This window comes from Bufo gargarizans, chromosome 2, assembly GCF_014858855.1.
Source record: "Bufo gargarizans isolate SCDJY-AF-19 chromosome 2, ASM1485885v1, whole genome shotgun sequence".
Classification (NCBI taxonomy): Eukaryota; Metazoa; Chordata; class Amphibia; order Anura; family Bufonidae; genus Bufo; species Bufo gargarizans.
The window spans coordinates 702,276,273-702,348,361 of NC_058081.1; the positions used below are offsets into that span (position 1 = coordinate 702,276,273).

General features: G+C 45.8%; 2 protein-coding genes across 2 annotated transcripts; one reads left to right on the forward strand and one right to left on the reverse strand.

The window, feature by feature from the left end:
- Positions 1 to 14,184: 14,184 nt before the first annotated feature.
- On the forward strand, positions 14,185 to 27,276 carry CLCNKA (chloride voltage-gated channel Ka). The gene is made up of 20 exons (XM_044282486.1): positions 14,185 to 14,305; positions 17,892 to 18,044; positions 18,210 to 18,338; positions 18,418 to 18,546; positions 20,279 to 20,418; positions 20,562 to 20,639; positions 20,736 to 20,814; positions 20,912 to 21,037; positions 21,655 to 21,739; positions 22,568 to 22,669; positions 22,854 to 22,938; positions 23,905 to 24,078; positions 24,172 to 24,241; positions 24,325 to 24,435; positions 25,151 to 25,364; positions 25,439 to 25,572; positions 25,734 to 25,831; positions 25,990 to 26,073; positions 26,149 to 26,235; positions 26,386 to 27,276. The coding sequence occupies exons 2-20, from the start codon at positions 17,945 to 17,947 to the stop codon at positions 26,422 to 26,424; spliced, it is 2,064 nt and encodes a 687-aa protein (XP_044138421.1). The 5' UTR covers positions 14,185 to 14,305; positions 17,892 to 17,944; the 3' UTR covers positions 26,425 to 27,276.
- A 5,441-nt stretch (positions 27,277 to 32,717) lies between these two features.
- Positions 32,718 to 55,074, reverse strand: FAM131C (family with sequence similarity 131 member C). Its single transcript, XM_044278594.1, has 6 exons — positions 54,455 to 55,074; positions 38,154 to 38,329; positions 37,965 to 38,058; positions 36,234 to 36,416; positions 35,668 to 35,778; positions 32,718 to 33,478 (listed from the first exon to the last, which is right to left on the reverse strand). Exons 1-6 carry the CDS (start codon positions 54,474 to 54,476, stop codon positions 33,123 to 33,125), a joined length of 942 nt encoding a protein of 313 aa, XP_044134529.1. The 5' UTR covers positions 54,477 to 55,074; the 3' UTR covers positions 32,718 to 33,122.
- Positions 55,075 to 72,089: the final 17,015 nt, after the last annotated feature.

Consider the following 72,089-nt stretch of genomic DNA (forward strand, 5'->3'; position numbering starts at 1 on the left):
GTGCAGCATGCGTCCAGTGTGTTACAGATGTGTGTACAGCATGTATCCAGTGTGTTACAGATGTGTGTGCAGCATGTGTCCAGTGTGTTACAGATGTGTGTGCAGCATGCGTCCAGTGTGTTACAGATGTGTGTGCAGCATGTGTCCAGTGTGTTACAGATGTGTGTGCAGCATGTGTCCAGTGTGTTACAGATGTGTGTGCAGCATGTGTCCAGTGTGTTACAGATGTGTGTGCAGCATGTGTCCAGTGTGTTACAGATGTGTGTGCAGCATGTGTCCAGTGTGTTACAGATGTGTGTGCAGCATGTATCCAGTGTGTTACAGATGTGTGTACAGCATGTGTCCAGTGTGTTACAGATGTGTGTGCAGCATGTGTCCAATGTGTTACAGATGTGTGTACAGCATGTGTCCAGTGTGTTACAGATGTGTGTGCAGCATGTGTCCAGTGTGTTACAGATGTGTGTGCAGCATGCGTCCAGTGTGTTACAGATGTGGTGCAGCATGCGTCCAGTGTGTTACAGATGTGGTGCAGCATGCGTCCAGTGTGTTACACATATATGTACAGCATGTGTCCAGTGTCTTACAGATGTGTGTGCAGCATGTGTCCAGTGTGTTACAGATGTGTGTGCAGCATGTGCCCAGTGTGTTACAGATATATGTACAGCATGTGTCCAGTGTGTTAAAGATGTGTGTGCAGCATGTGTCCAGTGTGTTACAGATGTGTGTGCAGCATGTGTCCGGTGTGCAGCATGTTTTTCAGTGTGTTACAGATGTGTGTGCAGCATGCGTCCAGTGTGTTACAGATGTGTGTGCAGCATGCGTCCAGTGTTACAGATGTGTGTGCAGCATGTGTCCAGTGTGCTACAGATGTGTGCACAGCATGCGTCCAGTGTGTTACAGATGTGTGTGCATCATGCGTCCAGTGTGTTACAGATGTGTGTGCAGCATGTGTCCAGTGTGTTACAGATGTGTGTGCAGCATGTGCCCAATGTGTTACAGATGTGTGTGCAGCATGTGCCAAGTGTGTTACAGATGTGTGTGCAGAATGTGTCCAGTGTGTTACAGATGTGTGTACAGCATGCATCCAGTGTGTTACAGATGTGTGTGCAGCATGTGTCCAGTGTGTTACAGATGTGTGTGCAGCATGCGTCCAGTGTGTTACAGATGTGTGTGCAGCATGTTTTTTAGTGTGTTACAGATGTGTTTGCAGCATGCGTCCAGTGTGTTACACATATATGTACAGCATGTGTCCAGTGTCTTACAGATGTGTGTGCAGCATGTGTCCAGTGTGTTACAGATGTGTGTGCAGCATGTGTCCAGTGTGTTACAGATGTGTGTGCAGCATGTGTCCAGTGTGTTACAGATGTGTGTGCAGAATGTGTCCAGTGTGTTACAGATGTGTGTACAGCATGCGTCCAGTGTGTTACAGATGTGTGTGCAGCATGTGTCCAGTGTGTTACAGATGTGTGTGCAGCATGCGTCCAGTGTGTTACAGATGTGTGTGCAGCATGTTTTTCAGTGTGTTACAGATGTGTTTGCAGCATGCGTCCAGTGTGTTACACATATATGTACAGCATGTGTCCAGTGTGTTAAAGATGTGTGTGCAGCATGTGTCCAGTGTGTTACAGATGTGTGTGCAGCATGTGTCCGGTGTGCAGCATGTTTTTCAGTGTGTTACAGATGTGTGTGCAGCATGCGTCCAGTGTGTTACAGATGTGTGTGCAGCATGCGTCCAGTGTTACAGATGTGTGTGCAGCATGTGTCCAGTGTGCTACAGATGTGTGCACAGCATGCGTCCAGTGTGTTACAGATGTGTGTGCAGCATGCGTCCAGTGTGTTACAGATGTGTGTGCAGCATGTGTTCAGTGTGTTACAGATGTGTGTGCAGCATGTGCCCAGTGTGTTACAGATGTGTGTGCAGCATGTGTCCATGGTGTTACAGATGTGTGTGCAGCATGCGTCCAGTGTGTTACAGATGTGTGTGCAGCATGTGTCCAGTGTGTTACAGATGTGTGTGCAGCATGTGTCCAGTGTGTTACAGATGTGTGTGCAGCATGTTTTTCAGTGTGTTACAGATGTGTGTGCAGCATGCGTCCAGTGTTACAGATGTGTGTGCAGCATGTGTCCAGTGTGTTACAGATGTGTGTGCAGCATGCGTCCAGTGTTACAGATGTGTGTGCAGCATGTGTCCAGTGTGTTACAGATGTGTGTGCAGCATGTTTTTCAGTGTGTTACAGATGTGTGTGCAGCATGTGTCCAGTGTGTTACAGATTTGTGTGCAGCATGTGTCCAGTGTGTTACAGATGTGTGTGCAGCATGTGTCCAGTGTGTTACAGATGTGTGTGCAGCATGTGTCCAGTGTGTTACAGATGTGTGTGCAGCATGTGCCCAGTGTGTTACAGATGTGTGTACAGCATGTGTCCAGTGTGTTACAGATGTGTGTGCAGCATGCGTCCAGTGTGTTACAGATGTGTGTACAGCATGTGTCCAGTGTGTTACAGATGTGTGTGCAGCATGTGTCCAGTGTGTTACAGATGTGTGTGCAGCATGTGTCCAGTGTGTTACAGATGTGTGTGCAGCATGTGCCCAGTGTTACAGATGTGTGTGCAGCATGTGTCCAGCGTGTTACAGATGTGTGTGCAGCATGTGTCCAGTGTGTTACAGATGTGTGTGCAGCATGTGCCCAATGTTACAGATGTGTGTGCAGCATGCGTCCAGTGTGTTACAGATGTGTGTGCAGCATGTGCCCAGTGTGTTACAGATGTGTGTACAGCATGTGTCCAGTGTGTTACAGATGTGTGTGCAGCATGCGTCCAGTGTGTTACAGATGTGTGTGCAGCATGTGTCCAGTGTGTTACAGATGTGTGTGCAGCATGCGTCCAGTGTGTTACAGATGTGTGTGCAGCATGCGTCCAGTGTGTTACAGATGTGTGTGCAGCATGCGTCCAGTGTGTTACAGATGTGTGTGCAGCATGTATCCAGTGTGTTACAGATGTGTGTGCAGCATGTGTCCAGTGTGTTACAGATATGTGTGCAGCATGTGTCCAGTGTGTTACAGATGTGTGTGCAGCATGTGCCCAGTGTTACAGATGTGTGTGCAGCATGTGTCCAGCGTGTTACAGATGTGTGTGCAGCATGTGTCCAGTGTGTTACAGATGTGTGTGCAGCATGTGCCCAATGTTACAGATGTGTGCAGCATGCATCCAGTGTGTTACAGATGTGTGTGCAGCATGTGCCCAGTGTGTTACAGATGTGTGTACAGCATGTGTCCAGTGTGTTACAGATGTGTGTGCAGCATGTGCCCAGTGTGTTACAGATGTGTGTGCAGCATGTGTCCAGTGTGTTACAGATGTGTGTGCAGCATGTGTCCAGTGTGTTACAGATGTGTGTGCAGCATGTGTCCAGTATGTTACAGATGTGTGTACAGCATGTGTCCAGTGTGTTACAGATGTGTGTGCAGCATGTGTCTAGTGTGTTACAGATGTGTGTGCAGCATGCGTCCAGTGTGTTACAGATGTGTGTGCAGCATGTGTCCAGTGTGTTACAGATGTGTGTGCAGCATGTGTCCAGTGTGTTACAGATGTGTGTGCAGCATGTGTCCAGTGTGTTACAGATGTGTGTGCAGCATGTGTCCAGTGTGTTACAGATGTGTGTGCAGCATGTGTCCAGTGTGTTACAGATGTGTGTGCAGCATGTGTCCAGTGTGTTACAGATGTGTGTGCAGCATGTTTTTCAGTGTGTTACAGATGTGTGTGCAGCATGTGTCCAGTGTGTTACAGATTTGTGTGCAGCATGTGTCCAGTGTGTTACAGATGTGTGTGCAGCATGTGTCCAGTGTGTTACAGATGTGTGTGCAGCATGTGTCCAGTGTGTTACAGATGTGTGTGCAGCATGTGTCCAGTGTGTTACAGATGTGTGTGCAGCATGCGTCCAGTGTGTTACAGATGTGTGTGCAGCATGTATCCAGTGTGTTACAGATGTGTGTGCAGCATGTGTCCAGTGTGTTACAGATGTGTGTGCAGCATGTGTCCAGTGTGTTACAGATGTGTGTGCAGCATGCGTCCAGTGTGTTACAGATGTGTGTCCAGTGTGTTACAGATGTGTGTGCAGCATGCGTCCAGTGTGTTACAGATGTGTGTACAGCATGTGCCCAGTGTGTTACAGATGTGTGTGCAGCATGTGTCCAGTGTGTTACAGATGTGTGTGCAGCATGTGTTACAGATGTGTGTGCAGCATGTGTCCAGTGTGTTACAGATGTGTGTACAGCATGTGTCCAGTGTGTTACAGATGTGTGTGCAGCATGCGTCCAGTGTTACAGATGTGTGTGCAGCATGCGCCCAGTGTGTTACAGATGTGTGTGCAGCATGCGTCCAGTGTGTTACAGATGTGTGTGCAGCATGTGTCCAGTGTGTTACAGATGTGTGTGCAGCATGCGTCCAGTGTGTTACAGATGTGTGTGCAGCATGTGTCCAGTGTGTTACAGATGTGTGTGCAGCATGCGTCCAGTGTGTTACAGATGTGTGTGCAGCATGTGTCCAGTGTGTTACAGATGTGTGTGCAGCATGTGCCCAGTGTGTTACAGATGTGTGTGCAGCATGCGTCCAGTGTGTTACAGATGTGTGTGCAGCATGTGCCCAGTGTGTTACAGATGTGTGTACAGCATGTGTCCAGTGTTACAGATGTGTGTGCAGCATGTGTCCAGTGTGTTACAGATGTGTGTGCAGCATGCGTCCAGTGTGTTACAGATGTGTGTGCAGCATGTGTCCAGTGTGTTACAGATGTGTGTGCAGCATGTGTCCAGTGTGTTACAGATGTGTGTGCAGCATGTGTCCAGTGTGTTACAGATGTGTGTGCAGCATGTATCCAGTGTGTTACAGATGTGTATGCAGCATGTGTCCAGTGTGTTACAGATGTGTGTGCAGCATGTGTCCAGTGTGTTACAGATGTGTGTGCAGCATGCGTCCAGTGTGTTACAGATGTGTGTGTAGCATGCGTCCAGTGTGTTACAGATGTGTGTCCAGTGTGTTACAGATGTGTGTGCAGCATGTGCCCAGTGTGTAACAGATGTGTGTACAGCATGTGTCCAGTGTGTTACAGATGTGTGTGCAGCATGCGTCCAGTGTGTTACAGATGTGTGTGCAGCATGTGTCCAGTGTGTTACAGATGTGTGTGCAGCATGTGTCCAGTGTGTTACAGATGTGTGTGCAGCATGTGTCCAGTGTGTTACAGATGTGTGTGCAGCATGTGTCCAGTGTGTTACAGATGTGTGTGCAGCATGTATCCAGTGTGTTACAGATGTGTATGCAGCATGTGTCCAGTGTGTTACAGATGTGTGTGCAGCATGTGTCCAGTGTGTTACAGATGTGTGTGCAGCATGCGTCCAGTGTGTTACAGATGTGTGTGCAGCATGCGTCCAGTGTGTTACAGATGTGTGTGCAGCATGCGTCCAGTGTGTTACAGATGTGTGTGCAGCATGCGTCCAGTGTGTTACAGATGTGTGTGCAGCATGTGCCCAGTGTGTTACAGATGTGTGTACAGCATGTGTCCAGTGTTACAGATGTGTGTGCAGCATGTGTCCAGTGTGTTACAGATGTGTGTGCAGCATGTGTCCAGTGTGTTACAGATGTGTGTGCAGCATGCGTCCAGTGTGTTACAGATGTGTGTGCAGCATGTGCCCAGTGTGTTACAGATTTGTGTGCAGCATGTGTCCAGTGTGTTACAGATGTGTGCAGCATGTGTCCAGTGTGTTACAGATGTGTGTGCAGCATGTGTCCAGTGTGTTACAGATGTGTGTGCAGCATGTGTCCAGTGTGTTACAGATGTGTGTGCAGCATGCGTCCAGTGTGTTACAGATGTGTGTGCAGCATGCGTCCAGTGTGTTACAGATGTGTGTGCAGCATGCGTCCAGTGTGTTACAGATATGTGTGCAGCATGTGTCCAGTGTGTTACAGATGTGTGTGCAGCATGCGTCCAGTGTGTTACAGATGTGTGTGCAGCATGTGCCCAGTGTGTTACAGATGTGTGTGCAGCATGCGTCCAGTGTGTTACAGATGTGTGTGCAGCATGCGTCCAGTGTGTTACAGATGTGTGTGCAGCATGCGTCCAGTGTGTTACAGATGTGTGTGCAGCATGTATCCAGTGTGTTACAGATGTGTGTGCAGCATGTGTCCAGTGTGTTACAGATGTGTGTGCAGCATGTGTCCAGTGTGTTACAGATGTGTGTGCAGCATGTGCCCAGTGTGTTACAGATGTGTGTGCAGCATGTGTCCAGTGTGTTACAGATGTGTGTGCAGCATGCGTCCAGTGTGTTACAGATGTGTGTGCAGCATGTGCCCAGTGTGTTACAGATGTGTGTGCAGCATGTGCCCAGTGTGTTACAGATGTGTGTGCAGCATGTGCCCAGTGTGTTACAGATGTGTGTGCAGCATGTGTCCAGTGTGTTACAGATGTGTGCAGCATGCGTCCAGTGTGTTACAGATGTGTGTGCAGCATGTGTCCAATGTGTTACAGATGTGTGCAGCATGCGTCCAGTGTGTTACAGATGTGTGTGCAGCATGTGTCCAATGTGTTACAGATGTGTGTACAGCATGTGTCCACTGTGTTACAGATGTGTGTGCAGCATGCGTCCAATGTGTTACAGATGTGTGCAGCATGCGTCCAGTGTGTTACAGATGTGTGTGCAGCATGTGTCCAATGTGTTACAGATGTGTGTACAGCATGTGTCCAGTGTGTTACAGATGTGTGTGCAGCATGTGTCCAGTGTGTTACAGATGTGTGTGCAGCATGCGTCCAGTGTGTTACAGATGTGTGTGCAGCATGTGTCCAGTGTGTTACAGATGTGTGTGCAGCATGTGTCCAGTGTGTTACAGATGTGTGTGCAGCATGTGCCCAGTGTGTTACAGATGTGTGTGCAGCATGTGTCCAGTGTGTTACAGATGTGTGTGCAGCATGCGTCCAGTGTGTTACAGATGTGTGTGCAGCATGTGTCCAGTGTGTTACAGATGTGTGTGCAGCATGTGTCCAGTGTGTTACAGATGTGTGTGCAGCATGTGCCCAGTGTGTTACAGATGTGTGTGCAGCATGTGTCCAGTGTGTTACAGATGTGTGTGCAGCATGTGCCCAGTGTGTTACAGATGTGTGTGCAGCATGTGCCCAGTGTGTTACAGATGTGTGTGCAGCATGTGCCCAGTGTGTTACAGATGTGTGTGCAGCATGCGTCCAGTGTGTTACAGATGTGTGTGCAGCATGTGCCCAGTGTGTTACAGATGTGTGTGCAGCATGTATCCAGTGTGTTACAGATGTGTGTGCAGCATGTGTCCAGTGTGTTACAGATGTGTGTGCAGCATGTGTCCAGTGTGTTACAGATGTGTGTGCAGCATGTGTCCAGTGTGTTACAGATGTGTGTGCAGCATGTGTCCAGTGTGTTACAGATGTGTGTACAGCATGTGTCCAGTGTGTTACAGATGTGTGTGCAGCATGCGTCCAGTGTGTTACAGATGTGTGTGCAGCATGTGTCCAGTGTGTTACAGATGTGTGTGCAGCATGAGTCCAGTGTGTTACAGATGTGTGTGCAGCATGTGTCCAGTGTGTTACAGATGTGTGTGCAGCATGCGTCCAGTGTGTTACAGATGTGTGTGCAGCATGTGCCCAGTGTGTTACAGATGTGTGTGCAGCATGTGTCCAGTGTGTTACAGATGTGTGTGCAGCATGTGTCCAGTGTGTTACAGATGTGTGTACAGCATGTGTCCAGTGTGTTACAGATGTGTGTGCAGCATGCGTCCAGTGTGTTACAGATGTGTGTACAGCATGCGTCCAGTGTTACAGATGTGTGTGCAGCATGCGCCCAGTGTGTTACAGATGTGTGTGCAGCATGCGTCCAGTGTGTTACAGATGTGTGTGCAGCATGCATCCAGTGTGTTACAGATGTGTGTGCAGCATGTGCCCAGTGTGTTACAGATGTGTGTACAGCATGTGTCCAGTGTGTTACAGATGTGTGTGCAGCATGTGTCCAGTGTGTTACAGATGTGTGTGCAGCATGTGCCCAGTGTGTTACAGATGTGTGTACAGCATGCGTCCAGTGTTACAGATGTGTGTGCAGCATGCGCCCAGTGTGTTACAGATGTGTGTGCAGCATGCGTCCAGTGTGTTACAGATGTGTGTGCAGCATGCATCCAGTGTGTTACAGATGTGTGTGCAGCATGTGCCCAGTGTGTTACAGATGTGTGTACAGCATGTGCCCAGTGTGTTACAGATGTGTGTACAGCATGTGTCCAGTGTGTTACAGATGTGTGTGCAGCATGTGTCCAGTGTGTTACAGATGTGTGTACAGCATGCATCCAGTGTTACAGATGTGTGTGCAGCATGCGCCCAGTGTGTTACAGATGTGTGTGCAGCATGCGTCCAGTGTGTTACAGATGTGTGTGCAGCATGCATCCAGTGTGTTACAGATGTGTGTGCAGCATGTGCCCAGTGTGTTACAGATGTGTGTACAGCATGTGTCCAGTGTGTTACAGATGTGTGTGCAGCATGTGTCCAGTGTGTTACAGATGTGTGTGCAGCATGTGCCAAGTGTGTTACAGATGTGTGTGCAGCATGTGTCCAGTGTGTTACAGATGTGTGTGCAGCATGCGTCCAGTGTGTTACAGATGTGTGTGCAGCATGTGCCCAGTGTGTTACAGATGTGTGTGCAGCATGTGTCCAGTGTGTTACAGATGTGTGTGCAGCATGTGTCCAGTGTGTTACAGATGTGTGTACAGCATGTGTCCAGTGTGTTACAGATGTGTGTGCAGCATGCGTCCAGTGTGTTACAGATGTGTGTACAGCATGCGTCCAGTGTTACAGATGTGTGTGCAGCATGCGCCCAGTGTGTTACAGATGTGTGTGCAGCATGCGTCCAGTGTGTTACAGATGTGTGTGCAGCATGCATCCAGTGTGTTACAGATGTGTGTGCAGCATGTGCCCAGTGTGTTACAGATGTGTGTACAGCATGTGTCCAGTGTGTTACAGATGTGTGTGCAGCATGTGTCCAGTGTGTTACAGATGTGTGTGCAGCATGTGCCCAGTGTGTTACAGATGTGTGTACAGCATGCGTCCAGTGTTACAGATGTGTGTGCAGCATGCGCCCAGTGTGTTACAGATGTGTGTGCAGCATGCATCCAGTGTGTTACAGATGTGTGTGCAGCATGTGCCCAGTGTGTTACAGATGTGTGTACAGCATGTGCCCAGTGTGTTACAGATGTGTGTACAGCATGTGTCCAGTGTGTTACAGATGTGTGTGCAGCATGTGTCCAGTGTGTTACAGATGTGTGTACAGCATGCATCCAGTGTTACAGATGTGTGTGCAGCATGCGCCCAGTGTGTTACAGATGTGTGTGCAGCATGCGTCCAGTGTGTTACAGATGTGTGTGCAGCATGCATCCAGTGTGTTACAGATGTGTGTGCAGCATGTGCCCAGTGTGTTACAGATGTGTGTACAGCATGTGTCCAGTGTGTTACAGATGTGTGTGCAGCATGTGTCCAGTGTGTTACAGATGTGTGTGCAGCATGTGCCAAGTGTGTTACAGATGTGTGTGCAGCATGTGTCCAGTGTGTTACAGATGTGTGTGCAGCATGTGTCCAGTGTGTTACAGATGTGTGTGCAGCATGTGTCCAGTATGTTACAGATGTGTGTGCAGCATGTTTTTCAGTGTGTTACAGATGTGTGTGCAGCATGTGTCCAGTGTGTTACAGATGTGTGTGCAGCATGCGTCCAGTGTGTTACAGATGTGTGTGCAGCATGTGTCCAGTGTGTTACAGATGTGTGTGCAGCATGCGTCCAGTGTGTTACAGATGTGTGTGCAGCATGTGTCCAGTGTGTTACAGATGTGTGTGCAGCATGCGTCCAGTGTGTTACAGATGTGTGTACAGCATGCGTCCAGTGTGTTACAGATGTGTGTGCAGCATGTGCCCAGTGTGTTACAGATGTGTGTACAGCATGTGTCCAGTGTGTTACAGATGTGTGTACAGCATGTGTCCAGTGTGTTACAGATGTGTGTGCAGCATGTGCCCAGTGTGTTACAGATGTGTGTGCAGCATGCGTCCAGTGTGTTACACATATATGTACAGCATGTGTCCAGTGTTACAGATGTGTGTGCAGCATGTATCCAGTGTGTTACAGATGTGTGTGCAGCATGCGTCCAGTGTGTTACAGATGTGTGTGCAGCATGTGTCCAGTGTGTTACAGATGTGTGTGCAGCATGTGCCCAATGTGTTACAGATGTGTGTGCAGCATGCGTCCAGTGTGTTACAGATGTGTGTGCAGCATGTGTCCAGTGTTACAGATGTGTGTGCAGCATGTATCCAGTGTGTTACAGATGTGTGTGCAGCATGTGTCCAGTGTGTTACAGATGTGTGTGCAGCATGTGTCCAGTGTGTTACAGATATGTGTGCAGCATGTATCCAGTGTGTTACAGATGTGTGTGCAGCATGCGTCCAGTGTTACAGATATGTGTGCAGCATGTGTCCAGTGTGTTACAGATGTGTGTGCAGCATGTATCCAGTGTGTTACAGATGTGTGTGCAGCATGTGTCCACTGTGTTACAGATGTGTGTGCAGCATGTGTCCAGTGTTACAGATGTGTGTGCAGCATGTATCCAGTGTGTTACAGATGTGTGTGCAGCATGTGTCCACTGTGTTACAGATGTGTGTGCAGCATGCGTCCAGTGTGTTACAGATGTGTGTGCAGCATGTGTCCAGTGTGTTACAGATGTGTGTGCAGCATGTATCCAGTGTGTTACAGATGTGTGTGCAGCATGTGTCCAGTATGTTACAGATGTGTGTGCAGCATGCGTCCAGTGTGTTACAGATGTGTGTGCAGCATGTGTCAAGTGTGTTACAGATGTGTGTGCAGCATGTATCCAGTGTGTTACAGATGTGTGTGCAGCATGTGTCCAGTGTGTTACAGATATGTGTGCAGCATGTATCCAGTGTGTTACAGATGTGTGTGCAGCATGCGTCCAGTGTTACAGATATGTGTGCAGCATGTGTCCAGTGTGTTACAGATGTGTGTGCAGCATGCGTCCAGTGTGCTACAGATGTGTGCACAGCATGCGTCCAGTGTGTTACAGATGTGTGTGCAGCATGTGTCCAGTGTGTTACAGATGTGTGTGCAGCATGTATCCAGTGTGTTACAGATGTGTGTGCAGCATGCGTCCAGTGTGTTACAGATGTGTGTACAGCATGTATCCAGTGTGTTACAGATGTGTGTGCAGCATGTGTCCAGTGTGTTAGTGATACGTGTCAGTAGGTAGAGGATACAGAACAATGTTTTGCAGATCGCTAGAGAGTCCAGTGGTGCAATAATCTGCAGATTTCTTCTCTCAGGCGATAAGATCTTGGATGCTGTTTGCTCCTGGTGTTGCTGTCATGCAGCAGAGCTCTTTCTTGCGTGGCTGTTGCTTCATTGTGTGTTTTGTTGTCACCTCACTTTTATTAAATGTTGTCACAACACAGGGACTTATTGCCAAAACAGCCGGGTGGGGGGGGATCAGGGGCAGGTAAGCCGAGGGGTGGTTGTTGTGTTTGAGAAGATTTAACGATAATTGCCTCCATTGTCTGCGGATGTTCGGATAATGACAGCAATTAATCGTATATCTGCGGTTTCCACCCAGAGACGGGTTTCTGAAGCTGCTCAGTGCGGTCGTCATCCGTGCGAGGCCCGAGAACATTCATAGAATAAGGAGTCAACTATAGGACTAAATACCAGAGACCAGTGTTCCCTCTAAGCCTTGGCAGCTGCTGAGCGGGGTCGGCTCAGAGCTGGGCACAGCGCCATCAAAGGTGGGCGCTAGGAAAACCTAAGATAAGTGTCACATCAAAGAGCATACAGTGTAACCTCTGCACCATGCCGTACAATACAGTGTCACCGCTGCACCATGCCGTACAATACAGTGTCACCGCTGCACCATGCCGTACAATATATAGTATAGTTCATACACAGTGCCGTACAATATACAGTATAGTTCATGCACCATGCTGTACAATATACAATATAACCCCAAAACCATGCAATATTATGTACATTATAATCCCTACACCATGCTGTACGATGTACGTTATAATCCCTACACCATGCTGTACGATGTACGTTATAATCCCTACACCATGCTGTACGATGTACGTTATAATCCATACACCATGCCGTACAATATACAGTATAGTTCATGAAGAAAAGAGAGAAAATCCAGCTCTTGATAGCAGGGAATACTTTATTCACAGCGGTATTAAAACTTCCACATATGCAGGGCAGTCAAATCTATGCATTTCGGACATTTACATGCTGGTCCTTAATCATGATAATGAACAGTATAGTTCATACACCGTGCTGCACAATATAATCCATACACCATGACGTATAATATACATTATAATTCATACACCATGCCGTACAATATACACAATAATCCCCCAGTGTAGGTGGTATACTGTATATTGTACGGCATGGTATCTGAACTATACTGTATATTGTACGGCATAGTGTATGAGCTATACTGTATATTGTACGGCATAGTGTATGAGCTATACTGTATATTGTACGGCATAGTGTATGAGCTATACTGTATATTGTACGGCATAGTGTATGAACTATACTGTATATTGTACGGCACGGTGTATGAACTATACTGTATATTGTACGGCATGGTACAGGGATTATAATGTACAGTATACTGTACAGCAAATGACAATATAACCCCTGTGCCATGCTGTACAATAAACAGTATAACCCCTACACCAGGGATGTCAAACTCGTGGCCCTCCAGTTGTTGCAAAACTACAACTCCCATCATGCCTGGGCATACTACAGCTATCAGGGAATGATGGGAGTTGTAGTTTTGCAACATCTGGAGGGCCATGAGTTTGACATCCATGCCCTACACGGTGTCCCTACACTGCACCTCTCTGTATATATTTCATTATTTTGCCCCTCTCTCCATCTCTGTATATATTCCATGATAATGAAGGATTTGCTGCCAGTGGGCCTGCCCTCATATGGCCGGCGTGGGCTCCCTTTTCTGAATTCAAGTGCGGCGTGCCCCCCCCCCCCCCCTCCCTATGAAGCCGGTGTGTGTGCATACATAAATAAAAATACCTACTCTGCTCCACTCATCTGTCAGAACAATCCCGTCATACCCTCTCCGGCGCTGCGCCATTCAGTCATCCCGCCATTCAGTCATCCCGCGTGATCCTGCGAGACCTGTGACCTCAGTGCCGAGTCTCGCACTGTCACAGCTGGTGGCGCAGGCGCAGCACCGGAGAGGGTATGGGTTACTTAATGTGCGCACTGGGCCGGTAGCGCAGCCGGCCAATCGCACTGTAGGCGTTATAAAAATAAATTGCACAGACAGGCCCCGAGCCCCTTACATAAAGTCCGGGCAGCAGCAGTGAGCGGGCCAGCAGAGGTGCTGAGCGGAGGCATAAAGGAAGCTGCGCGGCCGCGCGCCCGCGCAGCTTACAGGGAACACTGCCAGAGACCTCCACCAAAATTGCCCTAGACCCCCCAAAGAATAAGTACCAAGTACCCCAGAATAATGTGGGAGGGGGGACATTGCACCATAGTCTACTCCCAGACTAAGGGCTCATGCACACAACCGCAAAACACAGATCCACATAAAAACCCAGATGACATCTGTGTGAGGTCCATGCCACGTCCGTTTTTATGCGGATCCATTGTATTAATGCCTGTCCTTGTCTGCAAGATGGACAAAAATAGCACATGTTCTATTTTCTTTGTGGAACGGACTAATTTTTTATTTTTTTGTGGCCCCATTGAAACTAACGGTTCTGCATAGGGGCCGCAAAAAAACGGACATGGACATAAAATAAGTTTGTGTGCATGAGCCCTAATGCGGAAGGTCATCTCCGCCAATCTACGCCAAGAAGAACGTGTAAGGTCAGTAACCAGAATCTACCCCCAGAATATCACGGAGGGGCACTTAGCCCCAAACTGTCCTTCTCTGCTCATCTACCCCCTGCCCACAGTCCTGGCTCTGCCAGTGCACCCCTTTATCTGCCCGGTGCACCCTCCTGCTCCTGGGATGAAGGTGACTGAGCTGGAATTCTCGCCTAGGGCCGGTTCTGCTTGACTTCTCAAGGACATTGTAATATTGTGTATAAACCTGAGAGGAGGAAGGGGAGGGGGGCACAGGGCTGAAGGCAGGTAGGTAGTGCCAGTCCCAGGAGGAGGAGGAGGCACCTGTAGAGAAGAACAGGATCCTGCAGTCCCTCAGAGGGCTGCGCCTTTCATCACCTGGACAGACCCCGGTGCCCGGTGAGTGCTGAGAATGTACCAACTGAGATAACAAGTGATGGGCTGTGATATCACCAGGCAGGAGTCTGGGAAAGCTGGGTGGTAACTTGTGTAAGAGCAATGATGGCGGCTATATGGGTGTAGAGAGGCTACAGATCATCGGTCATTGTTCACATGGAGCTGGAAGCAGATAGATAGTTTTCAGTCCATCATCAGACGTGAGGACTGCAGCTTTGGATGTGACTGGAGAATAAGACGTAACGATAAGCACGCTATTCTACTCAGCGTTCAGCAGGGGGCGCCATGCCTCCTTCTTCACCGGAGGGGCAGATATTTGTGTCCATGTCTGAAGGTTCCTCTCTAGAAGTGTTTCGTCTTTGGTCCTCGTTCCGTTATCGGAGTTCAGTGAATATTTATAGCAGCGAGAGAGGAACGTGTCAGATTAATCGCAGAGCGGTGATAAAACAGGCGATGACGGAGACCAGATCAGATACACAGACAGTGACACAAAGTCTGAGCCAGGAGCAAAGTGACCTTCACAAGTCACTGCATGTCCCACAGCTATTCCCAGCCCATGTATATGGACACTGCACAGTACCACTTCTCCTGTCCTGTATACTGGGTGTAATCCTCAATATCTGCTCTTATTCTGTATATATGGGCACTGCACAGTACCACTTCTCCTGTCCTGTATACTGGGTGTAATCCTCAATATCTGCTCTTATTCTGTATATATGGGCACTGCACAGTACCACTTCTCCTGTCCTGTATACTGGGTGTAATCCTCAGTATCTGCTCTTATTCTGTATATATGGACACTGCACAGTACCACTTCTCCTGTCCTGTATACTGGGTGTAATCCTCAGTATCTGCTCTTATTCTGTATATATGGACACTGCACAGTACCACTTCTCCTGTCCTGTATACTGGGTGTAATCCTCAGTATCTGCTCTTATTCTGTATATATGGACACTGCACAGTACCACTTCTCCTGTCCTGTATACAGCGTGTAATCCTCAGTATCTGCTCTTATCCTGTATATATGGACACTGCACAGTACCACTTCTCCTGTCCTGTACACTGGGTGTAATCCTCAGTATCTGCTCTTATTCTGTATATATGGACACTGCACAGTACCACTTCTCCTGTCCTGTATACTGGGTGTAATCCTCAGTATCTGCTCTTATCCTGTATATACGGACACTGCACAGTACCACTTCTCCTGTCCTGTATACGGGGTGTAATACTCAGTATCTGCTCTTATTCTGTATATATGGACACTGCACAGTACCACTTCTCCTGTCCTGTATACTGGATGTAATCCTCAGTATCTGCTCTTATTCTGTATATATGGACACTGCACAGTACCACTTCTCCTCTCCTGTATACTGGGTGTAATCCTCTGTATCTGCTCTTATTCTATATGTATAGACAGTGCACAGTACCACTTATCCTATCCTGTATACTGGGTGTAATCCTCAGTATCTGCTCTTATTCTGTATATATGGACGCTGCACAGTACCACGTCTCCTGTCCTGTACAGTCGTGGCCAAAAGTTTTGAGAATTACATAAATATTGGAAATTGGAAAAGTTGCTGCTTCAAGTTTTTATAATAGCAATTTGCATATACTCCAGAATGTTATGAAGAGTGATCAGATGAATTGCATAGTCCTTCTTTGCCATGAAAATTAACTTAATCCCAAAAAAGCCTTTCCACTGCATTTCATTGCTGTCATTAAAGGACCTGCTGAGATCATTTCAGTAATCGTCTTGTTAACTCAGGTGAGAATGTTGACGAGCACAAGGCTGGAGATCATTATGTTAGGCTGATTGGGTTAAAATGGCAGACTTGACCTGTTAAAAGGAGGGTGATGCTTGAAATCATTGTTCTTCCATTGTTAACCATGGTGACCTGCAAAGAAACGCGTGCAGCCATCATTGCGTTGCTTAAAAATGGCTTCACAGGCAAGGATATTGTGGCTACTAAGATTGCACCTCAATCAACAATTTATAGGATCATCAAGAACTTCAAGGAAAGAGGTTCAATTCTTGTTAAGAAGGCTTCAGGGCGTCCAAGAAAGTCCAGCAAGCGCCAGGATCGTCTCCTAAAGAGGATTCAGCTGCGGGATCGGAGTGCCACCAGTGCAGAGCTTGCTCAGGAATGGCAGCAGGCAGGTGTGAGCGCATCTGCACGCACAGTCATGGCCTGGTGTCAAGAAGGGCAGCAAATAAGCCACTTCTCTCCCAAAAAAACATCAGGGACAGATTGATCTTCTGCAGAAAATATGGTGAATGGACTGCTGAGGACTGGGGCAAAGTCATATTCTCAGATGAAGCCTCTTTCCGATTGTTTGGGGCATCAGGAAAAAGGCTTGTCCGGAGAAGAAAAGGTGAGCGCTACCATCAGTCCTGTGTCATGCCAACAGTAAAGCATCCTGAGACCATTCATGTGTGGGGTTGCTTCTCATCCAAGGGAGTGGGCTCTCACAATTTTGCCCAAAAACACAGCGATGAATAAAGAATGGCACCAAAACACCCTCCAACAGCAACTTCTTCCAACAATCCAACAACAGTTTGGTGAAGAACAATGCATCTTCCAGCACGATGGAGCACCGTGCCATAAGGCAAAAGTGATAACTAAGTGGCTCGGGGACCAAAACGTTGACATTTTGGGTCCATGGCCTGGAAACTCCCCAGATCTTAATCCCATTGAGAACTTGTGGTCAATCCTCAAGAGGCGGGTGGACAAACAAAAACCCACTAATTCTGACAAACTCCAAGAAGTGATTATGAAAGAATGGGTTGCTATCAGTCAGGAATTGGCCCAGAAGTTGATTGAGAGCATGCCCAGTCGAATTGCAGAGGTCCTGAAAAAGAAGGGCAAACACTGCAAATACTGACTCTGCATAAATGTCATGTAATTGTTGATAAAAGCCTTTGAAACGTATGAAGTGCGTGTAATTATATTTCACTACATCACAGAAACAACTGAAACAAAGATCTAAAATCAGTTTAGCAGCAAACTTTGTGAAAACTAATATTTGTGTCATTCTCAAAACTTTTGGCCACGACTGTATACATTAGGTCAGTGTTTCCCAACCAGTGTGCCTCCAGCTGTTGCAAAACTACAACTCCCAGCATGCCTGGACAGTCTTTGGCTGTGCGGGCATGCTGGGAGCTGTAGTGTTGCAACAGCTGGAGGCATACTGGTTGGGAAACACTGCATTAGGTTGATGGTGGGAGATTTTGTTGTGTGTCTCCACCTGGTGTAGATTTTAGGTATTACAGCTTCCATATTTTGATCTTTGCTGCAATGTAAACAATAGATTAAATTCTATTATATTAAATTAATGTATTTATTATGTAATGGTGTAAATCATGTTATACTACGTATATTGCACTAATTACGGTGATTAGCTGAATGTGAGGGGACATTATGGCTGTTGCCCCCTTTGCTCAGTTATTTTATTATTACTGCAATCATCCAAGTTATAAACAGGAAACGAGCTCCTGATCCCAAGAGCTGACAATTTACTATCAGGCAGACCCATACTGTAATATTACACTGCATTATCTTGCTGCTGAGTCTCTTTTCTCATGTATTAGACATTCCTCTTCCACCCTGTGGCCCCTGGAAGCCTTTTGCAGGAGCCAGAACTATGGAGGGCCTGGTCATTGAACAGGGCGAAGCAGGGGATAGAATGCTGGCGCAGAAGGATGTCCTCAGGCCGTTCCCCAGAACGCGGAAGATGATGAAAGGTAGGGTAAAATGTTGGGTGATGACCACCAGGGGGCAGCGTGCTGTTATGACCTCTACATACACTCTGGTGGAAAGACCTTGAATTGGATGAAGGAAGGGGGGGACTCAGTGAAGGATCTTAAGTGGAGAGTTCCCCCTAACAAGCTATTCCTATTTTTTTGCAGCGTTCCTCCTGGGAGTGAAAAGAATCCTTTTCCGTGTCGGTGATGACTGGTATTTCCTCTTTGCTCTTGGGGTCATCATGGCTCTGATCAGCTTCACCATGGACTTCACCGTCTCCAGATTGCTGAATGGTAAACATTTTATTACATAATGGTGGATGGCAGAGGAGTGCCCCTTTAAATTTCTTTCACCTTTCTTGTCTCCCCACAGCTCATCGGTGGCTCCAGCAGGAACTGGGGGACAACACTCTGCTCAGATACCTGTCCTGGATTGTCTACCCCATTGCCCTGATCGCCTTCTCCACCGGCTTTGCTCAGAGTATCACCCCACACTCTGGAGGTATGATCGTAGGGCTAGCCCCATTACTCCACCCTCGGGGCAGGTTACTGGACTCTCCTCAGGGATAGATCCTTGAGATTATGAGGTCTAAGACATTGTCCTCTCCATGATCTCCTGCATACATAGAACGTTAGGTCACTTTGCAGTAAGCCGGATTGGGGTTATGCACACTGACGCTATAATATGCAATGACTGGGTCAGGTGTAAATGATAGTTAATAGTTTTTGTTCGTGACGCCAATTGCAGCGTGCGCAGGGTACAGTCTCAGGGCCCTTTAAGGTGTTGCAACTCACGTACCAGGTTAGGAATGCCAGAGTGGTGTAATGTCTCTGTGTGATAGTGGCAATAGTGTCAACGGTGTCTCCTACCTTGGTACGGCTGGACTCCTGGATCCTGGCTCACTTGCAATAAATGAGTGTGTTGCTAGTAGGAGTAATTGAGGAACTTGGTAGCAATGAATGAGATCCAGACTTGGAATATAATTCAAACTGGTCTTTACTGGAGGCAGCATTAATCCATATGAGATACAGCAATAGTCTGAAGTCCCAGCAGGTATTGGCAATGTGTGGCAGGAATCTATCTTCTGCTTCTATCATGTGCCTGGAGCTCTCTTGCAGGATAAGTCGTCTGATTGTGGCTCTAAAATGTGGCAGGAATTACTATCTTCTGTTCTGTCTATCTTCTGCTGTGTATGGGCCTGACTAGCTGAGGAGGAATTTGGCTTCTCCTGGTCTCTGGATGGTACTCACAATTGTGCTCACAGGGGATGGTTCTTCCTGGAGTTCTGGAGGTGGCTGCTTGCTTTCCACCAGCTGAGGCTGAAGGCTCAGACTGGGAATGATGATCTTTGGTCTCAGCCGAGACAAGATCCTGGGTTGGGATCCCTAGAACTGGGAGCTCCTACCAGCACAGCCTTCCCCTAGCCGGGGTGGCTGGCACACTTATACTTCCTTTCCTCCCCATGAGGCAGGATGTTAGAACATTCCACACCTCCTCAAAGAGGGGGAGCTAAACTGGAATGTACTATTCCAGTCTACATATGCTAAACTGAACTACGTCTCTGCTAAACACATTGCTGCCACCTGCTGGTGTACATGGAAATTACAGCAATTTACATTTAACAAGGGTTTCAATGCACATTAGTGAGGATGTGATGTTAAATTACACAGGATGACAATGCAGATACACCCAACAGGTTGTAGCGGGGTAAGAGAGTTTAGTAACATAACTCTGGGATGTTACAACTTGCCTTAAAGGACTCCTCCAGCTACCACATAAAGTCACACTGAAGCATTCCTCTGGAGGAAAGCAGTGATATAACCAGGCAGGAAAACTGTATAAATACCTTACTGTTTATTACAATTCTCTCACCTGATGCTTCACTTCCTGCTGCCTTTTTATACCTCCTTCTTCTGAGGGTGGAGCTTATTTATCACATGACTGTGCCCATGGTGTAGGGGGGAAGCAAATGACATAAGTGTGAGGAGTCTAAATTCTGATTCAAAACTGTAACCGTGTCAACAAGATTTTATAATAGAGGGGGGGGGGGTGGATAATCATATATGATCCATGCTATAGGATCCATCACTAAACAGGTGCTCCTCCATCCTGGAGGTGGGTTGTCGTATAGGAGGAGGATTTGGTTCCGTAGTTGTCCTCAGTCTAGTGCAGCCATGTTCCTCTCAGCCCCCTGAATATTCCATGTCCTGTCCATATCTCCCTTTTTCCGCAGGCTCAGGAATCCCGGAACTGAAGACGATCCTCACGGGCGTCATCCTGGAGGAATATCTAACCATCAAGAACTTTGGGGCCAAGGTGGTGGGTCTGACCTGTACCCTGTCCGCTGGCAGCACCATGTTCCTGGGCAAAGTGGTGAGTGCTTTGGTCCATGGTGCAGGAATGATATAGGGTTAATGACGGCATCTGTGATATCTGTTGTCCTGTATGGGGTAGTTCCACCATGAAGGACATGCCGTACCAGACCGACCTGAGATGGTCACCTCCTGTTGTTACAGGGTCCTTTTGTCCATTTGTCCAGCATGATCGCAGCCTACCTGGGGCGGATGAGGACCTCTGTCACCGGACTCTACGAGGTCTGTATTACACAATTAACGGGGTCACTATAGAATAAATGGACCACCCCTGGAGGTCATTGTTTACCATGACCCCAAAAACAATTATCTCCACAGAACAAGCATAAGGAACATGAGATGCTGGTGGCGGCCGCTGCTGTTGGTGTCTCCACTGTGTTTGGTGCACCGATTAGCGGTAGGTGATTGCGCCTCTTTTCGCAAATATTTATCAACATTTTTGTTGATTTCTTGTTCCATGAAGAATAGTGACAAATAATGTGTGATCTCCACAGGGGTGCTCTTCAGCGTGGAGGTGATGTCATCACATTTCGCCGTGCGGAATTACTGGCGCGGATTCTTCGCTGCCACTTGTGGAGCGTTTATGTTCCGTCTTTTGGCTGTGTTCAACAGCGAGCAGGGTAAAACCAAGGCTGATCTCTTATTCTGTATAAGTATATGGATGTTGAGTCCAATGTGGTGGGTGAAAACTGATATAATGTACAGGCTAGAGTGTGGGGTTAGTGGAGGCTGGGAGTAGAACGTGGGGTTAGTGGAGGCTGAGAGTAGAGCATGGGGTTATTGGAGGCTGGGAGTAGAGTTTGGGGTTAGTGGAGGCTGGGAGTAGAGTCTAGAGTTAGAGGAGGCTGGGAGTAGAGTGTAGGGTCATTGGAGGCTGGGAGTAGAGTGTACGGTTAGTGGAGGCTGTGAATAGAGTGTAGGGTTAGATGAGTCTGGGAGTAGAGTGTACGGTTAGTGGAGGCTGTGAGTAAAGATTAGAATAGGGTCATTGGTGGCTGAGAGTAGAGTCTAGGTTTAGTGGAGGCTGAGAGTAGAGTCTAGGTTTAGTGGAGGCTGAGAGTAGAGAGTAGGGTCATTGGTGGCTGACAGTAGAGTCTAGATTTAGTGGAGGCTGGGAGTAGAGTCTAGGGTTAGTGGAGGCAGGGAGTAGAGTGTACGGTTAGTGGAGGCAGGGAGTAGAGTGTACGGTTAGTGGAGGCATAAGTAGAGTGTGATGTGTGTATTTCTTATCTCCTAGAGACAATCTCAGCCATCTTCAAAACCAACTTTAAGATCACCTTCCCCTTTGACCTCCCAGAGACGTTTTTCTACATGATCCTGGGGTGAGAACAAACATTGTCTCTGTTCTATCCAACAGAGGAGCAACATGAAGGACAGTACAGTCATTGGACACAAAATAATTTCAAAACTTTCTACTCCCTCCTCCCATTGCTAGAACCCAACTACTAAGGAATCAGTCAATTAGTGTAGAAATCACAATGTTTCCATTAACTGTATTAGAAATCCACCTGATGCTGGACTACTGATGAGGTGACTGAAATGTGCCAGTCAGGGGCAGGACATAGAAATACTCCATACAACATAGTGACGAGGTGACTGAAATGCGCCAGTCAGGGGCAGGACATAGAAATACTCCATACAACATAGTGACGAGGTGACTGAAATGCGCCAGTCAGGGGCAGGACATAGAAATACTCCATACAACATAGTGATGAGGTGACTGAAATTGCGCCAGTCAGGGGCAGGACATAGAAATACTCCATACAACATAGTGACGAGGTGACTGAAATGCGCCAGTCAGGGGCAGGACATAGAAATACTCCATACAACATAGTGACGAGGTAACTGAAATGCGCCAGTCAGGGGCAGAACATAGAAATACTCCATACAACATAGTGATGAGGTAACTGAAATGCGCCAGTCAGGGGCAGGACGTAGAAATACTCCATACAACAGAGTGATGAGGTGACTGAAATGCGCCAGTCAGGGGCAGGACATAGAAATACTCCATACAACAGAGTGATGAGGTGACTGAAATGCGCCAGTCAGGGGCAGGACATAGAAATACTCCATACAACAGAGTGATGAGGTGACTGAGAAGGGCGTGAATACTTTTTAAGGGGGATTGCCAATCTCTGCTTATGCCACAGGGTGATCTGCGGGACGATAAGCTGTGCCTACCTGTTCTGCCAGCGCTGGCTCCTGGGATACGTCAAAAGAAATCCTTTTACCACCAAGTTACTGGCGAATGAGTAAGTGTCAGCTGTGTACAGTGACTGCCTTGTATCCTGTAACCCTAGTATGTGATGTCTTATTCTCCAGTCACATCCAGAGCTGCATTCACTATCCCTAGTATGTGATGTCTTATTCTCCAGATGTGACGTCATGTAAGTTGCATGTTTTGAGCTGAAATGTTCCCTTTTTACCTTATTCTAGTAAACCCGTGTACTCGGCACTGTTGGCGCTCCTCATTGCAACTATAACGTTTCCGGAATTCCTTGGACAGTACCTGGCATCACGGGTCAGTCTTAACTGTAGTTCTGGTATTCTGTTCATTAATTAGAAAGCTCAGGATGAACAGTTATAAGCTCCTCCCATAGAGTGCAGAGCAGCAGAGCAGGGAATTGTGATCTCTGTACCTCCGGGTGAAGAGGGTCATAATCTGTAGAGAGAGTGGGGATTATCATCTCTGGGGGGTCCAGAGGAGGGTTGTTATGGGGTGGGGGTCCTGAGGAGAGGGATTATGTTCTATGTGGGTTGTTATGATTTATAGGGGTCCTGGGGGGGGGGGGCGCTATGATTTATGGACGTCCTTGGGATTTATGATCTACGGGGGTCCAGAGGAGGGTTGTCTTATGGGGTAGGGGTTGTAAGGAGAGGGGCTATGTCCTATGTGGGTCCTTGATTTTGTTTTTTTATAATGTATGGGGTCCTGGGGGTGGTGGGGCACTATGATTTATGGATGCCCTTGGATTTTTCATCTATGGGGGTCCCGGGGGTGTTGGGTTGCTATGATTTATGGACATCCTTGGATTTATCATCTATGGGGGTCCCGGGGGTGCTATGATTTATGGACACCCTTGGGATTTATGATCTATGGGTGTCCTGGGGATGTTGGGGTGCTATGATTTATGGACGCCCTTGGGATTTATGATCTGTGGGGGTCCTGGGGGCGCTATGATTTATGGATGCCCTTGGGATTTATGATCTATGGGGGTCCCGGGGGTGCTATGATTTATGGACGCCCTTGGGATTTATGATCTATGGGTGTCCTGGGGATGTTGGGGTGCTATGATTTATGGGCTATCTTGGGTTTTATGATCTATGGGGGTCCTGGGGGGGAAGTCGCTATGATTTATAGACGCCCTTGGGATTTATGGTCCATGGGGGTCTACTTGTCTTCCTGACATTAACCCTTTACACCCAGGGACGCTGAGATCTATTTCTTGCCATTTTACGTAATTTCCGTTTATGTCGCCATTCGCAGCTCACCATGAAGGAGCTTCTCGTCTCCCTCTTTGATAACCGCACGTGGTGGACACTTGCCCAGAACATGACAGAGCTGCGCCCCACAGAAGTGGACCCCAAAAATCTGTGGATGGAATGGACGAACCCACAGATCTCCATCTTCGGCACTCTGGCGTTTTTCATCATCATGAAGGTTCGTGCGTCATGTGACACGATGTCACAGCTCGGTGATGTCACCCGAGGAGATGGCGGCTTTACGGTTCTGTTCTTCCTCTTTTTCTTCCAGTTCTGGATGTTCACCCTCGCCACCACCTTGCCCTTACCCGCCGGGTACTTTATGCCCGTCTTCATATACGGTAAGCAGAATGATATAGAATGATGCGGTAAAGTAACCGGAAATAATCCCCATCATCCCTCTGTCTGCAATCATCATCCGCAGGAGCCGCCATTGGACGACTGGTGGGAGAGACCGTGGCGTATATATTCCCAGATGGTATTACCTCTGATGGCGTAGTTAACCCCATCATTCCTGGAGGATATGCTCTGGCAGGTGAGTCAATATTTATGTTATGTATCTATATTCCGCCATATAGTAACCGGACCTCAACGCAAGGCACGGTTTCTTACGGATTTATTATTCTTCTACTATACTCACATCCAGAGCTGCAGTCTCAGTTGTGTCTTCTAGTCCCCCCTTTCGCTGCAGTACATCTCACTGCTGCCCCCTGCTGGATCTATCTGTACAGAAAATGATGATATACCCAACCCTGTGCAGAGGTCTAGAAAAAGCGCAAAGCGCAGTAAGACAGAAAGAATTGCATTATGGGATGTCCACACCCTTAAAAGCTGCAGCTTTGGATGTAACTGGAGTACGATGTGATTTATATGAGCATTAGGGCTCGTTCACACGAACAGTTTTTGCGTTCCGTATACGGGCCGTATTTGGCGTTCCTTATACGGAACCATTCATTTCAATGGGTCTGCAAAAGATGCGGACAGCACTCCGTGTGCTGTCCGCATCCGTTGCTCCTTTCCGTGGCCCCGCAAAAATTATGAGTCGTGTCCTATTCTGTGTCCATCTGTATAATGGGCCGTCTGTTGTGTTATGCAAATTGCAGAAGGGACACGGGCGACATCAGTTTTTTGCCGATCCGTAATTTGCGGACCGCAACAAAACTGCACAGTCGTGTGAATGAGCCCTTAGATGGAGATTATACCGCCCTATCATGTCTGATTCTCCTGTCACCCGGGGTCTCTATTATTAGGGGCAGCGGCCTATTCGGGGGCAGTGACGCACACCCTTTCTACGGCGCTGCTCGCCTTTGAAGCTACGGGTCAGATAGCGCACATCCTTCCGGTGATCCTGTCGGTGCTGATCGCCAACGCCATTGCCCAGAAATTCCAGCCGTCCTTCTACGATGGCACCATCATCGTGAAGAAGCTGCCGTACCTGCCGCGGATCCGCAGCCGCCAGATAAAGTAAGGCGGGGTTCCTGCCCTCGGTGGCGGAAGGGTGATGGCGCTGCATTATAACGTCTCACTTCACCCCGCAGCTCCTACAAGGTGAACGCCAAGGAGTTCATGAAGACGGACATCGAGGTGCTCCCACGCGACGCCAGCTTCGACCACGTTCTCCAGATCATTACGTCCTCGGACGACAAGGAGTTCCCAGTGGTGGACAACGCAGGTACGTGAGTGGATGTCCTGAGCTTCCTGGTTCGTGAATAGAATGCAAGAACTACAGTGAAGACTGACACAGTCAGAGCCGGGGATTTCTAACTGGTGTAGGCGGCCTCTACATTACGAGTCCAGACCTCACCATGCGATGGATGTTGTTTCCTCCTGCAGACGCTCGGGTCTTGGTCGGTTCGGTGAAGAGAAGTCAACTGATCAGTTTCCTGGAGACGCACGAGTCCAACCGGCAGTCCACGAGCCCGGAGCAAAAGGTTAGAGGACATGGTATCCTACCAACTATGCTCTGTACCAGCAGGGGGCAGCAATGAGATGGAAGTACTCGTGGAAACTTGCAGTATTGTGGACGCAGCTTTGAATGTGACTAGAGTATCATTGAAATGAATTGAGTGTTGCTGTGTCTGCATTGTAGGCTCTGTCCGATGGGACCCTTAGTGACGAATGCAGCTTCGATCCGGTCACGTTCCAGCTGTCGTCGTCGACGTCCTTACATGAGGTAAGGATTCCTCCAAAGCTGGAGAGACGACCGCAAGTAGTTGTGAGTATAACTCTCATCATCTCTCCACCTCAGGCTCATCACCTGTTTGAGCTCCTCAATCTTCAGCAAGCCTTTGTGACAGAATTTGGGAAGATTGTCGGTTCTGTCACCCGGAATGAGGTACGTCCCCCTATTCAGTTGTGTGGGGCCCCCCCTTCCCATTCCTTATTTGAAGGCTACTTTGGTTATAGGGGAGTCCTGCGCACCCTGGATGCTGAGCGGGACGCCCCCTATGGATTCCCTGTCGTATATATTTATGTCTTATTACAGATGAGGAAAGCGATTGAGAACCTGGCAAACCCAAAATGAAGCAGATGGAGGTCAGAAAAAGGACGCCCCAAAAACCGGAAGCATCCAGAGCGCGGGTCCTGATGGACAATCGGATAAACGGACGCTGGTGGTCACTATAACACGGATGGATCATGACTCCCAACGGGCTCACAGAAATACACAGACTGAAAAGTTATGCAACTTTCTAACAGACTTTTGTGCTACAATTCATCATCATGTGCATGCCCTCTGCTTGCTGTCAGTGAATAGGCATATTCTTGTTCCATCCAGAGGCTGACCCAGGCTTGCTCACAGCTGAGGGGTTTGTTACAATGTATCCGTTTAGACCAATCCTCCGGGAGGTAAATATATCGGCAGCGCAAATCTGTCGTGATTGTTTGCGACAATGTATCAGCGCAGGTAAAATGTATCAGTCTGAAGTCTGTGTATATCACTGGGTGCAACTGAGAAGTATTAGGACAGTACGGGTTTACAGCTTCTGGATCAAACATAAATCCTCCCATTCACTTACAGAAAGCAGAGATATTACAAACGAGGAACTGAAACTTAATGCATATTAGAAAGTTACAGAATTTTCCCTTGTACCATGACTGAGCTGTAATACTCCAGGCAGGCTCACATCTCCAGAAGCCTCTCCGCTGCTCACGGGACTCATGGACGCCGGTCCGCCCAGTTTCATCCTCCCCCCTGCACTGCATCTTACTGGAAATGGAGGACTGAAGTTCACAGCAACCAGCGTCAGTGAATGGCACTGGGGATGAGAACGGTTAAGGCTGAGTTCACACGGGCTGAGATTTCCGTGCGGGTGCAATGCAGTAGGTGAACGTATTGCACCCGCACTGAATCCTGACCCATTCATTTCAATGGGGCTGTGTACATGAGCATTGTTTTTCATGCATCACTTCTGCAATGCTTTAAAATCGCAGCATGTTCTATATTCAGCGTTTTTCACGCAGCCCTGGCTCCATAGAAGTGAATGGGGCTGCGTTAATAACGCATTGCATCTGCAAGCAAGTGCGGGTGCGATGCGTTTTTCACTGATGGTTGCTAAGAGATGTTGTTTGTAAACCTTCAGTTTTTTATCACGCACGTGAAAAACGCATCAAAACGCATTGCACCCGCGCGGAAAAAACTGAACAACTAAACGCAATTGCAGCCAAAACTGACTGAACTTGCTTGCAAAATGGTGCGAGTTTAACTGAACGCACCCTGAACGCATCCGGACCAAATCTGTCACGCTCGTGTGAACTCAGCCTAAGGCCTCATGCACACGACAGTATTGCTTTTTCAGTGTTTTGCGGTCCGTTTTTTACGGATCCGTTGTTCCGTTTTTTGTTTCCGTTGTGTTTCCGTTTCCTTTCCGTTTTTCCGTTCCGTTTTTCCGTATGCCATATACAGTATACAGTAATTACATAGAAAAAATTGGGCTGGGCATAACATTTTCAATAGATGGTTCAGGAAAAAACGGAACGGAAACGGAAGACATACGGATGCATTTCCGTATGTGTTCCGTTTTTTTTGCGGACCCATTGACTTGAATGGAGCCAAGCACCGTGATTTGCGGACAAGTATAGGACATGTTCTATCTTTTCACGGCACGGAAATACTGAAATACTGAAACGGAATGCACACTGAGACACTTCAGTATTTTTTGCTGAACCATTGAAATGAATGGTTCAGTATATGTTCCGTATACTGAGCTCAAAAAACGTCCAGTATACTGAACGCAAAATACTGTCGTGTGCATGAGCCCTTAGGCCTCTTTCACACGACAGTATGTCCATTTCAGTGTTTTGCGGTCCGTTTTTCACGGATCCGTTGTTCCGTTTTTTGCTTCCGTTGTGGTTCCGTTTCCGTTCCGTTGTTCCGTTCCGTTTTTCCGTATGGCAAATACAGTATACAGTAATTTCATATAAAAAATTGGGCTGGGCATAACATTTTCAATAGATGGTTCCGCAAAAAACGGAACGGATACGGAAGACATACGGATGCATTTCCGTATGCATTCCGTTTTTTTGCGGACCCATAGACTTTAATGGAGCCACGGAACGTGATTTGCGGCCAAATATAGGACATGTTCTATCTTTAAACGGAACGGAAAAACGGAAATACGGAAACGGAATGCACACGGAGTACATTCCGTTTTTTTTGCGGAACCATTGAAATGAATGGTTCCGTATACGGACCGTATACGGACCGCAAAAAACGGCCCGCAAAACGGAAAAAAAAAAACGGTCGTGTGAAAGAGGCCTTAGGCCTAGTTCACACGACCGTATGGCTTTTATTGTTTTTTGCGGTCCGTTTTTCACGGATCCGTTGTTCCGTTTTTGGGTTCCATTGTGTTTCCGTTTCCTTTCCGTTTTTCCGTTCCGTTTTTCCGTATGCCATGTACAGTATACAGTAATTACATAGAAAAAATTGGGCTGGCCATAACATTTTCAATAGATGGTTCAGAAAAAACGGAACGGAAACGGAAGACATACGGATGCACTTCCGTATGTGTTCCGTTTTTTTTGCGGACCCATTGACTTGAATGGAGCCACGACCCGTGATTTACGGCCAAATATAGGACAAGCTCTATCTTTCAACGGAACGGAAAAACGGAAATACGGAAACGGAATGCATACGGAACACATTCCGTTTTTTTTGCGGAACCATTGAAATGAATGGTTCCGTATACGGACCGTATACGGACCACAAAAAAACGGCCCGTACACCCGCAAAAAAAACGTTCGTGTGAACTAGGCCTAAGGCTGAGTTCACACGAGCGTGACAGATTTGGTCCGGATGCGTTCAGGGTGCGTTCAGTTAAACTCGCACCATTTTGCAAGCAAGTTCAGTCAGTTTTGGCTGCAATTGCGTTTAGTTGCTCAGTTTTTTCCGCGCGGGTGCAATGCGTTTTGATGCGTTTTTCACGCGCGTGATAAAAAACTGAAGGTTTACAAACAACATCTCCTAGCAACCATCAGTGAAAAACGCATTGCATCCGCACTTGCTTGCAGATGCAATGCGTTATTAACGCAGCCCCATTCACTTCTATGGAGCCAGGGCTGCGTGAAAAACGCAGAATATAGAACACGCTGCGATTTTAAAGCATTGCAGAAGTGATGCATGAAATGAATGGGTCAGGATTCAGTGCAGGTGCAATGCGTTCACCTACTGCATTGCACCCGCGCGGAAATCTCGCCCGTGTGAACTCAGCCTTACAGTTCCATCCCATTCGCTTCAGTCAGTGTGAAGGTAAGCTGTTATACCAGACACAACCTTCCGGAGAAAAGCAGCCATGTTTTTCTAATCCTGGATAACCCCTTTAGGCTGAGTTCACACGGGCGAGATTTCCGCGCGGGTGCAATGCAGTAGGTGAACGCATTGCACCTGCACTGAATCCGGCACCATTCATTTCAATGGGGCTGTGCACATGAGCATTTTTTTTCATGCATCACTTCTGCAATGCTTTAAAATCGCAGCATGTTCTATATTCTGCGTTTTTCACGCAGCCCTGGCCCCATAGAAGTGAATGGGGCTGCGTTAATAACGCATTGCACCCGCGCGGAAAAAACTGAACAACTAAACGCAATTGCAGCCAAAACTGACTGAACTTGCTTGCAAAATGGTGCGAGTTTAACTGAACGCACCCTGAACGCATCCGGACCAAATCTGTCACGCTCGTGTGAACTCAGTGAATGGGGTTGCAGTGCGACCGCAACACACGAATCGCAAAAAATCCAACGCTGTGACTGCATTCATTCCTACAGCTGCTCTGCTAAACTGCAATGCTTGGGCACAACACGTGTCGCCCCCCCAAAATCACTGTGTCGCCGTACCCTAAATATCTGATCTCGGTGCTGATTTCAGGAAGACCTCGAGTGGGTCAGCCACACACCCTGTGATTAGACAGCTTCAAAATCTAAACCTTTTTATATATTAAGCAGCCTGCAGTATAAAGCATGGAGGTTTTTTTTTAAATTTTGGTTGCCATGTCTGTATATACTGAAAAAAATCCATGTTTCTTGTCTATAATAGGCACACTAATTATATATATAAAAAAAAAACACAATTACACTAGACCACGACGACAACCAAAATAATAAGAAAACCTCCATGCTTTAAACTGCAGGCTGCATCCAGAAAAATAAAGTTTATAAGACAGAGTGATGTCTTGTCTTTAAACTGCACCAGATTTCTATCATTTCCTATGGCCAACGTGTCGCCGCCGCGTCATAGCACCGGCCTGATACGACCGTGTCCTATGTTCCCACGCTGGGTATTGATAAATCCCAGTCACCTGTAATCAGAGTCATTACATTTCACGCTGATTGATGCACCTGGGAGAGATTAAAGTTTTTGCATTATTTCTTGGTGTGTGGTGTGGGTTGTCACAGTGCGGGGATGACTGTATTACGGCAGCGTTGCTGCTGGCGACAGCTCTGTGTTACATGAGGTCCCTGTCTCGGGTAATTATAGGTGACAAGTTATTATCAAACGGCACAGAATGCAATTCCTTTCTTTGTCACTGATCATTTACTATGGAGAACACGGTGAGCTAGTGACAGGTGCAAGCGTCCTATTACCGCATGCAGTACCTGCTGCACCCACAAGATGTCGCCGGTTCCCTGCACAGATCTATAACGTCCCCAGTAGAATTATTTTCTATGGCTACCTGCACACGAAACAGAACATTTGTTGGGTTTGATGCAAATTGTCCACAGATCTCAGCCTTGAATTGAAAAAGGTAAAATATGCATAAAAAAAATAAAAAATCTAAGAATTTACTCTCTGCGCATTGCAAAATCCTCACGGCAAGTCAATTTCCACACGAAAAAAAAATTGCAAAGTGTACGCGACATTCGTCTAATCTCATACACTTTGCTGGTGCCGTGGTTGATCCACATGAGAATCAGCTCTGACAAACCGCGCATAATACACAACGTGGGGCAGGGAGCCTCAGTTCTTCATTGTGTTCAACATATCTGCTTACTGTTAGTGAATGGGAACATTAATTGTTTATATCCTGATTTTATATCCTTTTTACCATATTAACTATATAAGCTGAAAACTAGTATTGGACTAGCATACCTCCCAACCATCTCAGATCCAGGGGGACAGTCCTAGATTTTGTCTGTCCCACAGTCCAGGGAGGGCTGAGACATGTCCCAGTTTAAACTGCATCTGCGTCCTCCGTGGAATGCAATGGTTAAGCAGGAGCCATCAGCTAACTCATCCACCATTCCCTGTCCTGTGCTCTGCCCAGCAGCAGTCACGGTGCAGTGACATCATCACACCTGCTGAACTGTGCAAAAGAGAGATCAGGATCATTCCCAGGCCTGTGCTCTCTCCTGCTCAGCCCAGCTTGATGACGTTGCTGCACCGTGCCTGCTGCTGGGGAGAGCATGATGTGCCCGAGTATTAGGGGACTAGGGCTAGGTGAGAATTCATTTTTTATTTTATTAAGGCTACATGCACACGACTGTTGTGTGCTTTGCGGTCCGCAAAACACAGACAGCCATTAATATAAGTGCCTATTTTTGCCTTCAAAACGGACAAGAATAGGACAGGTTATATTTTTTTTGCAGACCACGGAACGGAGCAAAGGATGCGGACATCACACGGAGTGCTGTCCACATCTTTTGCGGCCCCATTGAAATGAACAGGTCCGCATCCGAGCCGCAAAAACTGTGGCTCCGATGCGTACCAGAACAACGTTCGTGTGCATGAGGCCTAACACTAAGCAGGAACATTATTGTAAGGGGGGCATTCTACTGTCTGGGGCATTAAGGGGGTTAAAAAGTGTGTGGGGACCCTAGGAGGCATAACTACTGTGTGGGGACTCTAAGGGGCATAAATGCTGTGTGGAGGCACTAAGGGGGCATAACTATTGTGAGGGGGCTCTAAGGGGGCATAACGGCTGCTGGAGTCACTAATAGGGCATAACTACCATGTGGGTGAATTTAGGGGGCTCTAAGGGAGCATAACTGTGGCGGTGCCAACAGGGCATTCTTACTGTGTGGGGCACAAAGGGGACTGGGCAGTGTATCCAGATGGCACAATCTATTGGGACTGGAGATTTGTGCTGCTACTGTTGCGTTTGGCTCACAGGGGACTGTCTAGAATGATACACTGTGCCAAACCCTCAGATGAGTTTTAGGTCTCTGCATATAGAGAACCAATGTTTCCATTCACTGACAGGAGTTGGAGCTCCAGCACTTTCATTCTGCAGTGATGGCGCTTTATGTACTGAGGACTGGAGGACTATGGCGCAGTCTATAGGTGCAGGGGTCCTGTGATCATCGTGTATATTAGTGCATCAGATGTAACAGAAAAGGCCAATATATTCACAGGACACACATGACAGAAACGGACGACACACAGCGCCGGCACCCGGTGACCAACGTGGAACCACGAGACACGTTCCTGTGAAATAAGGCTCGAGGCCGGACCCTGGAAGAGCTCCAGACCCCTCATATTGACAAAGATATTGCTGATAGAAGAGTTCTAGACCAGGTTCTGCTCCATGGACTGCTCCTCAACTGACCAGCTATGTCCACCTTCTTCTATGTCCACCTCTAACCTAGAGATCCCAGGGGTCACAGATCCTGGGCTTTGTGGATTACCCCCGGGATCCATAGACAAAGTCTCCTCTGAAATCAGGGGAGTCCACACACTGACACTGCCCAGTCCACTGTGGTAGAGTAGTCGCTGACCAGTGAGGCTCCAGTTCAGTTGTAGAATACCTCATCCTCCGATAGCGAGCTGCTGTCCACATAGTGGAGAGAACTGTTGAGTCGGGGTTTGCAGGTTTCAGGGGCGTTCTCACCCTCTGCCGGCACCGCCGCTTTGGAGTTGTCAGAGCTGCTGCTTCTGCCGCCGTTGAGTAAGGGGCTGGGGAATATGGACTGGTGAGATCGGGGCTCGCTCACGTCCCATCTCTCCACGGGCAGAACTTGTTGGGAAGCTGCAGCCAAGGACATGGCGGAAGAATAGGACAGGCCGGGGAGGCTGCCCCCCAGGTCGGAGCCGCAGGTCCCCTGCGCGTAGCTCAGCAGCCGACTCTGCAGGTAGAGACTTTCCAGATCTGTGAGAAAAAGAGAGGGGGCGCTGATGAAAGCAGTACTAAGAGCCAGGGGAAAGCCACAAGGGGGCGCCGCGGGCAGCAAACACCACCACTCTCATCATTACAGCCGCTACTTCACAAAGCCTCTACTTGTACAGACAATCACCCCCAGAGCTGCAGCTGCAATTCATCTGTTATGTCATGTCCAATACTCCAGCCACACCAAGAGCTGCATCTACAATTCCACTGTTATGACACGTCTTATATTATAGTCATACCCAGAGCTGCATCCACAATTATAATATCACTTTATATCTTATATTCCAGTTACCCCCGGAGCTGTTATATCATTTCTGCTGTTATATCATGTCCTATACTCCATTCATACCCTGAGCAGCATTCACAATTCTGTTGTTACATCATATACTATACTCCAGCCACACCCAGAGCTGCATCTTCAATCCTACCGTTATATCATATCTTAGATTCCATCATACCCAGGGATGCATCCACACTTCTGCTCTTACATTATATCTTATATTCCAGTTACCCCCAGAGCTGCATCCACACTTCTGCTCTCACATCATATCTTATATTTCAGTTACCCCCAGAGCTGCATCCACACTTCTGCTCTCACATCATATACTATATTCCAGTTACCCCCAGAGCTGCATCCACATATCAGCTCTTACATCATATCTTATATTCCAGTTACCCCCAGAGCTGCATCCACACTTCTGCTCTCACATCATAACCTATATTCCAGTTGCCCCAAGAACTGCAGTTACAATTGTTCTGTTGCATCATGCCATATACTCTAGTCTCACCAAAGCTGCATCCATAGTTCTACTGCCACATAACATTTAAAAATCCACTCACACACATAGCTGCATCTATAATTCTACCATTGCATCATCTCTAATATTCTAGTCATACCCTGAGCTGCAACCACAACATCATATCCTACACTCCAATCACACCCAAAGCTGCAGCTGCAATTCTGCTGTCATATCACATCATCATATACTCCAGTTACACCGGAGCTGCATCCACAATTCTACTGCTACGTCTTGCCTTATATTTCAGTTATACCTGAAGCTACATCTACAGTTCTGCTGTTATATAAATGCCCTATACTCCACTCACATTCAGAGCTGCATCCTCAGCTTTGGTGCTACATCGCAGCTTAAACTCCAGTCACTGCCAGAGCTGCATCCACAATTTTGCAGGTTGCAGACTATTATTGTATGGTGTACGTCCCACACGTCCCGCATTGCAGTCCTCGGCAGTCAGTGTTGAGAAGCGAGGTCCTGTAGCCTGAGAACTTACAGAAAGCCAGCAGAATACTGATTGCAGCTCTGGAGTGACTGAGGGAGTCTCATCACTTCTCAGTCCCACAGATCACATGTCTTTACATGAATGCGGTGGACCATTCCCTCCAATCTAAACCAGTGCTGGTCGGCGGTGGAGCAGGGGTTAAGGGAGTTGGGGGGTTCATGAGACCCCTTAGTGAGCAACTGGAGAGGGGGGGGGGGTGTCCCAGATTGTTGAAGTGACCCAGATAACGTAGCCAGTGCTTGGCGTCACGCATGAACTGGGTCGTTTCCATTAATCAACGCTGCAGACCCAGAAATAGAAGCCACTCAGCCGGCTGGAGGCAGCGAGATCGGGGCCCTGGGGAGATCCGCGCAGCAGATGGGGCCCCGTGCATTAACCTCTGCACTAGAAGACATCCCAGTGTATAACCTGACGAGGGCGAGGGGACACGACAAGACCAGACAGTCACCGACATATCACCCTCTCCATGAATTTTGACATTTTCCAGACAATGCTTGCTGTCAGTGAATAGTACCATGTCCTGCCTACACTGCTGCTATCGTTGTTGCAATGTATCAGTGCAGCCCGGAGTCTAGAAGAGGAGAGAGATTTGGGGCAGAGAAGATCAGCAAGTTCTGGTGTGGTGAAACTACAACTCCCCTTTGTTTGGCTGTAGAAGCACATGGAGCATGCTGGGAGTTGTAGTCACGTAACAGATGTTGTGGCGGAGTTTGCTGACCCCTGGGGAAGGAATATTGTGCGGCATTCAGGACTTCCTTTCTAGCTGTCCACACCATCGATAGCCGTCGGCCTAACCTTCTGGTTACTGTCCCTGAATGTGTACAGGGCCCTATATAGGAGGCAGTGGTCTCTGGCTTCTCTTATGGGATTACCTTGAAGCTGTCGGACGTCTTGGGAGCCGAGCCCATAATGCATCTCTTCGTCATCCAAAGAGGACCATGTGCTGAGAGTGGCTTCAGTGATGGCGAACTGTTCGGCAACCCCTGAGGAGCAGACAACATGGAGGGTCAGAGAAGCGGCATCAGACCCCCCCCGCCCCACCCCCAGCCTAAATCCAGACTACGACCTCTAATAATGGCTCCCGTGATGTAGACAAACTAACACTTAAAGGGATGGAGATTCTTTGGTCTTCCTCATCTTATGCACACAGCCATAGTTTTGGTCCACATTTTTTGCGGATCAGATGCGGACCCATTCATCTCAATGGGGCCACCTGTGCGCATCTGTAAGTCCATTCCATGGCCCCGCAAAAAAATAGAACATGTCCTATTCTTGTCTGTTTTGAGGACAATGTTAGGACATTTCTGTAGGAGTTTAAAAAAATATATAAAAAAATGGCGGCATGCACTCGGCCGGTATTAGTGATTTGCGGATCCGAAAAACGGAAAGAGACCTAACCAAAGGTGGACATATACCTTAGTCAGGTGTTATCGCTTACCTGCTGCAAATCGTGCCTCCTTCAGCTCGTCCGTCAGGTCTGAGTAGTGTTCCTCATCGGTCAGGGAGGGGTCCCAGCCGGATTGAGAGGCGCTCCAGCCTTTCCACTCGATCAGATGGGCCACCCGGCCACGGGCCATGGCGGTGGGCTTGGTGATGTGGTCTTTAATGGTTTGCACCAGACCTAGAGATGGAGGCAGAGGAGCTCATGGGGAGCAGTCATGGAAGGTTTTGGACGGAATGTGCACCAGGAGCTGGGGCCCCATCTGACTGCTATGGGCCCCCTCACTGTCGAGTGATGGCCCTTGAGGGTCTTCTCTGGTTGTATACTTCTGGGGGAGGGGGGGATCCATGATATCTGCACTGTGACTGGAGTCTACCTGGAATTGTCCTGGTGAATGTTCTCAGAAGAGTCAGATCCATGAGGTTTCCACAGTAACGCTCATCTCGCTAATCTCAAGATCACAGTAATTACTGCCGGAGAACCTGAACCACCGCACACCGCACCACGACCGGAGCAGATGGGGTCACTGCAGCGGAGTGACGGTGGGGGTGGGGGCATGTCACACAAGCAAAGGAAATGAGGGGGCCCTGGGCAACACGTAAACAGGGTTAAAAGCCGCCTGTGAGCGCACTGCTTGCTATTTATGCAATACCGCCATATAGTGTTAACGTAACACTGCCAGACATAGCCCACATAATAATGCCTCTATATAATAACCAAATCATACTGCTAGACACAGCCCATATGCTATAATACCTACATATATTTCCAAAATAATACTACCATAGACAAGAAAATATAACCGCTATATAATGACCAAATATTTCTTCTAGGCACAGCCCACGTAATACTGCCATGTAATAAACAAATAATACTGCCAGACACAGCTCACATAATACTGCCATATGACAACCAAATAATACTGCCAGACACAGCCCACATAATACTGCCATATGACAACCAAATAATACTGCCAGACACAGCCCACATAAGTCTGTCATATGGCAACCAAATAATACTGCCAAAAACAGCCCACATAATACTGCTATATGAAAACCAAATAATACTGCCAGATACAGCCCACATAAGACTGTCATATGGCAACCGAATAATACTGCCAAAAACAGCCCACATAATACTGCTAGATGAAAACCAAATAATACTGCCAGACACAGACCTCATAATACTGCCGCAGGACAGCCAAATAATACTGCCCAACACAGCCCACATAATACTACATTATAATAACCAAATAATACTGCCAAACCCAGCCCACATAATACCTACATATATTGCCAAAATACTACTACCATACACAACCAATACTGCTATATAATGACCAAATAATACTGTCACATACAGTCCTCATTATACTGCCTTATAGTGACCAAATAATACTGCCAGGCATAGCCCACATAATACTTCCAAATAATGATCAAATAATACTACCAGACACAACCCACATAAAAGCGCCATATAGTGCCAAAACCATCTGCTGTATCCTAATATTCCCTTAAAGAGCCCACATATTATTGGCAAACAATTTCCCACCAACACCACCATACTCTGCTGAACAATACTGGGCGGTTTTAGTTTTCACAGGGTTCCTGTCTTCGAGGCCCCTTAGAAAACCAGAGTCCTGGGTAATTGCCAATGTTACTACACCCCAGTGATTGTCACCCCTGAAGGTGAAGAAATGACTCCGATAATTCCAGATCTGCTACTTACCAATCAGTGAGGAGGTCGCCAGCTCTGTGATGTCATAGCTCACTGAATTCGCTTTGGATTCGCACATGTAGCCATTGGGTGTCTTAAAACATTTCTGTGGGGACAGATTATGGCGGAGAAAGTGCAAGGTCAAATGGGGATGCTGTTCCTTTAAATAAAGTGAGCCCCAATAAACTTCCAGTGACTCACCTGCCCCAGTACATCATTCTCCTCCTTCTCATCATCATCATCATCATCCTCAGGGCTGTCGGTGGGTGCAGTGCCCTCTGCTGGTGGTGGTATTTCAGCAGATAGTGCTGGGGGGCTGCTCGGCTTTGTGTGGTTGTAGGAGAAGTGAATTTCTTTGTGTCCACTGAAGAAAAACTCTGCAAGAAAGAAAAGATGGAGAATTCTGAAACAAAGGCCCCAAATCCCCAAAAGTAAGGAGTGCACCTCAGAAGTCCACAGCTCACTGCCATTTACCATATTGGTGACCACAAGGTGTCACTTACTGGTCAAACTGGTCGTAATTTGTACATCACACCAGTCAGAAATTAGGTAGACTGTGATGGAGCATTATACACTGCACTATTATATACTGTACTATTATATTATACCATTATTATAGACAGTGCTTGTGTATTATATACTGTACTATTATATACTGTACTATTATATATTATACCATTATTATAGACTGTGCTAGTATATTATATACTGTACTATTATATACTGTACTATTATATATTATACCATTATTATAGACTGTGCTAGTGTATTATATGCTGCACTATTATATACTGTACTATTATATTATACCATTATTATAGACAGTGCTTGTGTATTATATACTGTACTATTATATACTGTACTATTATATATTATACCATTATTATAGACTGTGCTAGTATATTATATACTGTACTATTATATACTGTACTATTATATATTATACCATTATTATAGACTGTGCTAGTGTATTATATGCTGCACTATTATATACTGTACTATTATATTATACCATTATTATAGACTGTGCTAGTATATTATATACTGTACTATTATATTATAAGATTATCATAGACCATACTGGTGTATTATATGCTGTACTATTATATACTGTAATATTAAATAATACCATTTTTATAGACCGTACCATTATTATAGACTATGCTGGTATATTATATGCTGCACTATTATATACTGTACTATTATATTATATCATTATTATAGACTGTGCTGGTATATTATATGCTGCACTACTATATAATGTACTATTATATTATATCATTATTATAGACTGTGCTGGTATATTATATGCTGCACTACTATATAATGTACTATTATATTATATCATTATTATAGACTGTGCTGGTATATTATATGCTGCACTACTATATAATGTACTATTATATTATATCATTATTATAGACTGTGCTGGTATATTATATGCCACCCTATTATATACTGTACATTTATTATACAAACCGGATTCCCAAAAAGTTGGGACACTAAACAAATCGTGAATAAAAACTGAATGCAATGATGTGGAGATGGCAAATGTCAATATTTTATTTGTAATAGAACGTAGATGACAGATCAAACGTTTAAGGCTACTTTCACACTAGCGTTGTTTAAATCCGGCGTTCAATTCCGACACTGGAACTGCCCGCCGGATCCGGAAAAACGTGTGAAAACGGATTACATTTGAATCCTGATCAGGATTTTGATCACAATGTAAAAAAGCATTGGAAAAAACGGATCCGCCATTTATGGACTTTAACTTTTTTTTCACATTTTTCGGATTTAACATGCAAAAGCCGGATCCGGTTTGACTGAACACACGGCGCCGGATCCGGCGTTAATGCAAGTCAATGGGAAAAAGGCCTGATCCGCCGTTCAGTCAAAGTGTTCAGGATTTTTGGCCGGAGGTAAAAATACAACATGCTACGGTTTTCTGAAAAGCCTGATCAGTCAAAAAGACTGAACTGAAGACATCCTGATGCATCCTGAGGGACGGACTCTCCATTCAGAATGCATTAGGATAAGGCCTCATGCACACGACCGTTGTGTGCATCCGTGGCCATTGTGCCGTTTTCCGTTTTTTTTCGCGGACCCATTGACTTTCAAAATCGGAAAATGCACCGTTTGGCAGCCGCATCCGTGATCCGTGTTTCCTGGCCGTGAAAAAAATAGGACCTGTCCTATTTTTTTCACGGCCAACGGTTCACGAACCCATTCAAGTCAATGGGTCCGTGAAAAATCACGGATGCACACAAGATTGTCATCCGCGTCCGTGATCCGTGTCCGTTTTTTCCTATCATTTCAATGGCAAACTTGACTTAGATTTTTTTTTTCATTTTTCATGTCCGTGGATCCTCCAAAAATCAAGGAAGACCCACGGACGAAAAAACGGTCACGGATCACGGACCTACGGACCCCGTTTTTGCGGACCTTAAAAAAAAAACGGTCGTGTGCATGAGGCCTAAGGCTACTTTCACACTTGCGTTCGGGTGTCCGCTTGTGAGTTCCGTTTGAAGGGGCTCACAAGTGGCCCCGAACGCTTCCGTCCAGCCCTAATGCATTCTGAGTGGACGCGGATCCGCTCAGAATGCATCAGTCTGGCAGCGTTCAGCCTCCGCTCCGCTCAGCAGGCGGACACCTGAACACTGCTTGCAGCGTTCGGGTGTCCGTCTGGCCGTGCGGAGGCGTGCGGATCCGTCCAGACTTACAATTTAAGTCAATGGGGACGGATCCGTTTGAAGATGACACTATATGGCTCAATTTTCAAACGGATCCGTCCCCCATTGACTTTACATTGAAAGTCTGAACGGATCCGTCCGAGGCTATTTTCACACTTAGAAATTTTTTAACAATATAATGCAGACGGATCCGTTCTGAACGCAAGTGTGAAAGTAGCCTTAGACTGATCAGTTCTTTTCCGAATTTGAGCCCCTAGGACGGAACTCAGGGCCGGAAAAGAAAAACGCTAGTGTGAAAGTAGCCTAATCCGAGTAAATGTATCATTTTAAAGGGAAAATATGTTGATTCAGATTTTCACGGTGTCAACAAATCCCCAAAAAGTTGGGACAAGTAGCAATAAGAGGCGGGAAAAAGTAAATTTGAGCATAACAAAGAGCTGGAAAACCAATTAAAGGGGTTGTCCGGGTTCAGAGCTGAACCCGGACATACCCTTATTTTCACCCCGGCAGCCCTCCTGAGCCTGGCATCGGAGCATCTCATGCTCCGATGCGCTCCCGTGCCCTGCGCTAGATCGCGCAGAGCACGGGCTCTTGTGTTTTCAATAACACACTGCCGGGCGGTAACTTCCGCCCAGCAGTGTGTTCGGTGACGTCACCGGCTCTGAGGGGCGGGCTTTAGCTCTGCCCTAGCCGTTTTACTGGCTAGGGCAGAGCCAAATCCCGCCCATCAGTGCCGGTGACGTCACCGGGCTGCCTGTCAGCCCCATGGAGAGCCCGGTACGTCACCGGAACTCAGAAAAATGCCTTTGCCCTGCGCGATTTAGCGCAGGGCAAAGGAGAGCATCGGAGCATGAACTGCTCCGATGCTCATGTCAGGGGGGCTGCCGGGGTGAAAATGGAGGGATGTCCGGGTTCAGCTCTGAACCTGGACAACCCCTTTAACACTAATTAGGTCAATTGGCAACATGATTGGGTATAAAAAGAGCTTCTCGGAGTGGCAGTGTCTCTCAGAAGCCAAGATGGGTAGAGGATCACCAATTCCCACTATGTTGCGCAGAAAGATAGTGGAGCAATATCAGAAAGGTGTTACCCTGCGAAAAATTGCAAAGACTTTGCATCTATCATCATCAACTGTGCATAACATCATCCGAAGCTTCAGAGAATCTGGAACAATCTCTGTGCGTAAGGGTCAAGGCCGTAAAACCATACTGGATGCCCGTGATCTCCGGGCCCTTAGACGACACTGCACCACAAACAGGAATGCTACTGTAAAGGAAATCACAGAATGGGCTCAGGAATACTTCCAGAAACCATTGTCAGTGAACACAATCCACCGTGCCATCCGCCGTTGCCAGCTGAAACTCTACAGTGCAAAGAAGAAGCCATTTCTAAGCAAGATCCACAAGCTCAGGCGTTTTCACTGGGCCAGGGATCATTTAAAATGGAGTGTGGCAAAATGGTAGACTGTTCTGTGGTCAGACGAGTCACGATTCGAAGTTCTTTTTGGAAATCTGGGACGCCATGTCATCCGGACCAAAGAGGACAAGGACAACCCAAGTTGTTATCAACGCTCAGTTCAGAAGCCTGCATCTCTGATGGTATGGGGTTGCATGAGTGCGTGTGGCATGGGCAGCTTGCATGTCTGGAAAGGCACCATCAATGCAGAAAAATATATTCAGGTTCTAGAACAACATCTGCTCCCATCCAGACGTCATCTCTTTCAGGGAAGACCCTGCATTTTACAACAAGATAATGCCAGACCACATTCTGCATCAATCACAACATCATGGCTGCGTAGGAGAAGGATCCGGGTACTGAAATGGCCAGTCTGCAGTCCAGACCTTTCACCTATAGAGAACATTTGGCGCATCATAAAGAGGAAGGCGCAACAAAGAAGGCCCAAGACGATGGAACAGTTAGAGGCCTGTATCAGACAAGAATGGGAGAGCATTCCTATTTCTAAACTTGAGAAACTGGTCTCCTCGGTCCCCAGACGTCTGTTGAGTGTTGTAAGAAGAAGGGGAGATGCCACACAGTGGTGAAAATGGCCTTGTCCCAACTTTTTGGGGATTTGTTGACACCATGAAATTCTGATTCAACATATTTTTCCCTTAAAATTGTACATTTTCTCAGTTTAAACTTTTGTTCCGTGATTTATGTTCTATTCTGAATAAAATATTAGAAGTTGGCACCTCCACATCATTGCAATCAGTTTTTAGTCACGATTTGTATAGTGTCCCAACTTTTTTGGAATCCGGTTTGTATCATGTATGGTAAAATATTTTTTTGAAAGGTTTTTATTGCAACACCTAAACCTAAAGGGCAAATTAGGAGCTTTGAATATTACTTGACCACTATAATTTTTCAATAGCGGAGCACTGTATATACTGTACATATATGTTCTGTACAGTTATTAGATGACGTTATATTGTGTTATGATCTTTGATTCAGGATCCGGGCAGCAGACTATTATATGTGTTATAATGTACAGCTCTCCGTTATATGGTATTCTCTATATCAGGATGTCCACATGATTTCAGCAGACTCTCGCAGGTTACTTTTGCTCCTGAGCCCAGTACATGGAGGAGACGTCAGGGATGGAGACCGGGGGTTTCCATGACAACAAAGACACGCACGATGCAGAAAAACACATCAACTACACAAACAACCTCACATGACGAGACCCCCGCACACGTCACCAGGGGGACATCCACTGCATGCACTCATCCTGAAATAACCCCCACCGTACATCATACTCCATACATGATATATTACACCGTACATCATACTCCATACATGATATATTACACCGTCCATCATACTCCATACATGATATATTACACCGTCCATCATACTCCATACATGATATATTACACCGTCCATCATACTCCATACATGATATATTACACCGTACATCATACTCCATACATGATATATTACACCGTACATCATACTCCATACATGATATATTACACCGTACATCATACTCCATACATGATATATTACACCGTACATCATACTCCATACATGATATATTACACCGTACATCATATTCCATACATGATATATTACACCGTACATCATGCTCCATACATGATATATTACACCGTACATCATACTCCATACATGATATATTACACCGTACATCATATTCCATACATGATATATTACACCGTACATCATACTCTATACATGATATATTACACCGTCCATCATGCTCCATACATGATATATTACACCGTACAGCATACTCCATACATGATATATTACACCGTACATCATACTCTATACATGATATATTACACCATACATCATACTCCATACATGATATATTACACCATACATCATACTCCATACATGATATATTACACCGTACATCATATTCCATACATGATATATTACACCGTACATCATATTCCATACATGATATATTACACCGTACATCATGCTCCATACATGATATATTACACCGTACATTATACTCCATACATGATATATTACACCATACATCATACTCCATACATGATATAATACACCGTACATCATACTCCATACATGATATATTACACCATACATCATACTCCATACATGATATATTACACCGTACATCATACTCCATACATGATATATTACACCGTACATCATACTCCATACATGATATATTACACCGTACATCATACTCCATACATGATATATTACACCGTACATCATACTCCATACATGATATATTACACCGTACATCATACTCCATACATGATATATTACACTGTACATCATACTCCATACATGATATATAACACTGTACATCATACTCCATACATGATATATTACACCGTACATTATACACCATCCTGTACATTATATATCACACCGTACATTATACACTATACTGTACATTGTATTCTACATAACTCTGTACTGTACACTATACAACATGCCATACATTATAAACCACATATTATACACTACACTGTTTATTATATACCACACCATACATGATATATTACAGCATACTGCATAAACCACAATATATATTATACTCTATCAGGTGCAATATATATCACCCTGTATATTATATATTACACCAATTATTATAGATCATACTTTATGTTATATACTATACTTCATACACCACACTGTACATTATGTTGCACAATACCTTATACACCAGACTGTACTTTATAGCCTACACACCATACATTATACAACATGCCATACAGCACACAGTATATTATACATGTCATACATTATATACCACACCGTACATACTGTACATGATACTCTACACCACTCTGTTCTATACATTATACACCACATAATACGTTATATAGCACACTGTACTTTATACCCTATACAATACATTTGACAACATGCCATACAACATACACCACACTACATTATACATTACTCCATACATTACACACTATACTTTATTTTATACCCTACACCTACACCACTTTGTACTATACATTATACAACATGCCATACATTATACACACCATACATTAAACAGCACTGTACATTATACAACATGTTATTCATTATACAGCACACTGCACATTATACATGTCATCCACCGTACAGCACACTGTACATTATACAATATATAGCATACATTATTCAGCACACTGTACATTATACAATATATAGCATACATTATTCAGCACACTGTACATTATACAATATATAGCATATATTATTCAGCACACTGTACATTATACATGTCATCCACCATACAGCAGACTGTACATTATACAATATATAGCATACATTATACAGCACACTGTACATTATACATGTCATCCACCATACAGCAGACTGTACATTATACAATATATAGCATACATTATACAGCACACTGTACATTATAAAAGTCATCCATTATACATCACACTGTACATTATGCAAAATATCAAACATCATACAGCACAATGTACTGATTGGAGGGTTGCTTAGTCGCACACTGCTTACTATGTTGTTTAGATTTCTAGGAGTCGGGTTCCCACCCCATCAAATAATATATAGAAAAACTCCAGAAATATCCCGATTCGTCGTTTCTTATTGAATCTGCAGCTGAATCTAGTTACGTTTCTGCCCGATTTGGCATTTATCAAACTGGTGCCGCTGTTAGAGAGAATGGAAGATGATCATCGCTCAAGAAGACAGGCGTGCGTCCGCACTGCGATGTGAATGCGCCCCCTGCGCCCAATATTCATTAAGAAACAGCACACTGTACATTATACATGTCATCCACCATACAGCACACCCTACATTATACATGTCATCCATCATACAGCACCCTGTACATTATACATGTCATCCATCAATCATACAGCACACTGTACACTATACATGTCAACCATCATACAGCACACTGTACACTATACATGTCACCCATCATACAACACACTGTACACTATACATGCCATCCATCATACAGCACACTGTACATTATACATGCCATCCATCATACAGCACACCGTACATTATACATGTCATCCATCATACAGCACACCGTACATTATACATGCCATCCATCATACAGCACACTGTACATTATACATGTCATCCATCATACAGCACACCGTACATTATACATGCCATCCATCATACAGCACACTGTACATTATACATGCCATCCATCATACAGCACATCATACATTATACATGCCATCCATCATACAGCACACTGTACATTATACATGCCATCCATCATACAGCACACTGTACATTATACATGTCATCCATCATACAGCACACCGTACATTATACATGCCATCCATCATACAGCACACTGTACATTATACATGCCATCCATCATACAGCACATCGTACATTATACATGCCATCCATCATACAGCACACTGTACATTATACCTGTCACCCATCATACAGCACACTGTACACTATACATGTCACCCATCATACAGCACACTGTACACTATACATGTCACCCATCATACAACACACTGTACACTATACATGCCATCCATCATACAGCACACTGTACATTATACATGCCATCCATCATACAGCACACCGTACATTATACATGTCATCCATCATACAGCACACCGTACATTATACATACCATCCATCATACAGCACACTGTACATTATACATGTCATCCATCATACAGCACACCGTACATTATACATGCCATCCATCATACAGCACACTGTACATTATACATGCCATCCATCATACAGCACACTGTACATTATACATGTCATCCATCATACAGCACACTGTACATTATACATGTCATCTATCATACAGCACACCGTACATTATACATGCCATCCATCATACAGCACACTGTACATTATACATGCCATCCATCATACTGCACACTGTACATTATACATGTCATCCATCATACAGCACACTGTACATTATACATATCATCCATCATACAGCACACTGTACATTATACATGTCATCCATCATACAGCACACTGTACATTATACGTGCCATCCATCATACTGCACACTGTACATTATACATGTCATCCAGCATATCGTACATTATACATGTCATCCATCATATAGCACACTGTCCCAGGGGCGTTGCTAGGGACTCAAAAGATCTGGGGCCCAAGCCCCAATGCATATGGCCCATTTTCCAGTACTTGCTATACAGCAGCACTTCCCTCTCACATCCAGGGCCTCCAGGTGACGTCTCCTCTCATGTAGATCTTCTCCATTCAGTCCGGACACTTCTCTCAGCCGCCTCGTCTCTGCAGAGTGTGACACACAGACATCTTAGCTTCCTCACTTTTCTGTACCCCCAAATAGTTTCCTGAAGAAAAATGAGTGCCCCCCATAGTAACAGTACTCCTCATAGTCCCACCAATAGTAATTCCCTTCTAGAATACCCTCACTAGTAATACTGCCCCCTACAGTGCCCCCCAACAGTGATAGTGCTCCCCAAGAGTGCACCCATTAGTAGAAGAGCCCTCCAGTATTAATAATACCCTCACAGAGCCCCCAGTAGTAATAAGGCCCCCTATTGTTCCCCCAGTGGTAATAAAGCTCTCTGCAAACCCCCTCAGTAGTAATAAGGCCCCCATAGTGCTCTTAGTAGAAATAATGCGGATCTATAAGTCCCTCCTATAGAGCCCCCAGTAGTAATAAGAACGCCTAATGCCACCTGGATTTAAAATGCCCCCACAGTGCCCCCAGTATTTATAATGCCCCCTACTGTTATAATGCTCGCCCTGAAGTGCCCCAGTATTTATATTCCTCAGTTTAGAGTCCTCAGAAATTATAATTCCTCACCCCTCCACCATACAGTTCCATGTAAATAACATTATTTCCCTCCCTCCGCCATAGAGTCCCTCTCCCTTCACTTACCTCTCCTCATGTAGCAGACCTCACCACAGCTTCTTCCCAGGACTTCTCTTCACTGCTGAGCCTCCTCTCCTGCACTGGTCACATGATGGTGACATCATCGCAGGTCCTTTTCAGCTACTGCATTAAGAACTAATCACATGACCTCTGAGGTCATCACAGGTCCTTCAGCTCTTGAAGGGCCTTAGATTCAATTTTATTGCCATCCTGAGGACGGCAATACAGTTATATCTAACAGGCAGGTAGGACATTCGTGGCCTGGGACATAACATCAGGGGCCCAGGCCCCGAATGTTTTAACCTAGCAACGCCCCTGCACGGTACACTATATCATACATTACGCCCCACACAGCATATTATTCACTATACCATGCGGTACACTATACACTATGCCTAACATTATAAAACTCCACACAATGCGTTGTACACCACACATTATATACCGCTCTGTACATTATAAATGTCTACATCACATGTCACTATTACAAAATAAAAATCAGTGGTGAAACATTTCAGTTGCTTGGATATCATTGCTCTTTTTGATGTAATTGTTATTAAATGTAAGTTATTGGATTTGAGTCATACAACTAATGGACTCTGTGGTAGGCTCGTCACTGATAGGTTTGTTCTGTTTCGCAAACCAAACACAAACCCGCAGCTTGCATCGGTTTTGTGTGTGGCGCCAAAATGCACAAAACGGAATGGATGCAATCTGATGACTTTTCTCCCCATTGACAATGAAAAGGGACAAAACTGAACTGTTTAATTCCGGAATTGAAAATGCAGAATAACCTAACCCGGGATCTGTGGCTTAGTATCCCCGTATCAGCATCTTCAATTTGTCATTCGTACAGTCAGGCAGAGTCTCTTGTACTAGTCAGAGTCTCTTTATCTAGGAGCTCTAACTGCTCTCTTTATATACAGTTTCTTACTGAACTAGTACCTTCTGATGGGAGGGGTGGAGTGGAGAAGCACAGCCAAAACAAAAACAATGTTGCAATTTCAGTCCGTCATAGAGTATCAATACAAGTCTATGGGAATGACTGAGCGTTTTTTCTTCACAAAAACAAGTCTTCAGACATAAACAAAAGAGCAAAGGCAGTCAAAAGGTCCATGTCTCTGTTTCCTTCCAAAACTATGCAGAGTCATTTATAGAAACTCTGGAAGATTTCTAACTTGACAGTGAATAGATAGACTTCTCAGTATTAGCTGGATGCATTAACCCTTTCCATGGCACAGTGCAAATGAACAGGATATAGTACAATAAACATACAGTATAAAATACAGTTGAAGAATATAAAACAGTATAAGTGTAAACAGCTGCATAAATCATAGTGCAGGTTAACCCTTCATAGTGCAATAAAGTAGGGAGTTGATGGCTTTGTGTAGTAGCAATAGGGGCTAATGTCCACAAACATCCATACTCCATAATCCATACTACAAGCTGGGCTGCCAGAAGATGGACCTGAGACCGACCCTTGGTTAGTCAGTCTAGCTCTGCCCGAGGAACAGTGAAGAGCTACACAAGCAAGCTCCTCAGAGCTGGGCCCGAGCTCGGAGAACCTTCATCTCTGAGACTTATACAGCCAAGGAAGCTACTTTATTATCAAAAGCGCTACAGAGAGAATTAAAGTAGAAGACCCAGAATCTACAAGGCCGTGCATTTGGAGTCAGTCAGTAAGGCATTATGCACATTTATGGAAAGAGAACTTACTGCTGTGAGAGGGAACATTGCTAATGCACCCTTCCACATTTGGAGACATTTGTATCTCATATCTGTACCTGAGGGCTCAGGAATTTGCAGATCATTGATACTAACTGACCCGGAGACTTGACCATTTGCCAGCCAAGACACCCGCTGTCCTGCCCAGACCAACACCTAACATCAAGGGCACGTCCCCAACTATCACCAGGCAGAAGCCCCAACATCAGGGCGTGACCAGTTAGAAGAAAGGGTGTGTCCTCCAGTCACTGCACAGCCCCAGGGAATGACAGGAGAGACTGCCACCCTGAACTATGATTACTATTACCACCCTAAGGGCTACAACTACCACTCCCATCCTCCTCTCCTCTGGGTCACCACATCTGTATACTGAGAAGTGATGCCATAAGCCAATTCATTGTATGCTGCTGCAAAGAGAAGCCCAGGAGCTACATTCGGACACGGATCAATGTCGCCATGGGAACAGCATTATTGAGGCTGTGACCATGGGAACAATGTTATTGAAGTTATTACAGGTCTGTCACAGGCAGAGCATTCCACAAACTACAGGGGTGCAGCTACGAATTTTAATCCAGCCACCGAGAACATGACAGCCTTACCCGAGACATCTGGAAAACTGAGCCACGCCAGTGTATCCAATCCTATCATGTGTGATACTGTCTGCTGAGATGCTGTATCCAATCCCATCATGGTGATACTGTCTACTGAGATGCTGTATCCAATCCCATCACGTGTGATACTGTCTGCTGAGCCGCTGTATCCAATCCTATCATGTGTGATACTGTCTGCTTAGATGCTGTATCCAATCCCATCATAGTGATACTGTCTACTGAGATGCTGTATCCAATCCCATCACGTGTGATACTGTCTGCTGAGCCGCTGTATCCAATCCTATCATGTATGATACTGTCTGCTGAGATACTGTATCCCATCTTATCCTGCATGATTCTGTCTGCTAAGCAACTGCATCCAGCCCTGTTATGTGTTATACTGTCTACTGTATCTAATCCAATCATGTGTGATACTATCTGCTGAGCTGCTGTATCTAATCGTGTCTGCCGAGATGCTGTGTCCAATCCTATCATGTGTGATACTGTCTGCAGAGCTTCTATATCTAATCCTATCATATGTGATACTGTCTGCTGAGCTTCTATATCTAATCCTATCATATGTGATGCTGTCTGCTGAGCTGCTGTATCCAATCCTATCATGTGTGATACTATCTGCTGAGCTGCTGTATCCAATCCAATCATGTGTGATACTATCTGCTGAGCTGCTGTATCCAATCCTATCATGTGTGATACTATCTGCTGAGCTGCTGTATCTAATCCTATCATGTGTGATACTGTCTGCTGAGCTGCTGTATCCAGATGCATGATACTGTCTGCACCCCAGTTTTATGGTTGTGGCCCTGTGATGGCTACAGGGAAATTTCCCAGTGGGCCGATGCCTAAGAGGGCCACCCAAGCCCTCCTCACGGCCGCCACCCAGGTACATAATGATCGGATTCTCTCCTACTCACCTGGCCAGTAGCCCTCCTGAATTCAACTGTATCGACATCCTCAGGACAGTGATACAGTTGAATACTGTAGGACAGGTAGCAGTATTTTGTGCTGCACTGTGGTATTTGGTTCAGCAGGGGAGGTATATTGCTCTGCCCCGTGGTATTGTTGGCACTCCTACTTCTGTTGTCGCTGCCTAATTATGTTGCCATCTTTCAGTTTGGACCCGCCTACAACATGGGGCCACTTTTAAGGTTTTTCCAGGACCACTTTTAGTTCCCATCCTCCCCTGGATGGGCGGCATTAGAATTCCTCAGGTGCAGGCCTCTCTGTTATGATGTTAGGTGGTGGCTGCCATTGCCACCATCTTCCTTGGCGTTATTGCTCTTCAGTCACTTTCTTTGGGTTCCTTGCAAGTATGTATCATGCGGAAACCTTAGAGACCCCATTATAGACAATGGGGTCTGTAACGAAACGGAAACACGGGCACAGATGTGAACCCCTTTTATTAAGATAGGGCTACACAGGACCTTGGCCTTACATCACTGTGTGCCGCTGCAGCATCACAACTAGAGAAAGTGAATGGGGTTCTACTACAACCTGCTGCAGCCATGACCCAAGAGTCGCAAAAAATACAAATTAACTTGCAAGTCGCAACATGATCCCATTCCCTTTCACGAGGCTGTGATCTTTGGTCATGCGATGTGCTGTGCGCTCAGAGTTGCTGTGCAGCCCGACCATTTTCCACTCCAATGGGATGGAAAGTGCTTGCAGCTCTGTCCAATCGTCCAGACATCCGTTTTGCGTCTGCTCTCTAGTGTTCGTGGAGACAGATTCATTCCAAAGCAATTATCATCTTCTGCGCTCACTCGCTGTTTATCATCATCGGCAAAACAGCAGCTGTCACTCAGCGGCCTGGAGCGTGGGAGGCGCTGCAGCTGTCATACAAGCGCACACGAGTGGACACTGACATCTCTTTACATTCCCGTTCCAATCATGACATCCCACAATAATTTCACATAAATAGAAATGATGCAGATGATGTAGTAGATGTCACCTGCAGTCCTATGTAACACCACAGATAACACAGCGATAGCTTTCAGAGTACAGATAATGTCGTAGATGTCACATGCAGTCCTATGTAACACCACAGATTATTATTATTATTTATTATTAAAGTGCCATTCATTCCAAAGGGGTAAACATCCATAATACAGACAATTGCACTAAGCATAAACAAGACGAGTTACAGAAGGAGAGAGGGCCCTGCCCGTGAGGGCTTACAATCTACATGGTATGGGAGAAGGATACAGTAGGTGCGGGTGAAGCTGGTCGTGGCGGTATAGAGGCAGCAGGGTCACTGGTTGTAGGCTTGTCTGAAGAGCTGGGTTTTCAGGTTTCTTTTGAAGGATTCCACTGTAGGTGAGAGTCTGATATGTTGGGGTAGCGAGTTCCAGAGTGTGGGGGATGCACGAGAGAAATCTTGGAGGCGATTGTGGGAAGAGGTGATAAGAGGAGAGGAGAGAAGGAGGTCTTGTGAGGATCGGAGAGTGCGTGTGGGGATGTATCGGGAAAGTAGCTCAGAGATGTAGGGAGGGGACAGGTTATGGACGGCCTTGCATGTATTTGTTAGTACTTTGAAGTGAATTCTCTGGGCAATGGGGACCCAGTGAAGGGATTGGGCAGAGGGGAGAGGCAGAGGAATAATAAGGTGAGAGGTGGATTAGTCGGGCAGCAGAGTTGAGGATAGATTGGAGGGGTGCAAGAGTGCTAGATGGGAGGCCACAGAGGAGAATGTTGCAGTAGTCGAGGCGGGAGATGAGGGCATGTACAAGCATTTTCACAGATAAAACAGTGATTACTGTCCGAGTACATATAATGTAGTACATGTGACCTGCAGTCCTATGTAACACCACAGATAACACAGTGATAACTCCCAGAGTACATATCATGTAGTAGATGTCACCTGCAGCCCTATGTAACACCATAGATAACACAGTGATAACTCCCAGAGTACATATAATGTAGTAGATGTGACCTTCAGTCCTGTGTAACCCCACACAGATAACACAATGAGAACTACCAGAGTACAGATAATGTAGTAGCTGTCACCTGCAGTCCTATGTAACACCACAGAGTACATATAATGTAGTAGATGTGACCTTCAGTCCTGTGTAACCCCACACAGATAACACAATGAGAACTACCAGAGTACAGATAATGTAGTATATGTCACCTGCAGTCCTATGTAACACCATAGATAACTCAGTGATAACTCTGAGTACATATAATGTAGATGTCACCTGCAGTCCTATGTAACACCATACATAATTCAGTGATAACTCTGAGTACAGATAATGTAGATGTCACCTGCAGCCCTATGTAACACCACAGATAAAACAGTGATAACTTTTTGAGTACAGATAATGTAGTAGATGTCCCCTGCAGTCCTATGTAACCCCACAGATAACACAGTGATAACTCCCAGAGTACAGATAATGTAGTAGCTGTCACCTGCAGTCCTATGTAACACCACAGATAACACAGTGAGAACTCCCACAATACAGAAAATGTAGTAGATGTCTCCTGCAGCCCTATGTAAGACCATAGATAACAGTGATAACTCCCAGAGTACAGATAATGCAGTAGATGTGACCTGCAGTCCTGTGTAACCCTATAGATAACACAATGAGAACTCCCAGAGTATAGTAAATGTAGTAGATGTCACATGCAGTCCTATGTAACACCATAGATGACACAGCGATAGCTCTCTGAGTACAGATAATGTAGTAGATAGTACCTGCAGTCCTATGTAACACCACAGATAATACAATGGTATACCTCTGAGTGCAGATAATTTAGTAGATGTCACCTGCAGTCCTATGTAACACTACAGATAACTCAGTGATGACTATGAATACAGATAATGCAGTGAGTGATACCTGCAGTCCTATGTAACTTAGTGTGCTACCACCACTCAGCTCTGCTATATCTGTCAGCAGATATTCGTGTCCTCCATACAACAGGTTGTGTTCTCACTTTCCTGCGTCCCTCAGACAACACGGAGGACTCTGCTCCATCTGTGCTTTCCTTACGCTCCGTCTTCCTCATCCTTGACATCAAGGTTACAGTCACTTTGACTTTCTCTCTCATTCAGCCCCCCCCCCCCAAAGCCGTGAAAGTGTTAACCTTTCCATGACATTGCATTAACCCATTGCTCTCCACACCTACCTTTAGAGATACAGGAGCCCATGATGGTGACTGGCGTGCCATGAAACCCTTGGATGATGAGAGTCAGCTCCGTGGACTCACTTTCCCCACCAAAGATCCAAATCTCATTGTGAATGGAAAAAGAGATCCCAGAGGTTATTGATATCCCGGGCTCTCCTCGCAGCTGGGGATCTGGGAGGTTTCACCTGGTTAATCCAGCGTTGTCTCTGGGTTGGAGTTGGCAGGGGGTCAGTTTGGTGGGGCTGATAGACATGGCAGTGCCAGGGAGAGGGAGCCTCTGTCTGCATACGCCTCTATGTGTACAGATTACACTGGGAATAGCGAGCAAGGAATGAGCGTCACGTTGAGGAGCGCTGTTGCTCGGCTGCAGATTCCGCCCCTCTCTCTCCTCTTTGGGAGGGTTTGTCGTGTAACTGGGGACAGGAAGGATCTGGCTTCATCTTTTATCTGTGGAGGTGACAGTGGCCGATGCTCCTCCAGGGATTAACGCTACGTCGGCCGGAGAGAAGCTTTGTTGTACACGGCAGCAACAGGCGAAAAGCTTCCATTGCTGGTGACACCGGGTCGTCGTGTGGCAAGATACCAGACCTCACCTGATGCCTCCTCCTGTTCTGTAATCATCGCGCTCTGCGCCGAGCGGCCTCATGGATGACTGTGTCAAGAGAGATGTCATGTAATAATGAATCATTACAGAGATGTCAGGGGATCATACAGATCTACAGCAAAAGTCTGGTCTAAACCACAAATCACTGCTCCCTTAAAATCAAGGGACACCCAGTAGTCCTGGAGGCATTAATTCATTCATATCCAGCAGCCCCATCAGTGATTCTAAAACTTTCCAGGGCTGTCAAAAGTTAGACAGAAATTAATTTATCACAATATAAGGGTCCATTCACACGTCCGCAGTATTTTGCGGATCCGCAAAACACTGGGCCGGAACCCCAATAGAAATGTCTATTCTTGTCCACAGCTCCTAAAATTCCTAGGTCCTTTTCCATGTCAGTGTTACCCACTGTTTTACCATTTAGTATGTACGGGTGACTTGCATTATTCATTCCCATGTGCATAACCTTACATTTATTAGTGTTAAACCTCATCTGCCACCTTTCTGCCCGAGCCTCCAATCTATCCAGATACATCTGTAGCAGTATGTAGTATATGTAATCGGTGCCTTGAAAAAGTATTCATATCTCTTGAACTTTTCCAAATTTTTTCATGTTACACCCATAAACATAAATGTATTTTATTGTGATTTTATGTGATAGACCAACACAGTGTAGCAAGTATGTGTGAAGTGAAAAGAAAATGACACATGGTTTTATTATAATAAACTCTGTTACCCCTAAATAAAATCCAGTGTGACCAATTGCATTCAGAAGTCACCTAATTAGTAAGTCCACTTGTGTGTAATGTATTCTCAGTATAACTACAGCAGTTCTGTGAAGGCTTCAGTGGTTGGTTAATGACCATTATTGATCAAACAGCATCATGAAAACCAAGGAACACACAAGACAGGTCAGGGATAAGGTTGTGGAAAAGTGTAAAGTAGGGTTAGGCCTCATGCACACGACCGTTGTTGTGTTCCGTTCTCCAAAATGGGGTTCCGTTGTTCCGTGATCCGTTTCCATTTTTGTTTCCGTGTGTGTCTTCCTTTATTTTTGGAGGACCACCAGACATAAAGGAATGTAAAAAAAGGTCTAAGACAGGTTTGCCATGAAAATGATAGGAAAAAAACGGACACGGATAACAATCTTGTGTGTCTCCGCGTTTTTTAGCGGTCCCATTGACTTGAATGGGTCCGCGAACCGTTTTCCGCGAAAATAATAGGACAGGTTATATTTTTTTGACTGGAACCACGGATCACGGACGCGGATGGCCACTGGTGCATTAGCCGAGTTTTCAACGGACCTATTGAAAATCACGAAAAACTGTGCAACGGACACGGAATAAAACAACGGTCGTGTGCATGAGGCCTTAGGTTAGAAAAAAAATATCCTAAGCTCTGAACATCTCACAGAGCATTGTTCAATCCATCATCCGAAAATAAAATAGAAGGAGTATGGCAAAACGTCAAACCTACCAAGACATGGCCGTCCACCTAACCTGAGAGCCCAGGCAAGGAGACACACTAATTAGAGAAGCAGCCAAGAGGCCCATGGTCACTCTGGAGGAGCTGCAGAGATCCACAGCTCTGATGGAAGAATCTCTTCCCAGGACAACTATTAGTTGTGTACTCCACAAATCTGGCCTTTATGGAAGACTGGCAAGAAGAAAGCCATTTTTGAAAGCAAGCCATAAGAAGTCCCATTTGCAGTTTGCCACAAGCCATGTAGGGGACACAGCAAACATGTGGAAGAAGGTGCTCTGGTCAGATGAAACCAAAGTTAAACATTTTGTCCTAAATGCAAAACTCTGTGTGTGGAGGAAAACTAAGACTGCACATCACCCTGAACACACTATCCCCACCGTGAAACATGGTTTTGAAAGCATCCTGCTGTGGGGATGCTTTTCTCGAACAGGGACAGGGAAGCTGGTCAGAGTTGATGGGAAGATGGATAGAGCTAAATACAGGGCAATCCTGAAGGAAAACCTGGTAGAGGCTGCAAAAGACTTCCAGTAGGGCAACGACCCTAAATATCTATCCAGAGCTACAACTGAAGGGTTTAAATCAAAGCATATTCATGTGTTAGAAGGGTCCAGTCAAAGTCCAGACCTAAATCCCATTAAGAATCTGGGGCAAGACTGGGAAATTGCTGTTCACAGACGCTCTCCATCCAATCTGACTGAGCTTGAGCAAATAAGAATGGACAAAAATGTCAGCCTCTCGATGTACAAATCTGGTAGATATATACTCCAAAAGACTTGTAGCTTTAATTGCAGCAAAAGGTGGTACTACAAAGTATTAAGTCGGAAGGGGGGGGGGGCTGAATACAAATGAGAACCATACTTTCCAGATTTTTATTTATTAAAATAAAATTGAAAACCATGTAGCATTTTCTTTTCACTTTACACATACTTGCTACTTTGTGTTGGTCTATCATATAAAATCCCCATAAAATAAATTTACGTTTGTGGGTGTAATGTGAAAAAAGTCTATACAGTATACTGCCCTCTTTTGTTTTATTTACTTTACACAGTTTAGTGTCGTCTGCAAAAATTGATATTTTACTATGCCAGCCTTCTAGAAGAGCATTAATAAATATATTCAAGAGAATAGGGCTCAATACTGACCCCTGTGGTACCCCACTAGTGACAGTGACCCCTCCAAAACTGACCCCTGAGGTACCCCACTAGTGACAGTGACCCAAACTGAGTAGGTACCATTAACACCCACTTTCTGTTTTCTATTACTGAGCCATGATGTACTAATGAGTGTACTAACCTTTTATGTGGCACAGTATGAAGTGCTTGGAGAAGTCAAGATATATGACATTCATTGACTCACTCTTCATAGAAACTGATTAGATGAGTTTGACAGGACTGATCCCTCGTAAATCCGTGCTGATATGACATTATGCGCTTGTTTTCATTGAGGTACTCCAGAATAGCACCTCTTAGAAAACCTTCAAACACTTTACCCATGACAGATGTTAGTCTTCCCGGCCTATTATTTCTGGGCTCTGTTTTTGTCCCCCTTTTGAATATTGGCCTCACATTTGCTGAGCGCCAATCCTGTGGAACAGACCCTGTCATTATAGAGTCCGTGAATATCCGAAATAAGGGTCTGTGGATATGGGGGTGTATACCATCTGGACCTGGTGATTTGTCTATTTTAATATTTTTTAAGACACTACTGCAGTTTTTTCTGGGTCAGACGGGCCACATTTATTACTTTGAAACTTCAGCTTTTCATCTGACATTTAGTTTAGTTTGTAAAATATTTTATTGTACAAGTCAAAAAGAATGTCATACTTTGAGGAAATCAATGGCATCGTATTATGCATCTGCATAATGCACAGTAGTATTGACATTAACATATACATAAAATCAACGATTTTGTATAGCCAAATGAGAACATGAACCTTAACATCAGACTCATCTGACATTTAATATAGCTCAGTGAACACAGTGGCAAAAAAATATTTAATAAATTAGCTTTTTCCTTATCCTCTACAACTCTATCCTCATCACCCCTTAAAGGCAAACACTCAAATTTAATCATTTTACCATTTATATATATCTGAAGAACATTTTATGGTTATACTCTATACCATGGGTACTCAAGTACTTTTTTGTAAAGGTCCACATACCTGAGCTGCTGTAGGATGAAGTTCCGATCTGCAAAACAAAAAAATATATAAGGAGGGACAACACTATTGGTGTGTGCCTCCTTCATATTATTAATCCCCATTGTGCCTCCTTCACAGATAATGCCCCTTAATAGTAGTAATGCCCATTGTACCAACTTCACAGTAATATTGCCCATTGTGCCCCCTTATTAGTAATAATGCCAATTGTGCCCCTTCACAGTAATAATTCCCTCTGTTCCCCCTCCAAAGTAGAAATCCCCATTGTGCCCCCTTAATAGTAGTAATGCCCTCTGTGCTAGTAATGTCCATTGTGACCCCTTCACAGTAATAATGTCCTCTGTGTCCCCTTCATAGCAGTAATACCCTCTGTGCACTGTGCTCTCTTCAGAGTTGTAATGCCCTCTGTGCCCCTCCATAGTAGAAATGCCCATTGTGCCCCCTCCAGAGTAGAAATACCCATTGTGCCCCCTCCAGAGTAGAAATACCCATTGTGCCCCCTCCAGAGTAGAAATGCCCATTGTGCCCCCTTTACATTTGCAATGCCCATTATGTCCTCTCCAGAGTACAAATGCCCATTGTGCCCCCTAAAGAGTACAAATGCCCATTGTGCCCCCTCTGTGTTAAAAAACAAACAAAAAAACACAGTAAATACTCACCTCGTCCCGTTCCTGAAGCTCACAGTCCTCTCTTCCCTGTAGACACAGATAAAGCTGCAGCACTGTGTGGACGGAGCTTATGCAGATTTCTGGGCTGCAGGCTGAATGGTGGAGAGGGGAGAAGTCTTCCTGTTTCACCATTAGGAGCGCCACCGACCTGAAGGAGGGGAGGAGCGCGGAGAACTGAGCGGTGAGTGACAGGACCCAGCTCCCTGCGCTCCAGCAATGAGCACTTCCATCTGTATTGATGGAAGCGCTCATTGCTTCTAGGCTCTGGAACCCGGTGAGAGCCGGCATCCGGGTGGACCCCCTTCCTTAGTAGGCCACTGCGCAGGGGTCTGGACAGCTGGCAACGGACCGCGGTCCGCCAGTTAAGTACCCATGCTCTATACTATTTTACTCTCCTTGGCAGTTTTTTAAAGGGAACCTGTCATCAACTTTATGCTGACCTCACTGAGGGGAAGCATAAAATACAGACTGAAATGCTGATTTCACCGAGGTGTCACTCATGAGCTACAAGTAAGAGGTTGCTGAGAACCAGCATCATAATCATTGCAGCCCAGGCCTTGAAAAGAGTCAAATCTACCTGAGAAGAGTCCTGGTTATTCATAGTCTCCTGCTCTCTCACCCATCTGATGATGATTGGCAGTTCTCTCCTAGAGAGAAAGAGATAAAACTAGGTAGAAGACTGTCAGCCATCAGCAGGTGGGCAGGAGAGCAGGAATTCATGAATAACCAGGACTCTTCTCAGCTGGCCGTGACTCTTCTCCAGGCCCAGTCTGCAATGATTGTGATGTTGGTTCTCGGCAACCACTTACTTTTAACTTTTAAATTACAGACCGCTGAAATCAACTCACCTGTCTCTACTTTATACTGCCTTTAGTATGGGCAGCATAAAGTTGATGACAGGTTCCCTTTAATGCTTCTTCGCTACCTTCCTGTTTTAGTAATTGCTAGCTTTCTTTTTTGTCATTTATTGTCCCCTTTACATTTATATCCACACTGAGTTGTTGTTTTTTTGTTCCTGACCCTTTTATTCCTATAAGGTATGTATTTCTCACAATCAGAGTTTAAAATGCTTTTTAGAAATATCCCATTTTGTGGCCTGTTTTTATTTTTGAGGACGTTGTCCCAGTTAGTGAGGCTGATAGAAGTTCAGCTTTTTTGTACCTCCCTGAAAAACACTCTTTAGAATAACAATTGGAGGTTTATAATATTATGGTCACTATTTCCCAGGTGTCCCCCAACCTACAAGTCTGTCAGGTCTATTGGTTAATACTAAGTCCAGTATGGCCGTCCCTCTAGTCGGGTCCTGAACCAGTTGGGAGAGGTAATTGTCTTTGGTTATTGCCAAGAACCTGTTTCCTTTATGAGATATACAAGTTTCAGTTTCCCAGTCTATATCTGGGTAGTTGAAGTCCCCCATAATAACCACCTCATTATGATTTGCCGCCTCGTCTATCTCATTTAGTAGCAGATTTTCTGTGGACTCTGGTATATTAGGTGGTTTATAATAAACTCCTATTAGTATTTTTTTTTATTGTTTTTGGCTCCATGTATTTCTACCAACAGTGACTCCACGTGTTCATGTCCCTCACTTATATCTTCCCCGACTGGGGGCATTAGACAGGACTTTACATACCGGTCTCTATCTGCACCATCTTCCCCTCCTATAACGTAATCCCCCCCCCCCCCCAGTCCCTAGTTTAAACACTCCTCCAACCTTCTAGCCATCTTCTCCCCCAGCACAGCTGCCCCTTCCCCATTGAGGTGCAGCCCGTCCCTATGATAGAGCCTGTAGGTGACAGAGAAGTCGGCCCAGTTCTCCAGGAACCCAAACCCCTCCTTCCTACACCAGTTCTTGAGCCATTTGTTCACCTCCCTAATCTTTCTGGTGTGGCTCGTGGTACAGAAAGTATTTCAGAAAATACTACCTTTCAGGCCCTCGCTCTGAGCTTGCATCCTAATTACCTGATATAATTTTTGAGGACCCTCCATCTATCTCTATCTTTGACATTGGTGCCAACGTGCACCATGACCACTGGGTCTTCATCAGTCCCTCTGAGTGCCAGGAAGACAACACACCACTTGACGATCCTGGTCTTTGTGACGGATTGCCCTGCCTATACCCCACTACCAGCACCTGTCTGACCTGCACTTCTGGAGCTTGCTGGAGCTGACCATCCCCTGACTGGCAGAGTGTCTGGCTGTAGCAGTGACATCCATGGACTGACATCCACCTCATCTGCCAACTTGCCAAACTTTTTGGATTGTGTCTGATCAGGGCTAGCCTCCCTGACACACTCTTTCTTGTATCCCGCCTTCCATTACCCAGCTACCTACCTCACTTTCCTGCACCTCCATACTGCCACTCTGCCCAGGGGCAGAGTGGGGAAAAAACTAAAAGTGGCCCAATGTTGTAGGTGGGTCCAAATTGGTGGGGCCAATACCAGTTTGCAGGGTCAGCAATACCATAGTGCAGCCCAGAATACCTTCCCAAAGAACCAAACACCACAATGAAGCACAAAATAGCTCTGCAAAAGTTTGTCCCTCTATGGTGGACATCAATGGCTACCTCGTTCCGTCCTCCTTCTCTAATTGTCTCTAATTAAGATATGGACCAAGGTGCTTAGAAGGTGAGTTGTGGACCATGACACAAAGCCATCCCCACCTTCAGCATGGACTTCCTCTAATAATGACCCCAATAGTCACCCTAGTAGTATGTACCCAACTAGCGGCAGTGAGGAGGGTTCAGGTGGCCCCATAGGCATCGGCCCACCGGGAAAATTCCCTATAGAGTCTGTGGCCAGTCTGGCCCTGACCCTCCCCCACGTCTATCCCGAAGAGTCTGCTCAATGTGCAGCAAACTCCTTGCCATATTATCAAGGAATCTCAGTGTTGAAATTTGCTTAGATCCAGGAACTAGACTTCCATTCACTCACATTTTGGACAGCAACATGAACCCTCAAACAGCTGCTCAAGGACTGCATCCATTGCACAAGATATACACTTGTCAATCATAGAGCACATATTTGCTAATGGGGATTACACCAGGGAAACAAATCAAGGTAAGTGACACAATGCAATGAAAGTGATAAACAAGCCAATGAATGAAGTTTCCTTGTAAAGTCACAGAAACTAAAGTCACTTAATCTCTAATCAAACGTTTAAAGGGGTTCTCTGAGTATAAAATGTCCCCTCATGTGCCGGGCACCCCAAATGGAATATACGTAGCCCGCTCCCTGTGCCGATCCTGGTCCTCGCACCGACGCTGCTGCTTCTCCATGCGCACAGATGAAAACATCCAGTGTCGGGGGAAAGCAGCCAATGGCAGGCGGGGACTGGGACGAGCCTTCCTAGCGTCACCAGCTATGCTAGGGAGGCTTGTCCCCATCCCCGCCTGCCATTGGCTGCTCCCCTACCCCTCCCGACACCGGATGTTTTCATCAGTGTGCAGGGAGAAGCAGCAGCGGTGGTGCGGGGACCAGGAGCGGCGTAGGGAGCGGGGACCAGGGTAAGTATATTCCATGTGGGGTGCCCGGCACACGAGGGGACATTTTATACTCTTGGAGAACCCCTTTAAGACAAAATACACTTTAGATGAAAACACACTTGCTAACTCGCTTTTCAGTCTGCTTCTAAAGCTATTTTTCTGCAAACATTTTCCTCTGAATTCATTGCACAAGAATATAACTACTATAATACTGTCCCTATGTACAAGAATATAACTACTATAATACCGCCTCCTATGTACAAGAATATAACTACTATAATACTGCCTCCTATGTACAAGAATATAACTACTATAATACTGCTTCCTATGTACAAGAATATAACTACTATAATACCGCCTCCTATGTACAAGAATATAACTACTATAATACTGCCTCCTATGTACAAGAATATTACTACTATAATACTGCCTCCTATGTACAAGAATATAACTACTATAATACTGCTCCTATGTACAAGAATATAACTACTATAATACTGACCCCTATGTACAAGAATATTACTACTATAATACTGCTCCTATGTACAAGAATATTACTACTATAATACTGTCCCTATGTACAAGAATATAACTACTATAATACCGCCTCCTATGTACAAGAATATAACTACTATAATACTGCCTCCTATATACAAGAATATAACTACTATAATACTGCTCCTATGTACAAGAATATAACTACTATAATACTGCCTCCTATATACAAGAATATAACTACTATAATACTGCTCCTATGTACAAGAATATAACTACTATAATACTGCTCCTATGTACAAGAATATAACTGCTATAATACTGCTCCTATGTACAAGAATATAACTACTATAATACTGCCTCCTAAGTACAAGAATATAACTACTATAATACTGTTCATATGTACAAGAATATGTACAAGAATATAACTGCTATAATACTTCTCCCATGTACAAGAATATAACTACTATAATACTGTTCCTATGTACAAGAATATAAGTACTATCATACTGTCCCTATGTACAAGAATATAACTACTATAATACTGCCTCCTATGTACAAGAATATAACTACTATAATACTGCTCATATGTACAAGAATATGTACAAGAATATAACTGCTATAATACTGCTCCCATGTACAATAATATATCTACTATAATACTGCTCCTATGTACAAGAATATAACTACTATAATACTGCTCCTATGTACAAGAATATAACTACTATAATACTGCTCCTATGTACAAGAATATAACTACTATGATACTGCTCCTATGTACAAGAATATAACTACTATAATACTGCCTCCTATGTACAAGAATATAACTACTATAATACTGCTCATATGTACAAGAATATAACTACTATAATACTGCTCCTATGTACAAGAATATAACTACTATAATACTGCTCATATGTACAAGAATATAACTACTATAATACTACATCCTATGTACAAGAATATAACTACTATAATACTGCTCCTATGTACAAGAATATAACTACTATAATACTGCTCCTATGTACAAGAATATAACTACTATAATATTGCTCTTATGTACAAGAATATAACTACTATAATACTGCTCCTATGTACAAGAATATAACTACTATAATATTGCTCTTATGTATAAGAATATAACTACTATAATACTGCTCTTATGTATGTATGTCTGTCTATTAGCTGGAGAACAGTGCTTTGTTGAGTGCTTCCGCTCCTTCGTTCGTGGGTTCAGCACCCAGAACGTGATTAAAATGAATGGGACCCTTTATTAGCCGTATTAACTCATCTCCCAGCTTTCGAGAATGCATAATGCTGATAATACTCCTCTACTGTTCTGTAGTTTCCCAATACATTAGTACACAGCTCTAAATGCCTGACGTCACCACTAGGAGGCGCTCCCTGCATGAGTAGTGACACAGCTTCCAATGAACTCAATAAGAGCTGCATCTCTCCTAATAATTGCCCCCTAGTGGAATTTGCTGGCAGCCACAATTCCATGATTTCTGGACTCTGGCAGTATGGCTGCTCCTCTTGTGGTTCAGCTTGCATCTATCAGACATCTGTGATATATCCATCTCTGGGACCCACAACTACAGCTGCAGTGGCCATAATCCAGGGATCGGGTCGAGGGACGGTGCCTGTCCCAGACGTAGGGGACACAGCTGTCGGACACGTAGGGAATACCCTGTGGATACGACAAGCGAGCAGCCCCTTAAACAGAGGGATTACTAGTGGGGAACGTGTAACGCAAAGGCTAGGCTTAGTTAGATACACAGTCTCAGCAGACTGTATCACACATGATAGGCTTAGATACACCAGCTCATCAGACAGTATCACACATGATAGGCTCAGATACACTAGCTCAGCAGACAGTATCACACATGATAGGATTAGATACACAGCTCAGCAGACAGTATCACACATGATAGGATTAGATACACAGCTCAGCAGACAGTATCATACATAAAAGGCTTAGATACCAAGACATGAAACCACTAGTCATTTACTAGTGGAGGATGTTTAACACAAAGGCAAGGCTTAGATACAACAACTCAGCAGACAGTATCGCACATGATTGGATTAGATACAACAGACAGTACCACGTATGACAGGATTAGATACAGCAGCTCAGCAGATATCATCCCGCCCAGGAGTAGATATTACTGTAGATACAGTGGTCCAGTATCACACATGACAGGATTAGATACAGCAGCTCAGCAGACAGTATCACACATGACAGGATTAGATACATCAGTTCAGCAGACAGTATCACAAATGATAAGTTTAGTTACAGCAGCTCATCACACAGTGTCACACATGACAGGATTAGATACAGCATATCGGGAGACAGTATCCCACCCAGGAGTAGATGTTAGATACAGTGGTCCAGTATCACACATGACAGGATTAGATACATCAGTTCAGCGGCAGGCCACAATCCATGTAGTCAGATGTGGAGCTTCCCTGCAGGGGTTAATCCCTCGCGGTCACATGCACTCATTTCTTCTCAGCACGCGCCGGTGACAGCACCATCACAGAATCTTCAGGGAAGCGAACCCTGCGTCCTTGGGCAAAGTCATCTCAGCTGTACGTGTGTCAGATGCCAATTACCCACACAGAACATGGCCACCGCCGGTGGGAACGCCGCCCTGCCGTGCCCGCACTGACAGTCCATGTACATCTTCACATCCACAACTGTCATTGTCCTGATAAATCTAAACTGAAAAATAAAGCAACTTTGTAATAATTAAAAAATGTCTTATTGTTTCCTTCCTACAGCTCCTGTGTGGTCTATGGGTCTCCATGGTAACAGACAACAAATCCATTCTGCGCGGTCTAGTCCCGTGTTCTATCACGGGACTACACCGTGACTTCTGGTGACGCGGCCGCACCGGACATGAAAATCAGCTGAAGGAGAGGGTGTGCGCCTCAGCGCAAGCGCACTACCACGGGTGCGCAAGCGCACTACCACAGGTAAGGTAAAATTACAGTGAGCGCTGCGGGAGAAGTCCACGCGTGCGCACTGAGAGGTAGGGAGTTCGGATGGTGGTTCGCTGTGCGAGCGATCCCTGGCCAATAGAGTGCACGTGCAGTGTAATTCCGACGTTTGTGGCCGACGGGAGTACATCGCAGCTTGCACCCCCCCCCCCCTCCTACTGCAGCTAAGGCTCCGTGCGCAGGCGCAGTGTCTCCTGGAGACTAGCTGTTGGTGGTCGCTCTGGCGAAAATAACCTCCCCCCCTGGGTTTTGGAGTGGCCTGTTTGCCAGCCTCTTGCCTCAGGATTATGGGCCATATACTAAAACTTTGAAGGAGAAGACAGACCGGCCGCACAGCCTAAATCTGTGGAACTGTTTTGGGCAGGAAAGCCATGCTTGCGGTCGGCCAAATGTGACTTCCATGGAATTCGGGAACCCCTGCTCGGATCAGGGTGATTTTGGGATATGTTGTTCACCCAGATCAGAGCTATCCATGGATGTATAAATGATAGAGATATGTGGGGTTTTGAGGTGCTTTCTGTGTTTTGGGGAAAAATTTGTGTTTTCTGCCTGTGTTTGGTAACTGTATCACAGGCAGAGCCCATTGTGTTTTGGCAATTGTATTTTGTTGATTGCGTCAAAGACAATGCCTATTCTGTTATTGAGTGCGTCACAGGCAATGCCATTGTGTTTGTTGAATGTATAGTTTTTGTGTTAAAACTGTAAAGGGTTGGCTGCTATGTTATGTCCTCAGTTTCCAACCAGGTCCACGGGGGGTGGTACCCTTGTTGGAAAATGTGTATATAAGTCAATGCTTGTGTGCTCAATAGAGTTCTGTTTTACCCTTCATCATGTTGAGGCTGGTGTTTGGGTAACTGATCGACACTGGGGGATTGCTTTACGCTGAAGATATGCTATACTCCCCTGGCTATAACTACTAGCTCTTGTAAGAGCTGTTCCTGTGGTGGTTACGGTGTCGAGTGGAGTGCTTGGAGTCCTCGGGAAGCACTAGGAGCATCCATCAACGGAGGTACCAGGAGATCCGTTACAGTCTTGCATGCGCATTTGGTGGCCGCTTCTCCCGCAGTACTCCCTGTAATTTTACCTTACCCGTGGTAGTGCGCTTGCACTGAGGCACACACCCCTTCCTCTAGCTGTTCTTCATCATGTCCGGTGCGGCCGCATCACCGGAAGTCACAAGGGATAAGGAATTTTCACGGGATAAGGTTTTTTGATAGAACACCCGCAGTCTCATACTTTCTTCAATTTTTTCCCTACTTTATGCTGACGTACAATGGGTAGGTGAGCCAGAGGTAGAAGTCAGATAGACGGAAATAAGACGGCAGGATCAGACTACAGTCATGTGAAAAAATTAGGACACCCTTTGAAAGCATGTGGTTTTTTGTAACATTTTTAATAAAAGGTTATTTCATCTCCGTTTCAACAATACAGAGAGATTTAAGTAATCCGACTAAACAAAGAAAACTGAAGAAAAGTCTTTTCAAGATCTTCTGTAAATGTCATTCTACAAAAATGCCTATTCTAACTGAGGAAAAAGATAGGACACCCTTGCCCCTAATAGCGAGTGTTACCTCCTTTGGCTGAAATAACTGCAGTGAGACGGTTCTTGTAGCCATCTACCAGTCTTCGACATCGGTCTGAGGAAATTTTACCCCACTCCTCAATGCAGAACTTTTTCAGCTGTGAGATGTTTGAGGGGTTTCTTGCACGTACAGCCCTTTTCAAGTCACCCCACAGCATCTCAATGGGATTCAAATCTGGACTTTGACTTGGCCATTCCAGGACTCTCCATTTCTTCTTTTTCAGCCAATCTTTGGTTGATTTACTAGTATGTTTTGGGTCATTGTCATGTTGCATGGTCCAGTTCCGCTTCAGCTTTAATTTTCTAACTGATGGTCTCACATGTTCTTCAAGCACCTTCTGATACACAGTAGAATTCATCGTGGATTCTATGATGGTGAGCTGACCAGGTCCTGCTGCAGCAAAGCAGCCCCAAACCATGACACTTCCACCTCCATGCTTCACAGTTGGTATGAGGTTCTTTTCTTGGAATGCTGTGTTTGGTTTACGCCAAACATGTCCTCTGCTGTTGTGTCCAAATAATTCAATTTTGGACTCATCTGTCCAAAGAACATTATTCCAGAAGTCCTGGTCTTTGTCAACTTTATCTCTGGCAAATGTCAGTCTGGCCTCGATGTTTCTCTTGGAAAGCAAAGGTTTCCTCCTTGCACACCTCCCATGCAAGTTAAACTTGTACAGTCTCTTTCTGATTGTAGAGGCATGTACTTCTACATCAACAGTAGCCAGAGCCTGCTGTAGTTCTCGAGATGACACTTTAGGGTTTTTGGAGACCTCTTTTAGCATCTTGCGGTCTGCTCTTGGGGTGAACTTGCTGGGGCGACCAGTCCTGGGCATGTTGGCAGTTGTTTTGAAAGCCCTCCACTTGTAGACTATCTTCCGGACAGTGGAATGGCTGATTTCAAAATCTTTTGAGATCTTTTTAAATCCCTTCCCAGACTCATAGGCTGCTACAATCTTTTTTCTGAAGTCCTCTGACAGCTCTTTTGCTCTCACCATGGTGCTCACTCTCACTTCAACAGTCAGGAGCACACCAAACTAAATGTCTGAGGTTTAAATAGGGCAAGCCTCATTCAACATGCAGAGTAACGATCTACTAATTATGTGCACCTGGCGTGATATACCTGTGTGAGATCTGAGCCAATTTAAGAGGGAATACATGTGAGGGTGTCCTATCTTTTTCCTCAGTTAGAATAGGCATTTTTGTAGAATGACATTTACAGAAGATCTTGAAGAGACTTTTCTTCAGTTTTCTTTGTTTAGTTGGATTACTTTAATCTCTCTGTATTGTTGAAACGGAGATGAAATAACCTTTTATTAAAAATGTTACAAAAAACCACATGCTTTCAAAGGGTGTCCTAATTTTTTCACATGACTGTATGCTGTTGCTCTGTTGTCTGTTACCATGGAAACACATAGGAGGTCATTTACTATCAGATATACGCCAGTTTTCTGTTGTAGATTATTTGTGCCACAATCTGCGACTTTTCTCCGCTCACGCAAGGTCTAAGAAAGCGGGCATGGCGTGGTTATCAAAGAACTCATATTACGGCGTAAACTCCGGATAGGCCGTCATTATCACAGTGGCGGGGGTCCGAATCTCCTCACCACCAAAGATCAAGGGAAGCTCCGGTGAGCGTGGCAGGCTCCTGCCAGCTTACCAAGCACAGCGCCATACATTGTATAGTGGCTGTGCATGGTATTGCAGCTTAGCACTAATAACTTGAATGGGGCTGAGCTGCACCTAGTCCATTTGACATATTTAGGGTGGCGTCACATGGCCTAGGAAGAGGCCTTGGCGATCACAGAGTCGAACCTCCACTTATCTGATATTGATTACCTATCCTAGGGATAGGTCAACAATATAAATTTCTGGATAACCACTTTAAAGAGGTTCTTTGGGCTACAGATACTGATGACCTACACCACCAGGATGGGTCATTTTCAGATTGGTGGGGATCCTGCAGCGGGCACCCCCACTGATCAGCTGTTTCGGGGCTACCGTGGCGCTGGTAACTATACCAGCTGAAGCTGGAGGCAGACAGCGCCATACACTGTGTAGTGGCTATGCAGGGTATTACAGCTCTGGAGCTTCAGTATGCCAGTGCTGGAAACTGCAGAGCATACAGAGCCTTCAGCGCTGCAGCAGCCAAAACCGCGATCAGTGGAGGTTCCAGCTGTTGGATCCCCACCAATCTGATGTTGATGACCTATAGTGAGGGTACGTCATCATGATCTGTAGACCGGAGAACCACTTTAAGGTTAAAGGTACACATATTTATATAAGTATAAAGTATAAACTCAGTACTTGGTTCAAAAATCCAGAGGGTAGTGACTTGGTTGAGTTTTCAGAGTTTTGGGGTGCGCAACCATGATACAAACCATATCACTGGGTTCCGACAGGTCCCCGTTTAAGGTGAGATTACAGCACTACAACCCCGCTATGAAGTCTTTTCAGGCTCTATAGCTTTTACATTGTAATACATCACTGTGACCCAGTGAGCTATTAGGGTGAGCTGGGGCCCCTGACTTCTAGTACCTGGGCAGAGGGGGCTCTTCCATTAGGCCACTTAGACCGCCGCCTAAGGCCTCGCGCTGGTGGGGGCCTCGCTCTGGCTCCCACCCAACACCGCTGCAAGTACAATTATTGGCTTTCGCGGCCGGCGGGTGGCCTAAGCGGACTAATGCCGCTCTGAGCCCCTCTCTGCCTCTTTAAGAGAGCAGTGGCTGCTGGGGCTCGGAGCGTGCCGCCGCACAGGCACGTCTTCTGAACGTTGCCAGCCCTGCCCCCAGAGCGCTGCGCAGCCACGCAGGGGAGAAGAAGAAGGACCCAGGGCCCTCACCTCAGTCCGTGTCTGGCTGCCGCCCACAGACAGACAGTGGTTCCCAAAGCCCAAGGTGTGTGTGTGTCTCACTGCTGCTGCCCTGCCCAGTGCCCACTCCTGGTCGGGCCACAGCAGCAGCCAGCAGTCAAGAACAGCGCAGCAGGCAGGCAGGCAGCCTGCTGTGTTCCCCCCCTACACACACACACCCACCCGTTGCCTGCTGGCTACTGTGAATCTTAGGTCCTGCAGCTGCCGGCGACAGGCTGTTAGCAGTGAATCATGACTCATGATGATAATAACTTACTGGTGCCAGTCTCTGTGCCATCATGGAGGGGGTCGGGGGAGAAATGTGCCATTGGGGGGTAAGATGTGCTGCTGCCAGGCCCATGGAGGGGGAGAAATGTGCCGTTTGGGGAGGGGGGAGGAGTGCCATGGAGGGGGAAAGAAATGTGACACGAAGGGGGTGTTGTGACATGGATAGAGGGGGAGTAATGTGACATTAAGGCCGGGGGGCATCATTGGGGGCACTTCTTGCCGGCACATTATTGGTGGGCACTATAAGGGCATCTACTGAGGCCACAAAGAAGGGGTATGTTATATGGAGGGCTCTGTACAGTGGCATTTTATACTGGGACACATTATGGTGGGTACTATGGGGAAGGGAGGAGAGGAGTACTATGGGGTCATCTCTGGGGGGGGGGGGGGGTATTTTATGCTTGCAAATTATAAGGGACACTGAGGGCATCTACTGGGGCACTATATAGGGGTATTTTATACTGGCACATTATGGGGGACACTATGGGAAAATTAGCTCAACTGGGGGCATTACAAGGGGGTATTTTATAAGGAGAATTATTTCTACTGAAGGGGGGGGGGGCATTATGGTGGGCTCTATTACTCCCCCATAGTATGACCCCCTAGTAGCAGCACCAGCCTCTCCCTGCTCTGCTATCCCTCTGCCCCTTCTCCAAATCCTTATTATGAAATATTTCTTATTAGGATAAAATACAACATCAGCTCCGCCGAGCCCCCGGCCAAAGTGGTGTCCGAGATCCCCAAGGGCCAAGTAATTGTAAGTTTTCATGTGAAATATATTTGTTATACACATATAGCCTACACTGTGCCCCACAATATACAGTATACCGCTACACTGTGCCACACAATATACAGTATAACGCTACACTGTGCCACACAATATACAGTATACCGCTACACTGTGCCCCACAATATACAGTATACCGCTACACTGTGCCCCACAATATACAGTATACCTCTACACTGTGCCCCACAATATACAGTATACCTCTACACTGTGCCCCACAATATACAGTATAC

Excerpts from the sequence above, each read along its gene's own strand:
- FAM131C (XM_044278594.1), bottom strand. The coding sequence starts at position 54,476 with ATGGGCTCCTGTATCTCTAAAG. Across the intron at positions 38,059-38,153 it reads AGAATGATGTACTGGGGCAG|AAATGTTTTAAGACACCCAA; the intron begins GTGAGTCACTGG and ends CTGTCCCCACAG. Across the intron at positions 33,479-35,667 it reads AGACGTCCGACAGCTTCAAG|ATCTGGAAAGTCTCTACCTG; the intron begins GTAATCCCATAA and ends TTTTTCTCACAG.
- CLCNKA (XM_044282486.1), top strand. The coding sequence starts at position 17,945 with ATGGAGGGCCTGGTCATTGAACAGGGCGAAGCAGGGGATAGAATGCTG. Across the intron at positions 20,419-20,561 it reads CCATGTTCCTGGGCAAAGTG|GGTCCTTTTGTCCATTTGTC; the intron begins GTGAGTGCTTTG and ends CTGTTGTTACAG. Across the intron at positions 25,832-25,989 it reads CCACGAGCCCGGAGCAAAAG|GCTCTGTCCGATGGGACCCT; the intron begins GTTAGAGGACAT and ends TCTGCATTGTAG.